Genomic DNA, 72089 nt, shown 5'->3' on the forward strand with positions numbered 1-72089 from the left:
AATTCTTGGAGTGAGTATCTCCATCTGTCCCACTCTGCTTCCATCTCTTCAGGAAGGGGTGAATCACACTCTTCAGCGCATGTGGAGAGTTCACTGAGGAGCAGCCTGCCTTGTATGGTGACAGGGGCTAAGAAGCCGAGAGGGTCATATAGGCTGTTGACTGTAGAGAGCACTCCTCTACGTGTGAAGGGTTTCTTGTCATCTAAGACTTGGAACGTGAACGTGTCTGTTGCTATGTTCCAAGACACTCCTAGGCTACGCTGTAAGGGGAGGTCATCTCTGAAGAGGTCTCGATCCTTGACGTCCTTAGCACAATCTTCAGGGGGGAACGCCTCCATCGCTGCTGGTCTGTTAGTGGCTATCTTGTGCAGCCTGAGGTTGGATAGTGCAAGTAGTTCCTGAGCTCGTCGGAGGGTACTGATGGCCTCTGCTTCGGTCGGGAATGACTTCAGTGCGTTGTCGACATAGAACTCTCGTTCGATGAACCCTCTCACATCACTGCCAAAGTCATCTTCTTCTTCCTTGGCAGCCCTCCTCAGTCCGTATATGAAGACAGCAGGGGACGGGCTATTCCCAAAGACATGGACACGCATTCTGTAGTCCACAATGTCTCTGTAGGGGTCGTTGTTGCGATACCACAGGAAGCGGAGGAAGTCTCTGTGGTCTTCTCTCAGCACAAAGCAGTGAAACATGTGCTGGATATCGGCAGTGATGGCGACGGGCTCTTTCCTGAATCTCATAAGTGCCCCCAAGAGGCTGTTGTTGAGATCGGGCCCTGTGAGGAGTACATTGTTGCGAGAGACTCCCTGATATGGTGCACTGGAGTCAAATACCACGCGGATCTGTTCCGGCCTTTTGGGGTGACAGACTGCGAAGGAAGGGAGGTACCAACACTCTTGGCCTTCCTGGAGTGGAGGAGCTATCTCTGCATGATCGTTGACAAGCATTTTCTTGACAAACTCTCGGAAGTCTGCTTTCATCTTCAGCTTCTTCTCTAGTGTGCGATGGAGTGAGATAAGCCGATTATAGGCATACTCCCTGTTGTTCGGCAGCCATCGTCTGGGGTTCTGGAAGGGTACGGGTGCAACCCAGCAGTTAGAGCTGTCACGAGAGACCTCATTATCCATAATCTGGAGGAATCTCATGTCGTCGATCGATGGAGCAAGTTGGTGGTCATTGGCGGTGCGACAGAAGACTGACTGACCCGGGTTCTCTCCAGTGAGCATCATCTGTGTGCTGTCTGTGGAGATCAGCGCTGGGGGGTTCTGAGGCTGGGCCGTATGCCTGAACTTCTCTGTCACTCGGATCTGACTACTGCATGGGGTAAGGTAGCTTGGACGACCATTCTCCAAGATGGAAGTCTCGAATGTGCTCACCTGAGATGGCTTGTGAGCACCCTTGAGGCACATGTCTCCAACAACGACCCAGCTGAGGTCTAGCCTTTGGGCGAAAGGGGCATCATGTGGACCGTTGATCTGTTTCCTTATCTTATGTACCCTCAGGATGTCCCTTCCCAACAACAGAAGTATGCCTGCATCTGGATCAAGAGGTGGGATCTCATCTGCAATGCGTCTCAGATGACGGTGGTGATGAGCTGCATTCGGAGTGGGAATCTCAGAATGGTTGTCGGGGACTTGATTACTTTCGATGAGTGTAGGAAGGGGGAGGCTAATCTTCCCGTTGGCTGACTCAACAACATAACCGCAGGCCCTCCTGCCGGCTGTCTCTGAAAGTCCAGCACACGTCTTCAATGTGTAAGGCGATGGACCTCCCTTGACCTTGAAGATGTTGAAGAACTCGGATCTTGCTAGAGAACGATTGCTTTGCTCGTCTAGTATGGCATACATCTTTTCAGATTCCTGCCGACGTTCTACAGGGTACACATTACCGATGCATATCTTGAAGCATGCTCTTGTGCTCACTCCTTCTCCACACAACTCGGTGCACTTGGATGTAAATTCCAGACCAGCAGCTCCCTCTCTCTCCCCACCGTGCTCTGAGGCGGGAGGAGGCGACTCTGACTTCCAAGGAGCTGGGCCTGGGTGGAGTGCGGAAATGTGCCGATCACTTTCACATTCTGTGCATTTTGCATCTACCTTGCAGTTCTTGGCGAGATGGTTCGTGGAAGAGCAGCACTTGAAACATATCGAGTTCTCTTTGAGATACTGTTTGTGGTCTTCCAGGGACATCTCCCTGAAGCCTCTGCACTTCTTTAATGGATGCTGCTTGTTGTGGATGGGGCATTGTTTGCTCATATCCTCAGGTTTCTTCTGATCCTTCGTGTTCTCCGTTGAAGACACTTGCATTTTGTGGACAGATATTGGTGTCTTTCCATGTCTGTCGAACTTGTCTCTTCTGGCAAGTGCTGTGTGGGAGGAGAAGAGGTTGAAGCTGGGGTCGTTCCTGGTTTTGGCTTCTTTACGGATGAATTCGGCAAACGCAGAGAATGGTGGGAAGGTAACGTTGTGCTTTAGCTTGAACTTTGACGCAAACGATATCCACTTCTCCTGCAGGTGAAATGGAAGCTTCTCAACGATGGGACTTACCCCTCTGGAAGTGTCTAAGTACGATAGGCCGGGTAGGTAGCCATCCTGCTTTGTGGCTTCGAGTTCCGAAAGCAGATCTCCAAGGTCGCAGAGCTTCTGGGGTTCCTTATCCGTCAACTTCGGAAAGTTCTCCAACCTGCCAAAGAGAACCCTTTCAATGGCTTCAGGCGAGGCTTAACTTTCTTCCAGCCTCGCCCAAGCCATCTTCAACCACGCTGGCGGCTGTCCCACATTGACTGCTTTTATCCTGCGTGCCTGTCTGGCGGACTCTGGGCCGAGCCATTTGATAAAGAGGCCGAGCTCTTCTCCTGCCGACAGGCCTAAGCCTGATATGGCATCGTGGAAGCAGGACTTCCAAGCCCAATGATTCCCTGGCCTGTCATCAAATTTGGTTAACCCTGTAGTCACCAGCTGGCTGCATGCAAGGTATTTGGCAAGATCGTAGGTGCTGGGACCTGTGCCAGGGTTGCCTTGAGTAGGGGCTCTGTTGGGAGTCTCAAGGAAATGAAAGGGGGTTTGCTGCTGATTTTCTCTCTTCAGTGTTCTATTCCTCTGCACCATGTCTTCCGTTTTGCTGGGGGAGCTTCTGCAGCTTGAGGCACGCTGCCTACTTTGACCTTGGTTGGCAACTTGGGGCATGTTATATGAAGTGCTTGCACCTGTAGAGATGTGCAGGCTTTCATCCCTCTCTCTCGTAAACTGTATGTCGGCATGGTCGCTCACGTAATCTCTGGTGCGCTGTCGTCGACTCTGCTGTGCAACGGGACTTAAAGGTTTGTAAGCTGTCTTGGGATCAGCTCCCTCCAAAATTGCCTCGAATACTTGTGCCTCTGCTAATGCAGCATCTAACTCTTTTTGTTGCTGCAGAGCATCTAATGTGGCTTGGAGATGGGCCTGTTCAGCCTGGCGTCCAACCTGGTGACGGGCCTGGTCAGCTTGTAGTTGGGCCTGGTCAGCTTGGAGACGGGCCTGGACAGCTTGGAGACTTGCCTGATCAGCCTGGAGTTCAGCTCGGAGTTCAGCTTGTTCTACTTTTATTTCTATTTCTCTGTCGGCATGCGCAGCTCTGGCTTCAGCTGCTACTAGCTTAGCCCGTGCTTTGGAGATGCCATGCTTACTCTAGAACCACCTGATGACCGTGAACCAGCAGGCGATCTGTAGTAACCAGAGGTTATAGGCCGATTATCACATTCTACAGTTTCGTCTGACTGTTTGAGGTCTTCTACTCACTGAGTAGCATTTTCGGTATTATCCTCTGACATGTTGATGTGTGGTAAGTGTGGTGTACAAGGTGAAGACTTAAGCTGGCTCTGTCGTGATGGTCTACTCTGAGTTCCTGCTGCTCCGCTCTTCACAGCTAGCCGTATTGCTATCTTTTCACTGTACTGGTCTCGCTAGATGTGCTCCTATCTAGTTATCCAGCAAGTTAAACACTTATTCAAATAATTCCTCGAGAAGCCGGTTTGCTGTTTTGAAGCTTTACTTGAACAAATTTGTGAAACTGTAAAAAAAGACAAAGTATGTTTTGTACATTGAACTGAGTACTAAAGCTTAGATATTACATAAGATATATACATATTTTTAACAATAGAATAGACTAATTGTATTACCAACTAACATTTGAGCTGGACTTCTGTAACTACCAACTATTAACTTGTTATAAACAAACTATTGTCAAATACTACACTGACAAAGTTGCTGTCATGTTAACAAACAAAGATACTCACATATTGTGTCTGGCCTATCATATGAGATGAGATGGAACTGGATTGAGAATGGAATCCCTCATGGAAGATTCTACATTACTCTGCCAGGTTATTTCTGGGAAACTACTTCTGGGGTCAAACAGGAAGAAAGGTCAACTGACCTCTGCTATATACTAACACTGCTAAAACAATAACCACCACCAGAGGGTGCAATCTGCATGTGATAAGTCCAGAACACACTATCCACTACTTTAGTCACCTCTTCAAAAAATTCAATCAGGCTTGTCAGGCATGACATACCTTTCACAATTCCATGCTGGCTCTGTCTGATCAGCTGAAAATTTTCGAGGTGTTCAGTCACCCGATACTTATTTAATGACTCTTACAATTTCCCCACAAAGGTGTTAGGCTAACTGGACTATAATTCCATGGTTTCCCTCTCGCAACATTATTAAAAAGCGGAGTGACATGCACAACTTTCCAATCTATCGGGATAGTTCCTGAATCTACAGAACTTTGAAAAATTATAGTTAGGGCATCTGCAATGGGCTCAGCTATTTCCTTTAAAACCCTGTGATGGAAACCATCTAGCCCGGGGAAGTTGTCACTCTTTAGTACCATTATTGTCTTTATTACTGTTATTTTGCCTACGTTAATTATATTGAGGCCCTGTCTCCAATTCAATATTAGTTTATTTGAGATTCCTTGCATGCTATCCTCATATTCTACTGTAAATACTGATGCAAAGTAATTATTCAGCACGTCCGCCATTTCCGCATTGTCATTGACGATATCACCACTTTCAGCTTTTAAGGGGCCCACATTGTTCCTGACCACCCTTTTTTACCTAATGCAACTATAAAAATTCTTTGTATTGATTTTGATATCCCAGGCAAGTTTATTCTCCTACTCCCTCTTTGTAGCTCTAGCTAACTGTTTTGTGACCCTTTGCTGTTACGTAGGATTACAGAGGATATATGGTGCAGAAACAGGCCATTCAGTCCAACCAGTCCTTGCTGGCGTTTAAGCTCCAGTGGACTCTCCTCCTGTCTTTCCTCATCTAAATCTATCAGCATAACTGTCTATTCCTTTCTCCCTCATATGCTTGTCTAGCCTCCCCTTAAGTGCATCTATACTTTTTGCTTCAACCACTCCCTGTGGTAGCGAGTCCCACATTCTCAGCACTCTTTTGGGTAAATAAGAATCTTCTGAATTCCCTATTGTACTTCTTGGTGACTATCATATATTGATGGCCTCTAGTTATGCTCTTCCCCACAAGTGGAAACTTTCTCTCTGTATCCACTCTATCAAAACCTTACATAATTTTAAAGACCGCTATTAGGTCACACCTCAGCCTTCGTTTTTCAAGAGAAAAGAGACTCAGCCTGTTCATCCTTACATGATATGTATACCCTCGGATTTCTGATATCATCCTTGTAAGTTTTCTCTCCACCCTCTCCAGTGCCTCAATATCCTTTTTATAATATGGTAGCGAGAACTGTACATCCTAATCTAAGTATGGTCTAACCAAGGCTTGATAAAGGCTTAGCATAACTTCCCTACTTTTCAATTCCATCCGTCTAGAAACAACCCCTAGTGGTTGGTTTGCTATTTTTTATGGCCTTGCAAACCTGTGTCGCAAATTTTAGTGATATGTGCATTTGTACTCCGAGATCCCTTTGTTCCTCTATCGCATCAAGGCTCGCACCCTCCAACTAATAAGTTACCTCGCTATTCTTCCTACCAAAGTGTAATACCTCATATTAATCTGTGTTGAACTTCATTTGCTAACTATTAGCCCATTACCCCACGTTTATTAATGTCCACCTGTGAGTTGTTGCTGTCCTCCTCAGTATTGACTACCCCCCTAATTTGGTATCACCTGCAAATTTGGAAATTGTGTTTTTGATTCTGAATTCTAAATCGTTAATATAAATTGTAAACAACAGTGGTCACAGCACTGATCCTTGTGGAACACCACTACCCACCTTCTGCACTGAGAATAGCTTCCTTTTACCCCTACACTCTGCTTTCTACTTGATGCCAGCTAACTATCCATTCTGCTACTGGGCCCTGATTCTGCATTCTCTGACCTTGTTCATCAGTCTATTTAGGGTACCTTATCTTTTTAGTGATATGAAGGCCTTTTGAAAATCTAGATAAATTACGTCTACTGCATTGTCATTGTCTACTCTCTCTGTTACCTCTTCACAAATTTCAATGAGTTTGGCCAAGAAAGACTTTCCCTTTTGAAATCCATCCTGACGATTCATTACTAGTTTTTGGTTTCTCCATGTTCTTATATTTTCTCCTGTTGTAGGGATTCCATTTGTCCTGTCACCGATGTTAAGTTTACTGGTCTATAATTCCCTGATCGCATTCTATCCCCCTTCCTAACTATAGACATTACTTTAGCTGTCTACCAGGCCTCTGGCACTACATCTCTTTCTAACGAATGTTAACATGTGTGTAATAAAGCCTCTGCTATCTCTTCCCTATAGTATGCTAAAAAGCGTGGATGCAATCCATCTGGACCAGGCATTTTATCACCTTTGAAATTGATTAATTTATATAATGTATCCCCTCCTTTTATTTGAAATACACTTAATCTCACGATCCAATGTCATGTCCACCTGTTTTAACCCCCTTGTAAATACTGAAGCAATATAATTATTTAAAATTCCTGCCATCTCGCTATCGTAACCTGTGATATTATCCTGCCTATCCCTTAGTGGCCCTATTTCCATCCCAAACTTCCTCTTTTACTGATATGCCTGTAAAATATTTTACTATTTTGCTTTATGTTCCTTGATATTTTTATTTCATAATCCCTCTTTGCCTTCCTTATTGTTTTTTTTTACTTCTCGCCTTATCTCTTCGTATTCTCCCTTATCATGCACTCCCCTACTGCCTCTTTCCTTAACCTCAATTGTTCCATTATGGCTTTATTCATCCATGGAGTCTCATTAGTGTTTAGTTTGTACTTTGCTTTTAGCAGTATATATTGGGCCTGAAATTCGGGTTGGAGGACTCCCGCGAGCGCAAGCCCCCGACTGGACTTACATAGCGTGCCTGCCATTGTACTGAGGTCACGCATCGCATTCCGAGGCTAAAGGGATCAAGGAATATGGGGAGAAGGCAGGGACAGGGTACTGAATTTGGATGATCAGCCATGATCTCATTGAATGGCGGAGCAGGCTCGAAGGGTCGAATGGCCTACTCCTGCTCCTATCTTCTAGGTTTCTATGTTTCTATGATCCTGGGCCTCCTCCAGCTGCCGATGTGCAGTGCTCGTGTATCCAGTGGTCCAGTTAGTTTGCAGAGTCCCCTTGGATCCCTTGGGCCATGGGGAGCCAATTGGAGCAGGGAATCTCCATTCATTGATTTGACAGGAAGAATCTATGAATAGAGATCGGCCCCAAAACCTAAGTAAAACTTCAAATATGTTTTTTTAAAAACATCACATTTTTAAAAGAACTTAAAATTACATAAATTAACTATTTTAACGGGGCTAAAAATAAACTTACCTTTCTTTAAAATATTTTAAAATGATAAACCTGCGGAAAAAATGTTTTAATTGTACTTAATTAATCTCTTACCTTTTTAAAAGCAGGCCTTGTGACTGCTCTTTTCAGGCGCAGCTGCTAGGGACCAACCCGCACTTGATGGGGGTGACAGGAAATTATTGAGGGGCAGAGGTCAGGAACTTGGGGCGGGGTGGGAGAAGGTCAAGAACCCGGGGTAGATTGTCAGGAACTTGTTGTGGGAAGAAGTTCAGGAACTCAGGGAGGGGGAGCATGTCAGGAACTTGGGCAGGGTGAGAAAGTATGGACCTTGGAGGGTAGGTGAGGATCTTGTGCGTGGGGGCATCAGGAATTCGGGGAGAAGTACATGAAGGATGTGGCGGTCAGGAACCTGTTGTAGGGCGGTCGGGAAATTGTTGGGGGGTGGGAGAAGATCCTATCCCACGAGGGTGAGCCCTGTCTATTTTCTGGAAGCTGTGCTGGGAGCTCTGGAGCGTGGCAGTCAGAATGAATGCATCAAATTACACAATCCAAGGTACTTGATTACTCAGGCAGGCAGAATTTAATTACAAATTCCAGACTAACTGCTGGGTGTGTCTTATGCTCCAAGGGACCAATCAGAATTTGTGATCTTGTCATCCAAGGGGACCAATCAGAACTTTGGTTTTGCAAATAAACACTGCCATTCAATAACGCAATTACATTCCATAAACGCTGTTAGAACTGATGTATATAACAGTATTCTCATGAATTCACCGACCTTAGTTTTAAAAGCTAAAAAAATTATAATGCAGGGGTAAGATGTGTCTCTTAAATACATCTCCAAATCATAGTAAAATCTACTCACTGTACGTGACCTGTAGCAGGTATAACTAAAGGATAGCTTGATACAATATCAGGATACAAAGCAAAGAAGAAAGGCACGTTTAGCAGTACAATTATTTTTGATTTGTAGCCAGATATTTGACAAGCCGAATAATACAGTGTAATCTCTTTTGCCGCTTGTTTATAGTTCTTTCACCTTCAATTTACCAGGTGACACAGCTTGAATAGCAGTAAACAATGTAGAAGCATTTGCAACAAGCATAGAATGTTCCCGTTTATGGCTAGGAACCGTAACAATGTGATACTGCTGACATGACTTCCTATCCTCCTTATAAGAAATAAAGAACACAAGCTGAATTTTGATATTTATAAATCACATTAACTAAGTCAGCTTATGGATAGAAATGTCAAAGCAAATATATAAGGATAATATCTTACTTACACATAACTTAAATAATGTATATTAAATTTCTTCACCGATTTGCTGCAAAGAAATAACATTGTGCTTGTAATAACTGAATTGCTATAGAGGATAACCAGGAAACGCCTTATATACAGACAGAGGTCTCAAATCAATAATGGCGTGTTGCATTAGTCATTTTTGATGTAACAAGTTTTTTTCTTTATTTTCAATACATTTATAATTAACTATTTAGTCCATCATTTTTTTTCTTTTGGGAAGGTCTGTGAGATTTAAGGAGTTCTGCAGTTCTCAGGTGGTGACAAATAATTATTAGAATAGGAGACAGGGTGTACGGCATGATTTACACCAGCAGAGGATAATGAAAGACAGGAGAGCGTGTAGGACTGAGAAAAAAAGTAACAGCATTCAGCGGTATAGCAGAAATATCGAAAACGCAAAAAGACAAGAGACATCTTAGAAGATAAAACATTCTGCATGTATATGCCCGGCTTAAGTGATTCTGCTTCCATCCCTTTTAACCATCAGGTGTTTTCTGGTGTTCTCTTCGAGTTTTAATAAGATAATGTAACATTTTGGAGCAAATATACAGCTCAACAACCCAAAGCTCGATTATAAATTTGCAAATATTTCCACAGCGACCGTGGATTAGGGGTAAGCCATTTAGGACTGAAATGAGGAGGAACTTCTTCACCCAGAGAGTGGTGAACCTGTGGAATTCTCTGCCACAGAGGGCGGTGGAGGCCAGTTCATTAAATATATTCAAGAAAGAGTTGGATATTTTTCTTGAGGCTAAAGGGATCAAGGCATATGGGGAGAAGGCAGGGACAGGGTACTGAATTTGGATGATCAGACATGATCTCATTGAATGGCGGAGCAGGCTCGAAGGGCCGAATGGCCCACTCTTGCTCCTATCCTCTATGTTTCTATGTTTCTATGTTTGTGGGAGTGCTCACATAAGCGGGGATAAAAGTTATCCAAACTGCAAAAAACATGATCATGCTAAAGGTTATAAATTTAGCTTCACTGAACTTGTCCGGTAACGCTCGGGCCAAGAAGGCTAAAATTAAACACATACAAGCTATGAGACCGATGTAACCTAACACACAGCAGAAAACATCTGCGGAACCCATATCTCACTCAAGGGTAATCTTTGCACTTTGCTAATTGATGATTTTTGATGGAAGCGGGGAGATGTCATCAACCATATCACACAAATTATAATTTTGATCAATGTACAGAGAAAGACAATTGATCTCTGTTGTGTGGTACCAAACCACTTCATCACATTACTGGCCAGCACGGTTGCTTTAAATGCCATAAGGCCGACTAGAGTTTTACTAAGAAAACAGGAAATGCACAGAACAAAGCTAACTCTGAATACAGTGTGACGCACTATACATGACCAAGGTGATGACTGTCCAATGAAAGCAATGGAGCACAGAAAACATAGTATTAATGAGAATAGTAGAAGGAAACTTAGTTCCGAATTGTTGGCCTTACAATGGGAGTGTTTATGAAATATAAGAAAACAGCTGCAACAGCTCCTGTGATACAAACTCCAATCATTGAAATCGCCGTGAGTGTTATTCCCATGCTGTCTTGAAAGGAGAACAGCACAGTTTTTTTTTGGAATGCACTGATCTTGTCGATCATTTGGCCTGTGATGCAGAGAGCATTTTATGCATTCGATAGAATCTGTGGAACACGAACAAATTGTTATGCACTTAATTGCTATATACGTTTTAGAAATTGATTAACTGTAGTTTAAAGGCAGTAACTGAACAGTGTAAAAGGCATGTGAAAGATTTAGAACTCAAACATTAAATAAATTCATCACCTGTTTGGTTAGAAATGTCGCCGTCAGCACAAGGTAAACAGCCGAAGCAGCAGATGGACTGCCCTTGTGGAGATGCTTTTCTCGTGCCTGCAGGGCAGCTCCCACTGCAGACTGAGACTGGTAATTGCAGGGGTATAAAACTCATAGTTGTTACCATGCTAGATGTCAACAGAGAGGAAAATCGGTGGGAAGTATAACGGGTGCCCACTGGATACCGCCTGTTTACGCCCTGGCTAAAGTTGAATAATCATCTCTCACCGATTTTCATTTACAATAATAATAATGCGGTAAATTTCACCTTGGGTGCGGGGTGGGGTGATGGGGTAGGACTGGTGCCAGATTCTCGTTCTGTGAAAAGTGGGTCGTTTCTAAACCAGAAACACCAGTTTTAGGAGCTGACGGAAAGGCCATTCTAAACCCAATTAACATTACATAATCGACAGAATTTTGTGACCTGGGAATTGGGGAGATCGGACGGTCTGATAGAGTTCCTTACGCTGTTTTTTGGTCCATGCCAAACGATTCTACTTTCATTCAACGGCAGTTGTTCTTCTGCAGGCAGCGCTGCATCGTAATAACTAACTTTAACAAACTGAACCGACCCATCAACACGCTTCTGCCAGTTTATCTCAATTCTTATCAAAGCTTACTTCCTGTCCAAAATGGAGTCACATATAGGTCAGACCGGGTATGGATTGCAGGTTTGCTTCCCTAAAGGACACTAGTGAGCCAAATGTTTTTTTTTGGAAATCTGGTAGTTTCGTGGTCACCATTATTGATATATTTTATTCCCGATTTACTTAATTAACTGAATTTAAATTCCACAGCTGCCATAGTGAGATTTAAACTCACATCTATTGGATCATTAGTCCAGAACTCTAGTTTACTAGTCCAGTAGCATATCGAGTATGCCACCGTTCCCGAAGGAGTGCAAGAGTAAGAAAGTATTGCTAGAACTGTACAGGGCTCTGCAGAGACCATACCTGTAGACCTGTGAACAGTTTTGGTCCCTTATAAAGGAAGGATATAAATGCCTTAGAGGGATGCAACGAAGGTTCAGCAGATTGATCCTTTTGATGAGCGGGATGTCCTATGAGGAGAGAGTGAGTAGTTTGGGCCTATACTCCCTGGAGTTTAGAACAATGAGAGGTGATCTCATTGAAACTTATAAGATTCTGAGAGGGGTTGACAGGGTAGACGCTGAGAGATTTTGTCCCCAGGCTGAAGAATCCAGAAAAAAGGGGCATATTCTCAGGATACGGGGCCGACCGGTTAAGACTGAAATGAGGAGCAATTACCTGAAGGAAATAACTTACACTTAGAAAATGCGTTTGATGTTGAAATATGACCTTAGTTTTCACCTACACAGGAGCAATTGTAACTGTTCACGTTTGTGGCAATCGATTGGAACACCAACAGTACAGTTCTAAAAACCGAATATAACCTGTGAGACGAAAATAAGATATCAAAGACAGTATTCTTGAAGCTATTTTTAAGCCGTTGTATGCTTCACCTTTTAGAAGATTAATGTTGATTTAATTGTGGAATTAATGAAATGCAAAAGCTGAAAGTTAAAATTGTATATATTTTTTCTTCTTATAATGAGCAGCATATGACTTGTTGAAAGCTAAAGCCTGAAATTGAACCATATATACATCGGCAGTGCAAGCACATGCATCACGCAGAGGATGTGAAAATTGACTGGTAAAGGCTTGGGTACACGTTTCGCCGCATTAGATCTGAAATTCGACGTGGGTTTTTCAAGATAGCGGTTAACTCTCGAGGAGCCACTTCTCCCTTCATCTAGAGGGTTTAATCCATCATATTTAGCAGGTAACCTCGTTTTGTGAGGGGCCAGTTCATCTCTGTGAGATAGTGGCCCATTATGTTAAGGGTAAGCTGCGGGTGACCTCTCCAGTTTTCAGCTTCCTCTCTCTAGTGTGTGCTTGCTTCTCCTGCAACGATTCCTATATAGATGAAAATGTCGCTGTTTATTTGGGACTGCCATGGATATCGTATTGGCTAGTGTGCTTCACTAAACAACAGTGCAAAATATGTACCATTAAAGGCATTTCAATGGAAATTAATTCGGTCAGTTATTCACTAGGCAGATGATGCCTTCCACTAGGTTATTATCTAGGTGCCAACGTTGAAAAATAACTTGATCGCCAAAAGTTTAATGAGGCGCTGCTGAAGTCTATTAATGTTATGCTACTATTGATTTATCTTTGTACTGTAGAAAATTTAACCTTCATCCTTTGCCTGCTAAGCAGGGAAGCATAAGTCAATTTAAAGTACCACTGGCTTTAGTGCCAGGAATGACACTGCAGCAATGGTCAGTTTCAGGATAAGATAATGAGAGGCTTTATTAAAGGTGCCCAATTGCATACTGAATCATTTGATAACAGTGTGGTGAAAGTGTTATTTCTGCAAAGGAAAGCATCTGGGCATTTGTCACTTTTCATTAGAACCAATTACACAGAAATTAACAAATTCTATAATTATAGGTTTCAAGCTGAAGAATAGCAATATATATATAACAGTATAACTATTCATAAAAAAAACAAATTTAGGGAGTTAGATCGATCCCATTGGCCCAATGGGAAAACAGCTAATTAAGAAACGGGACCAGATTTTTAACTAAATTAAATCATAAGATATAAGGTCAATTAAAATATACTAATGTGGAGTTGTACTTTAATTTCTGTATGCTCATGCAATTCAGTGTCAAACAGAGGGTGTGAGGGAAAGGTATAAAAGGTGGCAGCTCGTACAGATATTGGATATGAGTTGGAGTATCTGAGGCCCTTCCTGGGCGCTGCAATTTCCAACCTCTCTTTCTCTGTCGGTAGAACGTAAACTACCTTGCAGGAGGAGAAAACATTTTCCTATATTACAACAATGACTACACTTCACGAGTACATCATTCGCTGTAATGCGCTTTGGACGTCCTGAGGCAGCGAGAGGCGCTATATAAATGAAACAATTTATTTCTTTCTTTCGTTATAAAGCCATGGCACAGAATAGTGGCTAAGCAGTCAATACCACAAATCGAAACAGGCAGAATCCCTCTGCTCCCACCAACTTTTTTCATCATCACTGATAAAAGTGAATTGCAATTGACAATTTCGAATGCGTTCGCAGAACCAAACAACTAAATTATGCCAATTTGCTTTACAGCTACGCCAGACAAAACAATCCGTCTCAATATCTCCTGTGATCTAAAACCAAATTCCGTGTACCCACTCCACAAAATGACCAAATTTAAAAGCAATGAATCTGGTTTTTATATCGTCCATGTGGCATAAAGAGTACTCCACACGTGTTCCCATCAATGTAGTTTCAAACAGTCACATTCTTGCTTTATGATTGATTGCTGTTGGCAAATGGCGCGTACACAGAGTCCCCTCACTAAATTATGAATACTTGCCGGATGATCAATCTTTATAGCAATCAAGCTAAATCTGAATAAACAAGTAGCCTCAAGCATTTATCATCATCTCACATCACACCTGCTGAACCAGGGAAGCTGAAACCTCTGGGATTTATTCAGATGGGACAATGATAACTGTCAAATATTGATGCTCTCCTGCAGTGCAGTTTACTCGCGAGTAAATAAATAGCCTTTCAGTCAAAGACTTGCATTATTTTCACCAGTGCTCTTGAGAAGCTGGGTTGACTTTTATAATGCAGCCTCTGTCTATCTGGAGCCTTCTGTTCGTCTTCTCAATCAGGAAGTTGAGTTCAGCAATTCAACCTACATGCAAACTGCGGGAAAATTTCAATTCCGGAGTTTCTCAAGATGGAGATATTGTCCTGGGTGGTTTATTTCCAATACATTTCAGAACGGCTCCAGATTATAAAACATTTCTCTCTAAGCCTGAACCAGTTCGATGCCTTCAGTAAGTAAGATTATCAGTCCGTTTGAACGTACCAAAGTCTGGATAAGAATGTTTCCCTGAATATGATGAAAAGCTTCGGTTGTCAAATAACTCCCAATACTTGAATCAGAGCATTCATCGTATTTAAAATTCCATAGCTCCATGTCTGCCGAAGTAATGTTGGAGTTGGAGGGGGCAGTTGGATGAGAGGTAGTGAGTTCGAGTGGGTGAACAGGCCACGAAATTATCAGGCAGAAGATTTCGGTATCAAATTCGAAACAGCAAGAACACAGCATACTAGATTTGCACTGACTGCAATAGAAAGGCAAACCAATACGTGAAGATTAATTCAACGTTGCAAATAGTAAAATAAAATTAGATAAGAAATTTAAAAAAGATCATCGGACTGTTAGATGTTAGTTTATAATGGAGAGGGGAGTCTGAGTAGTTAGTCAATCGTTTTGCTGTCTTTCTAATTGTTGGCTCAGCTGATTTGTATTTCTAACATTTTCTGTGTTTATTTTGTGATCTTGGAAAGCTGTGAACGCCTGGCACTATACATTAGTTTCGTAAACGCTCCCGGGCCTTTTGTTTGTGTACTGAATTGTCTTTCTTTTCTTTGTTTCATTCCTTCCTTTTCTTCTTTTGTCCACTTTGTATAGATCTTAATAGGTTCTGCCCGGGGACATCTTTAGTTAGAGGAATTATATAACTAGATCACAGCATTTCGGAAATTAGGTAGAAAATCGACTTGGGAATTACCGCCAGACGCCTGTATCCAATGTCAGCTGTGGCTCAGTGGGTAGCACACTCGCCTCTGAGTCAGGATGTTATCGGTTCCTAGATCCGCTCCATGGAACTTGAGCAAATAAATCTGGGCTGTCACTCCAGTGCAGTGCTGACGGAGTGCTGCACTGCCCATAGGTGCCGTCTTTCGGATGAGACGTTACACCCAGGCCCCTCTGCTCTCTCAGGTGGAAGTAAAAGATCCCAAGTCACTATTTCGAAGAAGAGCAGGGGAGTTATCCCCGGTGTCCTGGTCAATATTTATCCATCAATCAAAATAACAAAAACAGATTTCCAGGTCATTATCCCATTGCTGTTTTTGGGAGCAAATGGGCTGCCGCGTTTCCCACATTACAACTGTGACTGCACTCCAAAAGTACTTGTTTGGCTATAACGCGCTTTGAGAAGTCAGGTTATCGTGAAAGGCGCTATATAAATGTAAGTCTTTCTTTTTTCCTTTTATACTCCCCGCCCCATGTTCCATTCCAATGGCTTCCATTGAACTGAATATCAAGGGGAAACTTTAACAGGCGGCTTGTGCGGTTCCGTCGGATTTGCGCTCCCACCCAAGTCGAATTTCCAGAAATATCCCCGGTGAAATCCAGAGAACTCAACCCAAATGAATCAGGAAGTAGATCAGTTTTACCTCGGTTGCTGTTTAAACATTATGGTACACAAATCTATTCAGTTACAGAAAAGCAAAGCCCAGAACATGGTAATGTAGTTTAATTCTGAATCAGATTTACAGAATCGGAAAACGAAGCTACACATTTATGGTAAAAACGTGGATGTCTGACACTTTCACTTTTGTTGCAATATCTGTTAGAAATTATGGGTACCTAAATGGTCCCTTTAGTCTAATAAAAAAAGTAGCTTGATAGATGCTTAAGTAAATAACGATATTATAATGCTAAGTTCGGATTTTGACTTTATTTAACAAAATTGCTTGCTATGATGCGTAAGTTAACCAATGTGTGAGAATAGAATAGAGGGTGTCTTTGGGAATTTAATGATTCATTTCATGGTACAATAGTTTGATAATGAATTGAAATAGTTAGTTGCACAGCTGGCTGCACGAATAGCTTTGAACAATAGGGCCTCTGATTGGAGAAGTCTGAAGGCTGAGCCTGGTATGTCTGAGTTGCTGACTCTAGGCTGGAAGGACAGGGCTGGGTGAGATACGGGGAAAACAGTACTCAACATGCTGTAAGACCATGATTGGTTAAGTACAGAAACCATGTGTAATGGCAGCAAAAGCCCCTGAAAGGGGAGAGATAATATGAGGGTTGTCATTTTTCCCGTGGCCTAAACAAAGAACTTGACATACGCTTGAACACCGTGTTTTAAGGGGAATCTCTATAGGTTAAATGGTCCTGTCTTTAGTCTACCCCAGGTCCAAATCTAAAAAGTATATAAGAGAACGATCTGAAAAGCCCCCAGCGCAAACAGTGGTGTGGATAGCTCCCGACGGTGTAACACTCATAGGTAGTTCAGGACGAGAGAGAGAGAAGAGGAGCTGTTCGCGCTTGGACGGTATCCTCTACCTGTCACGGTCGTGTGTTTTTGCTGTATAACTAACGTGTTATATCCGTCTTAAACTCCGATTAAACACAACATACACACCATATTAGTTGCAGTCGACCGTGATTATCTGAAAGGACCAGAGATAAGATAATATCGTATATATCTTATTAAACTGCAAGGCCCGTGTCCTGCAAAAGACCCGCCTAAAAATGTTGTAGCCTGATAGCGTGCTTTCGCTATCAATATGTTAATATATTTTACCAGGCTCCGGCAGAGAGAGCTGCGTTGGGTACAAACGATGATCTTCGCAATAGAAGAAATTAACAGGAATCCAGAGCTACTTCCCAATCTAACTCTGGGATATAAGATCTTTGACAGCTGCCATACACGTTCTGAATCACTTAAAGGAGCCCTCAAATTATTGAACGAGGAGGATGGGACTGAATCCAGCTACAGGTGCGCGGCACTTCCATCAGTGCCCATCATTGTGGGGGACGCAGCATCTTCACAGTCCATTGCCACTTCACGTTTATTGGCTCCTTTCGATATTGGCCTGGTAGGGTTCGTTCAATAATTTTATGAAATAAATTACGTTTCATGATTATCCCTTATACACGGAACAAGTGTACTTTTAACTAAATAGGTACACCCAACCATCAGCTATAGACTTTTGAGAGACGGATTGTGCCAATGGCTGCGTTTGGTTTCTTCTGTATTACAGGTAGTATTATTCGGCAACATTTTAACTGAACTCATTCATTTTAACGAAACGCCATTGCACAAAATCGCAAATTACATAACAATTTGTGACACAAGAAATAATAAAATCATATAATTGCGAGTAACAACACAGGAGATTTTTCAGTTGGCTAATATCCTTTTAAACGTTTGAGATTGACTGATTTCTCTGTAGCTCCCTGACCCAGATTTGGCTGGTGTGAGAAACTATTCGATTTCGATTGAAAGAATAATTTTCACCTTGGACCATATCGTAACACGGGCGCTATTAGATCAAGTAGGAACTTCCTTTCGAATGCCAACCTGACTGGTTCTTTCTAACTCATATTTCTTCCAGTGCCTGGTATTTCGTCCCTATTATAAATTCTAAATATTTATCAGTAACTTCAGTTGCATTAAAATGACTAAACTTTCCTAGTTTATCTATGTGTTCACTATTTTTGAAAATATAGATCATGTTGTTCATCCTCCACCCTCTGGCACTATTCCATATCCTACAGAATTTTGAAACATTATACTCAGTGGCAATAATACATCCTGAGCAATCCGCGGAATCCACGATGGTAGATTATAGGACAGGCAGATTGTGAAATATGCTTGCTGTGTTATAACTAAAAATGGGCATTAACTTCCAGGTTAGCTACGCTTCGTCCTGTACCTGTCTGAGTGATAAGCGTGAGTTCCCAACTTTCTTCAGGACAGTTCCGAGTGACGCCGTTCAAATCAAAGCGTTGGTCAGGCTGGTGCAGCGCTTTCAATGGAATTGGGTTGGGATTGTAGCCGAAGACAGTGAATATGGCCGATATGCGATATTGTCGTTTATTGAAGAAGTTTCTAAGTTTGAAACATGCATCGCTTTTATTGAGTTTCTCCCTCCTGGAAGCACCAGAATTACATTGCTTCAGGTTGTAGAGATCATTAAAAAGTCCTCGGCGAAGGTCATCATCATATTTTCTCTTGAGCGCGAAACAATGTCTTTGGTAAATGATCTAAGACTGCAGAACATTACTGACATCCAGCTGATAGCGAGTGAAGCCTGGGTAACATCAGTCCGATTGTGGACCGCGGAAACACGTGAAATATTTTCTGGAACAATCGGGTTTGGAATCAGGAGAGCGGAAATTCCCGGACTAAGAGAGTTTCTGGTTAAACTCCACCCTTCCACAGCGCCAGACAATCCGCTTGTAGAAGACATCTGGCAGGTGGTTTTCGGCTGTAGCTTCAAAATCTCAAATCAGAGTCTAGAAGGAAACTCATCACCGTCTCCATACAAACCGTGCACAGGTTCAGAGAGTTTGGAGACCATTGAGACCACATATACTGATGTGTCACAGTTAAGAATTTCGTACAACGTATATAAAGCGGTATACGCTGTAGCTCACGCCATTCATAATTTGAAGTCGTGTGAAAATGAGAAAGGCCCATTTATCAACAAAACATGTGGTCAAAAATCAAACATTCTACCCTGGCAGGTGAGGAAAGATCCGATCATCTCCAAGAGATAAATTGGAGTATCTATTTCTAAACAATTAAAGTAATTTACAAAATCCTCAAAAATCAGAATAACATGATGCAGATGTTTCTAATAGTGGTGTGAATTTTATTAACTGGTGTTGAAATAATTAATCAGCTATTTTGCGGACTATCGGATAATTTTAGAATTGTTTAATATCTGATTATTCTATTGTGTTTACAGCTTTTACACTACCTGAGGGAGGTCCGTTTCACCAACCAGTTTGGAGAGGAAATAAGCTTTGATAAGAACGGAGATCCTATCGCTTCCTATGACCTGATAAACTGGCAGAAGCGCGGTGATGGTTCGGTTGAATTTGTTAAAGTTGGTTATTACGATGCAGCGCTGCCTGCAGGGAAAGAACTCGTCTTCGATGAAAGAGGAATCGTTTGGCATGGATCCGAAAACAGGGTAAGAATTGTTTCTAACGATGACAATATCAGATCATCTCACAATCAGATGTTACTTTTTAATTTTTATCCCGTATATGTGCCTGTCTAATACATCCAAGACATAGCACTGAATTTGATCGCACCTTACCCACCAGCCTAAAACCCACCCCCTCTACCAGTAGCATACTGTGCTTGCAGGACTATCGATTAACTGCACAGCATCAGCAATCGGATCCTTCTTCGGCAGCACCTTCCAAACTAGCGAATTCTACTACAGGGACGATGCATGAGAAATGCATCGCCTCCAAGTTTCCTCCAAGTTACACACCACCCTGGTTTGGACATTTATCGCTGTTCCTTCATGGTTTGTTAGTAAAAGTACTGGAATTCCAACCCAACGGCCCAGAAATTCGGATCGGAGGCTTCTCGCTGATGCAAGCCACCGAATTGCACTCACCTAGCGCATCGGCCGTTCTGCTGTGGGCCCGCGTGGGATTCCGATCCTGGGCCTGCTCCAGCTGCCAGCGCGCAGTGCTTGCGTATCCATGGGGCAGTTAGTTCGAAGCGTCCCCTGGGATCACGTGGGCCATGGAGAGCCAATGTTAGCAGGGAATCTGTATTCATAGATTTGACAGGAAGAGCTGTCAAGTCTATGAATACAATTCAGCCTCAAAATATCACTAAAACTTCAAATAAATTAAAAGAAAACATCACATTTTAAAAATATCAATAGATTACATAAAATACCTATTTTAAACAATAATTAAAATTTTTGAAAAATTAATTACAGTTTCTAATGGGGCTAAAAATAAACTTACCTTTCTTTAAATTATTTAAAAATAATAAACCTGTGGAAAAAATGTTGTAATTTAACTTAATTCACCACTTACCTTGTTAAAAGCAAGCCTTGCGACTGCTTTTTACAAGCGTAGCTGCTGGAGACTTAACCTCCTGGAGAAAGCTGCAAGAAAACGGAAGATCCATGCTTCCACGCTGCCTCTCCGGCGCACATGTTCGACTTGTGAACCCCTTCCTTTAAGGGAACGGAAGTTCCAGTTTCGCGCGCATGTGCAGTGCATGCACGTAACCGACACTTTTGTTGGGTCTACCTGTGAGTACCCAGCGCATACTCACCCGTGGGGGCCCGAATTTCTGGCACAGTATGTTCGTTACTCAAAATAATACCGCCTATATGTTGGCCATGTGTTACTAACTCCAGCCTTTTCATCACAACTATGGAGTCCAACAAGCGAATCGCTCATTTACAAAATACAATCAGCAAAGGAAATTCCCTGAGCGCAGAAAAAGTTCCTGAATCAGTACAATAAATCTGACATGGTTTATTAGTGTTATAAATGTAGGCCGAGGTAAAGTGCCGAATGCTCTCTCTCCACAGGTACCAGTATCAGTATGCAGTGACACTTGTCCTGTGGGTACAAGAAAGGGCGCTCGAAAAGGGCAGCCAATATGTTGCTTTGATTGCTTAACATGTTCCGATGGAGAGATCAGCAACGAAACAGGTAAATCACATTAATCAATTTACATAAGTTATAGGGTAAGAATCAACCTGCAGTACCCGCTCAAAATTGAACTAACTTCACGATTCTGCAACTGCTGCAAATTTAATTTTTTTTAACAGATTCCGCAGAATGCATCAAGTGCCCTACAGATTACTGGTCGAATGACCCAAGAGATCAGTGCATTCCAAAAGAAATTGAGTTTCTCTCCTTTCAAGACAGCGTGGGAATAACGCTCACTGCGATATCACTGTTTGGAGCTTGTATCACAGGGGCTGTTGCAGCTGTTTTCTTATATTTCTTAAACACTCCCATTGTAAGGGCCAACAATTTGGAACTAAGTTTCCTTCTACTATTCTCATTAATAATGTGCTTTCTGTGCTCCATTGCATTCATTGGACAACCATCACCATTGTCATGTATGGTTCGTCACACTGTGTTTGGAGTTAGCTTTGTTCTGTGCATTTCCTGTATTCTTAGCAAAACTCTGGTCGTCCTGATGGCATTTAAAGCAACCTTGCCGGCCAATAATGTGATGAAATGGTTTGGGCCCACACAACAAAAATCAATTGTCTTTCTCTGTACATTGATTCAAATTATAATATGTGTGATCTGGTTGGTGACATCACCCCCACTCCCAGCTAAAAACACCAAGTATCAAAGTGCAAAGATTATCCTTGAGTGTGATGTGGGTTCCACAGTTGCTTTCTGCTGTGTGTTAGGTTACATCGGGCTCTTAGCTTGTATGTGTTTTATTTTAGCTTTCTTGGCCCGAGCGTTACCGGACAATTTCAATGAAGCTAAATTTATAACCTTCAGCATGCTGATCTTTTTTGCAGTTTGGGTAACTTTTATCCCCGCTTACCTGAGCACTCCCGGAAAATACACGGTTGCTGTGGAAATATTTGCAATATTAGCATCGAGTTTTGGGCTGCTGAGCTGTATCTTTGCTCCAAAATGTTACATTATCTTGATAAAACCAGAAGAGAACAGCAGAAAGCACCTAATGGGTAAAAATGTGCGCCCTTAACATGTTAGAGGAATCTTGTAAACTCTGCAACCAGAATTGAACTTATGAGGCAAGACTGGAGATGTTGAAATATTTTCGCAGTTTTACCGTTAACAGAAACAGCTTTCATTGTTCATGTTTGAAGCAATCTGTTCTAATAACACTGATATGCTTAAACGTACATTTAATAGGTGGATATAAGTGCGAAATGCTCTTTGCCGTATAAATCAGATTTGGGAACACTGTACCTTTATGTTAAGATTTTGATTGTTAGTTTGTTAGCAAATTTTGTATATTTTGAAATGTTAATAAATGCAGCTAAAAAATCAAATGGTTCCAATCATGAACAAAATAGGCCTCTATGAAAGCCAAGGTCACACTTTTCTCAAGGGTGTAGTAAGCAATGACAGAAAGGTCAGCGTCCCGCATTCCTGACATCCATGGCCCGCATTGTTTCAATCCCTCTTCTATTCCAATACAACGTCTCCATCTATGATTTGGTACAATTCTCCATCAGCAGTTAGAATGTGGATAGTTGCTTCTCTTACTCCACGCATTGATTTGTTTTGCTTGTTCCAGTTAAGGAAGTTTCTCTGGTATATCAATGCCATTTCTGATGGAAGGTCCACTTTCCCTTCCTAGAAACGTCAGCTCCCCGATGCCATGCTGTGCATTTCCACCGCTTGTATTAACACTGAAAAATATTTTGAAAGGAACCCTTGAAAACATAGCGACATTAGAATGCTGACTTATGATGCTGTAATATAGACGAATGGAATCAGAAGATTCATTCTTTTTCTTGATTTGTGGAGCTGCATCACTGAACAGATAGCAAACAAAAACGTGGATAATTCTATTATTGGGAATGGGAATTGGGCTAATAAAACAGGTCAGCTATTTGCTGTATATTGTGTGTCTGACATTCCCTTTGACCTTTAATTACTTTCCATAATTTCAATGTGGCGGCTGCGCTCAGTTGTTTCTTTGGAAACAATTTTAGATATTTCCTGTGGATGGCGCTCTAGCTTGTCACAATGAATTTAATGCTTGGATTACACGCCAGAAATAAACCTCCAATATTAATATTCTGTCCTGAAATGTTCCTATTTGTTGCGCAAGGCGACATTGCGAATGCTGGTTCCACTGTTCCATCCTGCATTCTTTCCACTCCTACTTCTTAACGTGAATTATCAATTATCGTTTCGGGAGGCGGATTTCACGACACATTATTGTATCACTTTCTTCCCAACTGAATTAAGTTCGCCAAAACTTAACTGAATAGCGTTTCAGATGTTACCACACGACAGAGCATTAAGCCACCACAGCAGAAAAAATGTGTCCTATATTTCAGTGGCCCTGAAATTTAGGATCGGGAGCTTGCCGCGCGTGCAAGCCCCCGATGTGCACTCACCCTGCGCGCCAACATCTGAAGCCCGGGCCTGCTTGTATTTCCTGTCACTGGCCCAGTTCAGATGTCCGCGCGATGTGCTTACCTGATCCAGAGGCATAGTTAGTGCGATGTGCCGGCTGGGATCAGGTGAGCACTGTGCAGCCAATCAAGGGAGGGGAAACTCATTCATGAGTTTGAGAGTAAGAACTGTCAAACTCATGAAAAGTATGGGCTGCCAAAACACTACTTAAACTTTGCATAAAATTTAAAAAAAATCCCACTGATTATATTAACTATAAATAAGTTTAAAAAAATGTTTTAAACAATTAATCAACGTTTTGAAAAAAATAAATTTCAAAAAAATAGGGTCTAAAACTAAACTTACCTTACTGTAAATTCTTTAAAAATAATAAACCTGTGGAAATTTTTTTTCTAAATTGTACTAAAAGCCCACTTACCTGTAAAACTAAGTACTTACGTCTGGTTTTTCCACACGTAAAAACCGGAGGCCTTTACACTCGGGCAACTCTGAAAAAAAAAGGAATTTCACTGCGCATGCGCTGCCTGTGCAGTCGCACACGTTCTGCCTCTTAACCCCTTGGGTCAGAGGACAGGAAATGCCGGTTTTCAACGCATGCGCTGTGCATGCTGAAAACCGGCAATTCCTCCGGTCACACGCGTGATTACCCCGTCGGTACTCACGCGTTGTGACAGGAATTACTGTGCCAAGACTGTGACCCCTCGTTCTAGACCCCCCATCCAAGGGAAACATCTTCCCTGCAGCCAGTCTGTCTAGCCCTGTCAGAATGTTATACAGCTCAATGAGATCCCCTCTCATTCGTCTAAACTCAAGTGAATACAGGCTTAGTCGACCCAATCTACTCCTCATAGGACAGTCCTGCCATCCCAGGAATCAGTCTGGTGAACCTTCGCTGCACTCCCTCTATGGCAAGTATTTCCTTCCTTAGGTAAGAAGACCTGCACACAGTACTCCAGGTGTGGTCTCACCAAGGCCCTGTATAACTGTAGTATGACATCCTTGCTCCTGTACTCAAATCTTACATTCACCTTTGCATCGATTGATCCATGTACGCGTTGATCTGAGTATCTCTGGTAGCACTCCTTTCTAATATTGATCTTTTAAAATTATTCTACAACTTACTGAACAGTGCTAAAATATTCACTTCGTGTAAATCATTAAAAGTTACAAATGTAAAAAAGTCTCAGCCTCCCTTGTATCAGTGTAATGCTCTCCAATCTTCCATTAATCTTTCAAAACTTAGTTTAACGGAACGATATTTCCAATTAAATAGGTTAATATAATACAACCTAAAATAAATGCAAGAAATTAGATCAAACAAAAACAAAATTAATATTTATAACAATGACAACTTGCATTTATACAACGCCTTTTATATTGGAGAAGGTTATAAGGCGCATCACAAAACTTAAATAAGCGGTAATTCGGATACACAACCAGGACCCAGGTACTTTAGAATGAAGTTTATTTATCGATTAAAATTGTCCACCCCTGCACCTTTAGGTGTTAGAATATTAGCTGCATTGAATTTTATTATTGATAATTTTTATATCAAGCAGTTTGAATACACAAAGTTATCAGCATCAAGACTAAACTTATACGCTTATAAACACTAAAAGAAATGAGAAATTAAGGAGTCTGAGTAACATAATGGAGGAAGGGCAAGTGTGCTGCGTACAAAATGTGTTTTGTCAATGGATGCGACTTCGAAGTTGAACTTCGACATATTTCCTGGAAAATGAAGGACACAACATTTTAAACTGCGTGATCTGGGGTATTTCTAGAGTACGAAGTTCATGATTATGCACTAAGGCTAAACGAGTTGCTGCCTATTTGGAATAACAAAGGAACAAAGGAAAAGGAAAAGGTCATTCAGCCATTCGAGCCTGTCCTGTTCCTCAGTGGCATCAGGGCTCATCTGCTTTCTCTCCATAACCCTTTGTAAGGAATGACCCAGACTCTGCCTCGCCTCGCCACCAGAGGGCTCCATGAACTCTCTTAATTGTGTCCTTCTTTATTCATTATTGTATTCACCTGTGCATTGTTAGATGCCTACTATTTAAGTGGTGTTCATTTTATGTTCTTTGCTCAGTCTTGAGTTGCACTGCCTGGAGATACCTTGTGCTGGTCTGCTTGCCTGTATTCTGTACTGTTGTTATTTTGTTTATGTCAAGTAAAGTCTACCTTTATTTTGCAACCTTACCTCTGCCTCAGTTTGCCTTACTGCAGTTGGGTCCACCGAGTTCCGGTCCTTACAGCAAGACTGAGCCAAAACATGGACCCAGCAGAGAAGGACCAATGGCCAAGACAAGTTTCTGAACAGCTACAACTTATTTTGAACGAACTGCAGTGTCTCGCCACGGCAGTCTTCCAAAACCAGAATCTGCTGGAGGGCCTCGTCATCACTTTCCATCAGAGCCAGAAACAGAGTCAGGTGATCCAAGCCGCTCCTGCACCGTTACCCGCTCCTACGGTTTCGCCTTCTCCTCTGAGAGAACCCCGATTACCTGCACCCGAGCGCTACGACGGTAACCCAGGAGGATGTCGAGGTATCCTAATCCAGTGTTCCCTGGTTTTCCAACTGCAGGGTTCATTATTTCCCAGTGACTGTTCCCGAGTGGCCTACATCATTTCGCTACTTACCGGCAAGGTCCTTACCTGGGCTACAGCCGTCTGGGAACAGCAAACGCTGGTATGTTCAAACTACCAACTTTTCTCGGAAGAAATGAGAAGGGTTTTTGATCACCCTGTTAGTGGGAGAGAAGCATCTAACAGACTACTTCGGCTTCGCCAGGGGGTTCGTAGTGTTGCGGACTACGCTATTGAGTTTCGCACTCTCGCTGCTGAAAGCCAATGGAATTCGGAGGCGCTCATCGCCACCTTTCGCCACGGTCTCACGGATGAGATCAAGGATGAACTGGCTTCCAGGGATCCGGTGAGTGATTTGGAGTCTCTTTTTGATATCTCCGTTCGTGTGGATAATCGGCTCCGTGAGAGGCGAAGAGAAGCCACTCCTTTTTCACTCCGTTTCCAAAGACCAGAGCTTTTCCTGCTTCGAAGCCATCTGAGAACCTCCGAGCCATCCCGAGTCCATCTTTGACTGGTCCAGAGGAGCCCATGCAGGTGGGAGTAACCCGCCTCTCGCAGCCCGAACATGATCGCCGAATGAGAGAGGGATCTTGTCTCTGTTGTGGGAAAGCTGGCCACTTCCGCTCTTCCTGTCCAGATTTGGTGGGAAAGGCCAGGGCTCATCCAGGATGGAGGGACCTGAGATGAGCATAACCATCCCTTACGACCCCACTGTTTCTAGGGTTTTGCTGGCATCCTTCCTTTTCTGGGACAATCAACAATATGATCTAAAGGCCATGGTGGATTCGGGGTCTGATGGTAACTTCATAGATCTGGGGTTAGCTAAACAGCTCAAGATTCCCCTGATCCATCCTGATCACTCCCTCACTGTTGTTACCCTGGATGGAAGACCCCTGGGTTCTGGAACCGTTCACCATCATACTGCCCCTCTGTGTTTGGGCGTGGAAGGACAACATTTTGAGACCATCCAATTCTCCCTTATCCACTCTTCCCAGTTTCCATTAATTCTGGGTTACCCTTGGTTGGCCTGCCATAATCCTCGCTTAGATTGGGCCACCGGCCGGCTTACGGAATGGGGCTCCGCCTGCCATACTACCTGTCTTCGCGCCAAGTCTCCTTCCCAGCCCCAGGAGTTCCCATCACGCTCTGAATTGTCCCGAGTGCCCCCCGAGTATGAGGATCTAAAAGAGGTCTTCAGTAAGGTTCGAGCCACATCACTTCCCCCTCATAGGCCATATGACTGTGCCGTTGACCTCCTGCCTGGGACATGCCCACCTAGGGGTAGGATCTTTTCCCTTTCTGCTCCTGAGACCGCCGCCATGGAGGAGTACATCCGTGACGCCCTCGCCGCTGGCTTCATCCGTCCGTCCACTTCTCCTGCTGGTGCCGATTTTTTCTTCGTGAGTAAGAAAGATGGAGGTCTCCGTCCCTGCATCGACTACCGTGGCCTTAACCGGATTACTATTAAGAACCGTTATCCTCTTCCACTCATGTCGATGGCCTTCGAGTTACTTCAGGGAGCCACGGTCTTCACTAAATTGGACCTCCGCAACGCCTACAACCTCATCCGCGTCCGCGAAGGGGACGAGTGGAAGACGGCATTCAACACACCCACTGGGCACTATGAGTACCTGGTTATGCCCTTTGGATTAACCAACGCCCCTGCTGTGTTCCAGGCACTCATCAACGACGTTCTCCGAGACATGCTGAATCGCTTTGTTTTTGTCTACCTGGATGACATTCTCATTTTCTCCAAAACTCTTAACGATCATGTCCAGCATGTAAGACAAGTCCTGCAACTTCTGTTTAACAACCTCTTGTTTGTCAAGGCGGAGAAGTGTGAATTTCACGTTTCCACAGTTTCATTTCTGGGCTTCATCATCTCCAGCGGCAACATCCAAATGGACCCTGGCAAGACCCAAGCTGTCCGAGATTGGCCACCACCCACCTCTCTCAAACAGGTGCAACGTTTCTTGGGATTTGCTAACTTCTATCGGAGGTTCATCAGAAACTTCGGCACCATTGCTGCCCCTCTTAACGCCCTCACCAGGATCGCCTCTACCCAGTTCAGTTGGTCCGCTGAGGCTGCGCAGGCTTTCGAGGATCTCAAGCGGCGCTTCACGTCTGCTCCTGTCCTCATTATTCTGGATCCCTCACTCCCCTTCATTGTCGAGGTGGATGCCTCGGATATAGGAGTGGGCGCCATTTTATCCCAACGGTCTAACGACAACAAACTGCACCCTTGCGCCTTTTTCTCTCGCAGACTCACTCCCGCTGAACGAAACTACGATATTGGGAACAGGGAATTACTGGCAGTTAAGTTGGCACTGGAGGAGTGGAGACATTGGTTGGAGGGGTCTAAACACCCGTTCATTGTCTGGACTGACCATAAGAATCTGGCCAATATCCAGGAGGCCAAACGACTTAACTCTCGTCAAGCTCGCTGGGCACTGTTTTTTAATCGTTTTGACTTTGTCCTATCATATCGTCCAGGTTCCAAGAATCTCAAGCCTGATGCTCTCGCCAGGCAATTTGACCCACCCGAGCAGGAGAGACAACCAGAACCTATTATTTCTACTTCCCGAATTGTAGCACCGGTTTGCTGGGGAATTGAGACGCTGGTCAGAAAGGCGCAACAGAGGGAGGCAGACCCTGGCAACGGCCCACCTGGTCGCCTTTTTGTCCCCAATATGACTCGCTCACAAGTCCTGCAGTGGGGGCATTCGTCGCGACTCACCGGTCATCCAGGCGCATCCAGGACGCTGGAGTTTCTTCGTAGAAGGTTCTGGTGGCCCACCATGGAGAAGGACGTAAAGGCGTTCGTGGCAGCTTGTGCCATTTGTGCACGAAACAAGAACCCTCGATCTCGCCCCCAGGGTTTGCTGCATCCTCTCCCCATTCCCACTCGCCCCTGGTCACACCTCTCGGTGGATTTCATCACAGGCCTTCCACCATCTCAAGGCAACACGGTCATTCTGGTCATCGTAGATCGCTTCTCCAAAGCCTGTCGTTTTCTGCCCTTGCCCAAGCTTCCCTCAGCCCAAGAGACAGCCGAGCTCATGGTCCAGCATGTTTTCAGGTTATTCGGTTTGCCCCTTGACATCGTTTCTGACCGTGGTCCACAATTCACCTCCCAGTTTTGGAAAGCCTTCTACAAGCTCATTGGAGCTACTGTCAGTCTTTCCTCGGGTTTCCACCCTCAGTCGAACGGTCAAACAGAACGGATCAACCAAGACCTGGAGACGACCCTGAGGTGTCTCGTGTCTGCTAACCCTGCGACCTGGAGTCGTCACATCATCTGGGCTGAGTACGTGCACAACACGTTGCGCTGCTCCCCCACAGGACTGTCGCCGTTCGAGTGCCAGTTCGGTTTTAAACCTCCACTGTTCCAGGAGCAGGAGCTCGAGGTGGGGGTTCCGTCCACGGAGAAGTTTGTCCAGCGTTGTCGGCGGACCTGGAGGAGAGCGCGGCTGGCCTTGCAACGAGCTTCTCGACAATGGCAGGTCCAGGCCAACAAGCGGCGCAGACCGGCCCCTTCATTCTGTCCTGGTCAGAGGGTCTGGCTTTCTACGCAGGATCTCCCGCTGCGAGTGGAGTCCCGCAAGCTGGCGCCTCATTTCATCAGCCCCTTCATGGTGTTGAGAAAGGTCAATCCGGTGTCCTACCGTCTCCAGCTACCCCGCTCCATGCGGATTCATCCTACCTTCCATGTCTCCCGGCTTCGGCCAGTGGCCAGCAGTTCCCTGGCGCCCGCCACGAGGCCTCCTCCTGCTCCCCGCATCATCGACGGCCAGCCTGCTTACACGGTCCGTCGCCTAATGGACTCTCGCTGGGTTCGCGGGGGCCTCCAGTTCCTGGTGGACTGGGAGGGATATGGTCCGGAGGAACACTCTTGGGTCCCGGACCGAGACATCCTGGATCGCGATTTAGTACGGAATTTTTTTCGTCGTCACCATGGACCTTCTGGGGGAACGTCAGGGGCCGTTCCTAGTGGGGGGGGTCCTGTAAGGAATGACCCAGACTCTGCCTCGCCTCGCCACCAGAGGGCTCCATGAACTCTCTTAATTGTGTCCGACTTTATTCATTATTGTATTCACCTGTGCATTGATAGATGCCTACTATTTAAGTGGTGTTCACTTTATGTTCTTTGCTCAGTCTTGAGTTGCACTGCCTGGAGATACCTTGTGCCGGTCTGCTTGCCTGTATTCTGTACTGTTGTTATTTTGTTTATGTCAAGTAAAATCTACCTTTATTTTGCAACCTTACCTCTGCCTCAGTTTGCCTTACTGCAGTTGGGTTCACCGAGTTCCGGTCCTTACACCCTTGGCCAGCAAAATCTATCGATCTCAGTTTTAAAAGTGCATCACCTACAGCAGTTTTGGGAAAGAGATGCACTCTTCTACCAGCCTTGGCATGACATTTTTTCCTAACTTCTTTCTCTCCTCAATGGCTTTGCTCCGATTTTTAGGATACGTCCCCGAGACTTAGACTCCCTCACCAACGGTAAAGTTATCTTTCTGTCTAAACTATCAGTTCCTTACAAGTTCCTAAAAACGTCAATCAAATCACCCCTTAACCTTTTACATTCCAGGGAATACAAGCCTAGTTTATGTAATCTCTCTTCATAATTTAACGCTTGTAGCCCTCGTAACATTCTGCTGAATCTGCGCTGCACTCCTACCAAGGCCAAAATATCCTTTCTAATGTGCGGTGCCCAGATATATGCACAGTACTCCAGATTTGGTCTAACCAGTAAGTTGTATGCTGCAGCAAAACTTCATCCGCTTTATATTATACTTACTTACTTAGGCAGTCCCTCAGAACCAAGGATGACTTGCTTCCACATTAAAAATGAGTTCGCAGGTGACTGATGAGTCCAATGCGGGACCTACAGTCTCTGTCATAGGTGGGGCAGACTGTGGTTGAAGGGGCGGGTGGGTGGGGTGCTTGGGTTGACATGAGCTCCTTGTGTTGCCTGTGCTTGGCTTCCGCTTGCTCCCGGTGAAGAGGCTCGAAGTGTTCGGTGCCTTCCCGGATGCTTCTCCTCCACTTTGTGCGGTCTTGGGCCAGGGATTCCCAGGTGTCGCTGGGGAGGTTACACCTTTTCAAGGAGGCTTTGAGGGTGTCCTTGAAGCGTTTCCTCTGCTCACCTGGGACTCTCTTGGCATGCGGACAATGTGCCCCGTCCATCGGAGCTGATCTAGTGTGGTCAAAGCTTCGATGCTGGGGATGTTGGCCTGAGCAGAACACTGATTTGCAGGATCTTGCTTTATATTACAGCACTCTGGGTACAAAGGTTAACATTCAATTAGGCTTTCGAATATATTTTGTACTTTACCTCTACAATTTACTGATCTCTGTACATGGAACCCTGAATCTCATTGGACCTCTGCTACTCCTAGCTTTTCATAATTTAAATAATACTCGGATCTATCCATCTTTGGCCAAAATGAATGACCTCTCACTTACCTGCGTTGATAACCGTCTGCCGTCGTTTTGACCACGCACTTAATCTATTCACGTAATTTAACTCTCCCGACTGCATTACTTTCGATGAGGCAAATCTCGGTCTCCTCAGCAAACTTGGATATATCTTCAAACAGTTAATAAAATGAATAGTATTCGTGTTAGATGTAAATGTGGCTGATTCCAAAGGAAATCTCATTGGTAAAGAAATCATCACCTGTATAAAAATATTGCAGAAACTAGGATAATAGCTTTAATGCAGAGGACGAGATTGAGACCTGCTTAAATTGATATGGGAAATTAATGGATTCGAACATAAATTATGAATAAACAAAGCGTGTAGTGCAGTCAAGAGTTGGGGAACATTCATAGGACAGAAAACAAATTTATGCATATTAAATAAACTTAAATGAGCTAATGTCGACAATCAAGAGTGGCTAAGAATTTTACTGAGAATAGTAGAGGTCAACACATTTGTACAAGAAACAAGACTGAAGTGACTGTCAGTATTTTTTGCTAAAGGTGCACACCGGACAATGCTACACAGCCTCCACCCACCATCAGAAATGTCAATGTTCATCATTTCAGCTCACTCAGGGTGACATTATGTCCCAGATTTAGCCTGCCACGCCTGGTGGAATCCGCGGCGGCGGGGGCGGGGGGGGGGGCGTGCAGTAAAACTAAGGGGAGACTTTTACCCCCTCGGATCCCACCCACCTGGTCCCTATTTTAACCTGATATTTGGAGCAGGCGAACAGGGCACCCGCAGAAGGGTAACGAGGATCCTGCTTTAATATGCAAATCGTTTCCGACTATGTCATCCAGACTAGATCTTCAATTTTAGTTGAAGGCTGCGGAGGAAGGCAGCATCGGTTCCCCTGTATGGCGAAACCTATTCGAAGCCAGATCGTGGGTCAGAAGAGGCCCAGAAGGTAAACGGTCATGGTTTATTTTAGGTTTCCTTTTGTGCCAGCAGTGGCAGGAGTGCACCTCCGAGCCTCGCAAGGATGCATTGGACCTCCCAGGCGCTGGGCCACCCCCGTCCTGATCTATGCCGCAGGCTCCTACACACTCCCGATGGTGACTAGATTCTTCCTCCCCCCTCCCGATACTGAATTAAATGGAAATATTAATCGGGAGATTTGTAAAACAGACTGCACATTCGTTATAACCAGTTTTACAAAAGCGCATCAAGTCAAGATTTACCCCAAGAAGGGATCAAGCTGAGGTAAAATGAAATGAATCACGGAATTGTAGATTGCGATGGTACGCAACAAATATATATGTTTAAAATGGAGAAAACTTCAAGTTCAGTCCACAGATTGAATAAATAACTTAGAAAGATAGAAACGTGAAGAAGATGAAATATGGCCCTATAGGGATGACGTAAATGATAAAGAGAGAATACGAGACAAAAAAGAGAGAGTAAGAGATCGAAAAGGAACGTCAGTAAAAATTGTAGCTAAGAATAAAGAACAGTGTTCTACCAATATATCAGTAAAAATCGAATCGTCAAATATGAGAGGATTGGACAGTGAGTTAGTATCGAATGAATGGAAATTGGCAGGCATTCTTAATAAGTACTTCGCTTTGGTGTTTAAAAAAACCGAAATGGGGATGTTAAACCCTAATTTATTTAAAAGCGATCTGGGAGATATTATAACGAATAAAAAGCAAACATTACCGAATTTTGTTAAACCTAAATGAGGGAAAGATGTTGGAATGGGAAGGAATACGTCCCAGGATGGTAAGGGAACTGGGGAAAGAAACAATGGGGGCCGATAACATCAGGATTGTATTCAGAGTGGTAGTGTGCTGGGAGACTGGAAAGTGGACATTGTAATAGCAACTGGCTAAAAGGGACATTCGGATAACGCGGGTAATTATCGGCCAGTTAGACTAAAATCAATGGTCGTCAAAGGATAGGAAAATCGTGCTCGCATGTAATGGGCCGCCGATCTAATGCTGACTGATTAATACACCCCGATTAGAAAATTGTGAAGTTAAATCATTTTGTTAAAACCAGAACAGAAAGTCAAAAACACCTGATGGATCAAATAGATACAGAGTTACTTGAAGGTGATTCCCTAAATACAGGAAACGATCCAGCAGATTGGAAGCTAGCAAAAGTGACACCGCTCTTCAAAAAAGGAGGGCGAGAGAAAACCTGGAACTACAGGCCAGTCAGCCTGACGTCAGTCATCGGGAAATTCCTGGAAACCATTATTAAGGAAGTGGTAACAGGGTACTTAGAAAATCATAATATGATTAGGCAAGGTCGACATCGTTTTATGAAAGGTAAATCGTGTTTGACAAATGTATTAGAGTTTTTTGAGGTTGTAACCAACAGGGTAGATAAAGAGAAACCAGTGGGTGTAGTATACTTGGATTTCCAAAAGGCATTCCATGAGGTGCCACATAAAATGTTGATAAGCAAGGTAAGGGCATATGGGGTTGGGGGTAAGGTATTAGCATGGAGAAAGGATTGGTTAACAGACAGAAAACAGAGAGTGGGGATAGAGTCATAGGGGGAGAAATTCGGTTGGTAGCACCAGGGCTTAGCGCCTAAAGAGGCCGAGAAGTGGGGGGCTAAGCAGCTAGCGGCTGGGCGCCGCGAGGCGAGTGCCTCATCCCATATTGAGTGGGCTCTTAGCGCTGGCACAAAAACTTAGCGCCCACTCGCGGGCGCAGGCTGATCATGACGTCATTTCAGTGTGCAACGCCTTTTTGGCGCCCCGGACCGGAAATTGAGTGGCCCCCGCCTCCGTTCCACCTGGCGCTAATAGTGACAGCTCACTGGAACGTTCCCCAGGCATTCTCGAGCTAGGGGGGCGCTCTTTAAAGGGGACTGCACGGTTATCAAAGCGTCAGCCATTTTGAGAGCGCAACTTGTTGGTTGGTTTGAGACAGTTGCAGAGCTGCAGTGGCAGAGCCTTATTGCCATTCAGCCAGCGGTGCCAGAGGACCGTCAGCCCTGTGAACATTACCTTGCTGCTGGTGAGACATTACAACCTTTACCTTGTTCGCTCTTATTATGGGGGCTGCTCTGGAGGGGAACGTCCTGCTGGTCGACCATGTTGAGAGGGCACAGAGATGGAGGGAGAGAGGGCCAGGAGTGGCCAGACGGAGGAGGGCCAACAGACGTCACCACACTAGATCATACGCGGCGGGGGTTTTCAGGCAACAGTTCTCCTACCACAATATGTCGGAGGAGCAGTGTGTCAGAAGGCTGCGATTCCACAAGGAGGTGGTGACTGAGCTGTGCCACCCACTTCAGGACGATTTGCAGCCGAAGATACGGTGCAGGACCTCTCCGTCGGTGGCCGTGAAGGTTACTGTAGCCCTGAATTTCTTTGCCAGCAGCTCGTTTCAGGCAGCAACTGGGGACATTGCTAACATTTCCCAGCTTGCGGTGCATTGCTGCATCTGCCAAGTTACAGATGCCCTATATAAGAGGAGGCGGCAATTCATCTCATTCCCTTTGACACCGGAGAAGCAGCGGGAGCGCGCACAGGGCTTTGCGGCAATAGCTCACTTCCCCATGGTGCAGGGCGCCATTGATTGTACGCACGTGGCTTTGCGCGCATCTGTACAGAATCCCGAGGAGTTCTGCAACCGCAAGGACTTCCACTCCCTCAATGTACAGCTGGTCTGTGATGACTGGCAGCTGACCCTCGCAGTCAATGCACAATACCCTGGCAGCAGCCACAACGCTTTCATCCTGTGTCAGACCTCAGTGGCAGACCTTTTCGAGGCTCTGGCGCACCCACGAGGCTGGCTTCTCGGAGACAAGGGCTATCCTCTGTGCCCCTGGCTTATGACCCCGCTCCGTTCGCCCAGCACCCCGGCAGAGGAGCAATACAATGTCAGCCATCAGGTGACGCGGAACATAGTTGAGCACACAATCGGTGTGTTCAAGCAGCGGTTCCGCTGTCGTGACCATTCGGGGGGCGCCCTGCAGTACTCGCCGGAGCGAGTCGCCCACGTCGTCGTTCTCTGCTGCATGCTATACAACCTTGCCTTCCAACGCACCCAGCCAATTCCAGCCGACCTTGAAGGACCAGCAGAGGCGGAGGAGGTGGAGGAGGAGGCGGAGGAGGAGGTGGAGGAGGAGGAGGAGGAGGGAGATGGGAGGGCTCCAGAAGCTGGAAGGGCCGTCCGTCAGAGGCTCATAAGGGGTCGGTTCTAGGCCCCACTGACGGAATGCTTGGTATCATTGGGAGAGGACCGTCCGGGTCACCCAAGGCCTATGAAGGCCCGAATGATTGTAAATAGTATAGATGGCCATTGTAAATAAAACCTTTTCTTTATTTTCAATAATGTGCTTCCTTCCAACGTGGCAAAGCAATGGCAACCGAAAGCATATCTAACGAAATAACACATAACTGTCTCGCAAACCCGCCAGACTACCCAAAACATTACGAACATTCACAGCAGGTGTATACGGCCTTGAATTCTACAAGTAAGGTATCTCAGCAGCTCCCTCTACTCTTGACCCCTTGATGGTGATCTACTTCTCTTACGAGATCGGCCCCTTCCCTCGCTGCAGCTTCTCCGTAATTGCACCCCAGTGGCTGCATCAAGGCTGGGGGACGCCTGCTGAGTGTCCAAAAGTGCAGAAGCCCCTGAGGGATGGCGTGGACGAACTCTGGGCTTGGAGGGCCTGGATGCTGACTGCTCCAACTGTGCATGGGTGGAATCAGTCTGTCCTGCAGGTGGTGGCAGCTGCAGTGGAGACGCCCCAGCAGTGGCATCAGGAATGCTGACATCCTGAGAGTGGACACCTGCTCTGTGGTCAGCCGACACACTGGCACTCTGACGGGGCAGCACCGCAGCATGCACCCCAATCGGCTGGTCCACAGATTGACGACTTGCTGTGGTGCTGCAAGGGCCCCGGCTAATCCTGCCTGATCCATCGAGGGTGGCAGCAGTCAGTGCTCGCGTGGCATCAATCTGCATCTGCATGAGGCCAGCGAGTGACTGCGTGGCAGCACTCAGCACTTGCATGGCAGGTGCCACTGCTTCGCTAAAGCCCTGGACAGTCCTTTCCAGTGCTTCGCTGAAGGCCGGGACAGTCCTTTCCACTGCTTCGGTGAAGCCCAGGACAGTCCTTTCCAGGGCTGACCCGAAGCCGTGGACAGTCCTTTCCAGTGATGCTCCAAAGTCCTGGACAGCCCTTTCCAGTGCTGCCCCAGAGTCCTGCGCACTCCTTGCCTGTGCTCCCCCAAAGTCTTGGACACTCCTTGCCAGTGTCTCGACGGATTCAGGCATCCTTGCCAATGCAGCCATCAGCTCAGTGTGCCTGAGCCGAGCCTGGGCGCTCATTTCAGCGAGGGACAGCACCTCTTCCGCGCTCTGTGCAGCAGTCATCATGGCCTGACTCGCCCTCCGGGGAGACGCTTGCCCCCAATCTTCCCTACCCCCTTGCTTTGTTGCAGCCCGCTGGTTCCTGGAACTGGTTCCTCATCAGAGCCACCCCCCCCGCTCCCCTCCAGGGAAGTACTATCCCCAGCCTCCAGATGGGCTGGCTCGCCTGAGGCTGGCACGGATGTTCTGGCTTCCTCCTGCTGGTTGCCTCCAGAGTCAGTGGCACTGGCAGCTTGAGGGGCAGTCTCCCGAGCTGGTGATGCAGCATCTGAAAGCAGGGAGGTTGAAGAGTGGCTTTAGCGCAAGGACAGGGTGGCAGCAAGGGATGCAAGATTGCTGCAATGCTATGACATGGGTCCAAAGTGAAAAGCATGCTGGTGGGGGGAACAAGTGGAAGGAGACAGATCAAAAAGGTGATGACCTTACCATCGCTGTGCACAATGGGGTCGGCAGCTCCAGTGGTGACAGGTCCAGTAATCTGGCCTCCAACAATCTGGTGAACTCTCTCCTCGAGGCCCGTGAGGGTCTCGAGGTGAGGACGTCCTCCTCTGGTCTGAAGCTGCTCTTTACGGTTCCTGGCCAGCTTGGCATGCATGAGAAAGGACGGGAAGTGATGAAACATGATGCCCTGAACTGTCATCTCATGCCCCCCATGGTAGAATAGCCCTTACATGATGCCCTGAGCAGTCATCTCATGCCCCCCATGGTGGAATAGCCCTTACATCATGCCCTGAGTTGTCATCTCATGCCCCCCATGGTGGAATAGCCCTTACATGATGCCCTGAGCTGTCCTCTCATGCCCAGCATGGTGGAATAGCCCTTACATCATGCCCTGAGTTGTCATCTCATGCCCTCCATGGTGGAATAGCCCTTACATGATACTCTGAGCTGTCATCTCATGCCCCCCATGGCGGAATAGCCCTTACATCATGCCCTGAGTTGTCATCTTATGCCCCCCATGGTGGACTAGCCCTTGCATGATGCCCTGAGATTAATGTGCATGTATGATCCCAGAATGGGCCATGGGTGCTTGTTGACAGATGGCCAATGGGGCATCGCACACCCTCTGGCCATAAAGTCAGGTGCAGATGGAGGGATGAAGAAGATTGCCGAAACACCACTCACCCCAACAACCCGAGTGAGGTCATTGAATTTCTTCCTGCATTGCACAGGGCTCCTGGTCACCACGCTGTTGGAGTTGACCTTTTGAGAAACTTCCCTCCAAGCTCTGCGGTATTCCTTCTGATTAGGCCTCCTGCCATTGTCAGGGTACAGCACAGCTCGCCGGCGCTCCACTGCGCCTACCAAAGCATCCAATGCTCCACTGGTAAAGCGTTCTGCTCTCTGCCTCACCCTCTCCATCTTCTCAAAGTTTGTAACGCCACAGAATGCCCAGCGCCGAATTTGAGGCCTACAAGGTGCAGAGTGTGGCTGCTGATCCTTACTGACCAACCCCTTTAAGAGCTGGCCGGCGCCTGAAAGTCTCGTGGTCATCGATTATTGACAGCACCTGCGCTGCGCCCGCCCGCCCTGATATTGAGTAGCGCCGCTAGGTTAGCGCCTTAGGAGTCCCGTGTAATGCCTGATTCTGCGCCGCAATCAACTTTAGGGGCGCTGCAACCCAATATGGCGTGAGGTGGCGATAAGTTGCATCTGGCTATAAAATTTGCGCAGTGCCAATTCTAACGCCCCAAGCGGGGCTATACCCAATTTCTAGGCCATAGAGTCATAGAGTTACACAGCACAGGAAAAGGCCCTTCAGCCCATCATGTCCATGCCGGCCATCAAGCCCTGTCTATTCTAATCCTATTTTCCAGCACTTGGTGCGTAGCTTTGTATGCTATGGCGTTTCAAGTGCTCATCTCAATGCTTCTTGAATGTTGTGAGGGTTCCTGCCTCTACCACCCTTTCAGTCAGTGAGTTCCAGATTCCAACCACCATCTGGGTGGAAAAAGCTTTGCCTCAAATCCCCTCTAAAACTCCTGCCCCTTACCTTGAAACTATGACCCCTGGTTATTGACCCCTCTACTAAGGGGAACAGTTCCTTTCCATCAACCCTATCTATGCCCCTCATAATTTTGTACACCTCAATCAGGTCCTCTCTCAGCCTTCTCTGCTCTAAGGCAAACAACCCCAGCCTGTCCAGTCTCTCTTCATAGCTGAACTGCTCCAGCCCAGGTAACATCCTGGTGAATCTCCTCTGCACCCTCTCCAATGCAATCACATCCCTCCTTTAGTGTGGCGACCAGAAATGCATACAGTATTCCAGCTATGGCCTAACTAGCGCTTTGTACAGCTCCATCATAACCTCCCTGCTCTTAAATTCTATGCCTCGGCTAATGAAGGCAAGAATCCCATATGCATTTTTAACCACCTTATCTACCTGTCCTGCTGTCTTCAGGGATCTATGTACATGAACACCAAGGTCCCTCTGATCCTCTTTCCTTCCTAGGGTCCTACCATTCATTGCGTATTCCCTTGCCTTGTTTGCTAGTCTATAGTTTCATTAATGTAGTTTTGTTTCACTAAACGGGTCATTTTCAGATGGGCGGCTGTAGCTAGTGGGGCGCTGCAAAGATCAGTGCTTGGGCCTCAGCTATTAACAATCTATCTGAAAGACTTAGATGAAGGGGCTGAGTGCATTGCATCCAAATTTGCTGATGATACAAAGCTAGGTGGAAAAGTAAGGTGTGAGGAGGATGCAAAGGGCCTGCAAAGGGTTATAGACAAGTTAAGTGAGTGGAATATAAGATGGCAGATTGAGTGTAATGTGAGGTAATATGAGGTTATTCTCTTTGGTAGGAAGAATGGAAAAATAGAATATTTTTTACATGGTGAGAAACTATTAAATGTCGGTGTTCAGAGTGATTGTTTGTCCTAGTACAAGAAACATAGAGAGTTAGCATGCAGGTAGAGAAAGTTATTAGTAAGGCAAATGGCATGTTGGCATTTATTGCCAGCGAGTTAGCGTATAAGAGTAAGTTAGTCTTGCTAGAGTTGTATAGGGCTGTGGTGAGACCACACCTGGAGGACTGTTCACAGTTTTGGTCTCCTTAGTTAAGGAAGGAAATACTTGCCTTCAAGGTGGTACAACGAAGGTTCACTAGATTGATCCCTGGGATGAGTCTTATGAATAGAGATTGTGTAGATTGGACCTATACCATCTGGAGTTTAGAAGAATGAGAGGTGATATAATTGAAACACATAAGATTCTAAGGGTTTGACAGGGTAGATGCTGAGTGATTGTTTCCCCTGGATCGAGAGTCTAGAACTAGGAGTCTCAGGATAAGGGGCTGGCCATTTAAGACTGAGATGAGGAGGAATTTCTTCACTCAGGGTATTGTGAATCTTTGAAATTCTCCGCCAAAACCTGCTTTGGATGTTCAGTCGCTGAGTAGATTGAAGGCTGAGATATACAGATTTTTGGACTCCAGAGGCATTAACGGATATGGGGCTAGGGCAGGAAAGTTCAGTTGAGGTCGGAGATCAGCCACGATCTTACTAAATGTCGGAGCAGGCTCGATGGGCTGTATGGCCTATTCCTGCTTCTAATTGTTATGTTCTTGTGCTCTTGTAACTTACATTTAGAAAATGCGTTTGATTCTGAACTATTACCTTAATTTCGAATTCACAGAAACAATCGTGACATTCACTTTTGTGCCCAGGTTGTTTATAGTCAATAGAACCAGTGGGTCAAAAAATATATCAGAGTATCCTTGAAGATTATTGTTATGCCATTGTAGGCTACCAACTTAGTAGATGAATGTCGATTTAAATCTGGTATTTTTGAAATTCAAAAGCTGCAACTTAAAACTGGACATAACTGTTCTGCTTATAATGAGCAACGCATGACTTCTTCAAAGCTAAGGCCTGAAATTTCACTACACATACATCGGCAGTGCAAGCGCGTGCATCATGCAGAGAATGTGAAAAACTGGTATTGGCTTGGGTTCATTTTCTGCCCCATTTACATTGGCATTCGACGTGGGTTTTCCCAGATTCCGGCTAACTCTGGAGGAGCCCCTTCCCCCCGCATCAAAAGGGCGTAATCTACCATATTTAGCAGTTAACCCCGTTTTGTGAGGAGGCCAAATTCTTCTCTATGGAATGGTGGCGCATTATGTTAAGGGTAAGCTGTTGGTGACCTCTCCAGTTTTTAGCTTCCTCTCTCTATTGTGCGCATGATTGTCCTGCAACCATGCAGATATAGATGACATTGCAGCTGTTTATTTGGGGCTACCATGGATGTCGTATTGTCCACTGCGCTTCGCTAAACAACCGTGCAATTGAATGGAAATCAACTCGGTCAGGTTCTTGACTAGGTCGGACCCTGCATTCCACCAGATTACTACCTAGGAGCCAAAGTAGAAAATTAACTCTATACGCAAAAGTTTAATGCGACGCTCCTGAAGTCTACTAATGTTATGCTACTATTGATTTATGTTTATATTTTAGTAAAGTTAATCTTCAGCCTTTGATTGTTAAGCAGGAATGTGTAAGTCAATTTAAAGTATCACTGGGCTATTTTACCAGGGATGGCCCTGCAGATATGGTCAGTTTCAGGGTGAAGTAAAGAGAGGCTTAATTAAAGATGCGCCATTGCACACTGAATTACCTGATGACAGTGTGGGGAAACGGTTATTTCCGCAAAGTCTGGGCATACGTCACTTTTTATTGGAATCAATTACACAGAAATGCATTTAAATATATAATTATATGTTTCACTTGGTAGAATAGCAATATATAGAACAAGAGTGTAACTGTTCATAAATTAACAAAGTAAGGGAGTTATACCGACTTCGTTGGCCCAATGGGAAAAGAGCTCATTAAGAAACCAGGCCAGATTATTAACTAAATTAATTGATAACGCATAATTTCAATTAAATTACCCTAATATGGAGTTGCAGTTTAATTTCTGTATGATCATGTAATGCAGTGACACCTAAAGGGTGAGAGGGAAATGTATAAAATGTGGCAGTTCTAACAGATATTGTGGATTCGATAAAAAGCCTGGTCATTCTGTATTCCGAGCTCCAACGTTTAAGGTGTTTGAGTCCTCAAACTAACCATGCCAAGTACTGACTGTTAAGTGTATGTTAATTACTAAGGATGTGTACTGTATGCTTAATAAACCATGAACACTGACCTCAACGTCTAGGAACATTATTGATTTAGCAGTGGATCGAACATCTAATCATAAATATCCTGGGCTAAAAATTCGGTATCGCCGCGCCAGGTCTTTAGTGCCCGAAATTTAGCGCTGGGCCGGATTCCCCTAGCACCCGCCTGAAATTCAGTAGCGCCGCCCCAAGACGGAGGCGGGCGCTATTGGAGGGTTTGGCCGCCTCGTTTGGGGCGAAGAATGTTGGTTTCCGGCGCCCAGCTGCCGCTGCGGCAACCGATGCGGTGCGGCAGGCTGGGGTACTGCAGGCTTCCTCCTTCTCTTAAGGAGGAGCTGCCTGCAGCCGTGAGATCGCCGCTGGATTCCCCCGTCAAATGAGCCCGGCACCACGGAGAAGTGCCGGGCTCGCGGGAGTCACACACCAATGCCGCGGGGGGGGGTGGTGCAGGAGTCCGGGGAGGGAGGTGCGGCCAGGCGGCCGCCGGGAAAGCGGCCGGCCACCCCTCCACCTTTATGCGCCGGCCTCTCGGAGCTGTAAGGCACCGTTTTGCAAATGCTGTTTGCGGCCGCGATGGGCGAGGCGGCCGCAACTGAATTTGGCCATCGGGACGGATTACCATTGGAACCGGGGCGCTGCGCAGACCGATGACATCATCAGTGCCGGCGCAGCGCTACCGGCTAACGCCGATGTTAGGGACCAACTCAATTTCGGGCGCTAAAAAACTTCCGGCGCAAACCACTTTATAGCCAATAAGTGGGCGCAAACGCGACTGAATTTCTAGGCCACAATATCCTGTAACTTTATCACACTGGTGATTAACAATTTCAAGAAAATCCTCCAGTCCCCAGCTGTGGAAATCATTCGCACAAGCTCCCAATGTCAACATATCTGTGAAACATTATGGGATAGATGGCCATCGGAAGGTGTCCTATTTAGCATCGGCCATGAACTGGGCAGCTATGAGTTGGAGTGTCTGAACCCCTTCCTGGGGTGCTGCAATTTTCAACCCCACTTTCTCTGTCGACAGTACCGAAACCAGCTTCCAGGAAGAGAAAACATTTTCCCACTTTACAACAACGAATACACATCAAAAGTGCATCCTAGGCTGTATAGCGCTTTGGGACATCCTGAGGCCGTGATAGGCGCTGTAGAAATCACCCTCAGTAAGCTCCTCTCTGGAGTGGAGCTAATCTACAGAACAAACCGGAGACTGTTCAAATTCCATCTCCTCCAGTCTGTAGTGTATGTGCCTTTAAGAGCCCCCTGTGTATTGTAATGCCGGTAATGGCCACTCGGGCTATATAAGCCTGTATATTGTGTTGTATCAGTTAGTTCACCTCCAGACTTTGTTCAGTAAACACCTGTGAAACTAACTCCTGCCTTCAGTGTCTCTATTAACACACGGATACAACAGTGGTGATGAATTGGAAACTGACTTACCTGCAATTCGGCAGCACCTCAAAGACATCGATTCCTCAGACGTCCAAAGTCGAAGAAAAGCAAGAAAAACAAAACTGTGGTTTCACCAGCTAGCCGAGCTGGTGGCAGGTACTGCAATAATCCTTCCTGGGCGAGCTGGGGCTCCATTGGCTGGCTCTGCGGCGAGGCCAAGCAGCGAAGGCGGAGGCAAGCAAAAACAGACGGGGGGGAGCACGCGGGAGACGGCCGGCGTTCGAACCTAGCAGCAGTGGCAGGAAAGCGCGGGAAGTGCCATATCTTTTCTGCAGGAAAGAAAGAAAAGCGCGGGAAGCGACATTTTTTTCCAGGATGCCTAAGGCTGGCAATATTGATGCTTTTGATAACGATATAGAGGATTGGACCACATATGTGGAAAGAGTGGAGGTATATTGCACAGCAAATGGAATAGAAAATGATAAAAAGACGTCAGTACTTCTAAATCTAATGGGCGCAAAGACATACGGGCTGTTACGAAACTTAATCACTCCAGCCAAACCAAAGGACAAGAATTTTAAGGAAATTGTTGATACCCTACAGGAGCACTTAAACCCAACACCGCTGCTGATAGTGGAATGGTTCAAATTCTTCAAGAGGAATCAGCACAAGAATGAAAGTAACGCTGATTACCTCACCGAATTAAGAAAGCTATCAAAGCACTGCCAATTCGGGGCAGGACTGGCAGATTCTCTTCGAGACAAATTCGTCTGCGGTCTCCTAAGTGAAGGAACACAGAAAAGGCTGCTTTCTGAGAAAGATTTGACACTGGACAAGGCTTTCAGTATGGCTGTATCATATGAAGCAGCCGCAAGAGGAGCTGCAGAGATACAGCAAAAGACACAGGACTTCGGCACCCATGAAATGACACAGGGTTTCGAGAGATGTTATCGCTGTGGCAGATCCACCCATGACCAGAGGGACTGCTGGTTCAAGGACAAAGCATGCAGGCAATGCGGAAAGATTGGACACATTGCACGGGTATGCCGATCTGGACAAAAAAAATCCACGGACAGGAAAAAAAAAATCAATAAAGTAAAGTACAGAAAGGTACAAATGATGACGGACAGTAGCTCCGAAGACCAGAAGAGCAATAGCGACTCCGGAAACAAGAGACTAAGCTGTCTCAAATTACATAATGTAATTGCCAAAGAAGATTACCAGACCATTTGGGTTACCCTCACGATAGCAGGGCCCCTTGTTAAAATGGAGCTAGATACAGGATCAGCTCTGACCGTCATAAATCGATGGGATTACGAGCGGCTATTTCCGCATATGTCTTTAAAAGACACATCCATTATCTTGAAAACATATACAGGGCAGAAAGTATACCCCAAAGGAAAAATAAGGGTGCCTGTTGTATACAACGGCAAGGAAATACAGAAGTTGTATTTATACGTTCTACAAGATGGTGGTCCACCGCTGTTGGGACGTGAATGGATCAGGAAGATACGTTTAGACTGGCACTCCATTCAGGCACTGACGGTGACCAGTAAGAAAAAAAATGAGGATGACGTCATACCTGAACGATTAAAAGACATCTTGGCCAACGCCAAGGAAGTGTTTCAAGAGAAACTAGGAACCTTGAAAGCCATCACCGCCTCAATAAAAGTGGAAGATGCGGCAATTCCCAAGTTTTTAAGGCAAGGCCGGTGCCATACGCAATTCGTCCAGCAGTCGAGGCAGAGCTGGAGAATTTGGAAAAGGCAGGCGTATTATCCAAGATAGATTGGAGTGAGTGGGCAACACCCATCGTCCCGGTCATGAAGAAAACGTTGAATAATGATAAATCTGAAGAACAGAGAAAAATTCGCATCTGTGGAGACTTCAAGGTGACTGTAAACCTGGTCCTTCACACGGTACAGTATCCTCTTCCGAGGATAGAAGATATCTTCGCCTCAATATCTGGAGGGAAGCGTTTCACCAAAATTGACTTGGCACAGGCATATCTACAGATGGAGGTTGAAGAGGCCTCTAGAAAGTATCTCACGATAAATACACACAAAGGCCTGTACCAGTACAATCGAATGGTTTTCGGAGTAGCATCAGCTCCAGCTATCTGGCAAAGAGCTATGGAGGAAGTCCTCCAAGGGATTCCGGGAACTCAATGCTACCTAGACGACAGCCTTGTAACAGGAGAAAACGACAACGAGCACCTTGCCAATTTGGAGCAGGTGCTCACTAGGCTGAGAGAACGGGGCCTACGAACAAATCGCCCCAAGTGCGAATTTTTCCAGAAACAAATATCATATTGTGGCCACATAATTAATAAGGAAGGGTTGCATAAGTTACCTGAAAAAATTGAAGCGGTCATAAAAGCCCCAGCACCTCAAAATGTTTCACAATTAAGGTCGTTCCTGGGATTGATAAATTACTATCATTAATTTTTATCGAACTTATCAACTCTTCTGCACCCTCTTAATGAACTGCTACAAACAGGAGTAATTTGGAAATGGAGCGAAGACTGTAAACGTGCCTTCCATAAATGCAAAGACTTAATCACGCCCAAGGAAGTTTTGGCTCATTACAACCCATCACTGCCAATCAGACTGGCGTGCGATGGATCCCCTTACGGCATAGGAGTGGTATTATCGCATAGATTCCCTGATGGCTCGGAATGGCTGATAGCTTTTGCGTCACGCTCATTGAACTCAGCTGAGCGTAACTATGCCCAAATCGACAGGGAAGCACTCAGCCTGGCATGGGGAGTGAAGAAATTCAACCATTACCGACACGGACAAAAATTTACCTTGTTGACTGACCATCAACCCCTCATCTCCATATTCAACCCTAAAAAGGGTGTTCCAATTATGACAGCGCAAAGGCTACAGAGGTGGTCCCTTTTTCTAGGGGCACACCAATATGACATAGAAAACAAAGGATCAAAACAGCATGGGAATGCTGACGGTTTATCGTGCCTACCGTTGCCAACGGCAGAAGAGGCACCTACAGTAGACCTAGTGGAGATGTTCCACTCTACCATAGTAGAATGTCTACCAGTAACAAATTCTGCCATTGAAAGGGAAACGAGAAATGACGCGACTCTCTCACGAGTCTACGATTTAACAGTGAAGGGATGGCCAGCACATGGCGAACCACTGTTGCCAGCATTCTCGCAAAGAGAACAGCTGTCAGTGTGCCGAGGAACCTTGCTGTGTGGATCCAGAGTGGTGATTCCACCCAAACTCCAGGATAAAGTGCTAAAGGAGCTTCACGAGGGACATCTGGGTGGAGTGAAAATGAATAACATAGCCAGGGCGTTTGTATGGTGGCCAGGTATCGATGGAGACATCGCAGAAATGACCAAGAGCTGCCTAGGATGCCAGAAGGTCCAAAACGCTCCACCACAAGCCCCTCTACATCCATGGGAGTTGCCCTCATCTCCATGGCAAAGGGTACACATCGACTTTGCTGGTCCATTTATGGACTCAATGTTCTTAATCGCGGTTGATGCACACTCCAAGTGGCCAGAGGTAATAAAGATGTCCTCCACCACCACGGAAAGAACCATCACAGTATTAAGGACCATATTTGCCAGGAATGGGCTGCTGAACAGATCTGTTCTGATAATGGACCGCAATTTGTGTCCGAAGAATTCAGGAAGTTCTTAAAAAACAATGGGGTTAAGCACTACACGTCCGCCCCATACCATCCCGCCACCAATGGATTGGCTGAAAGGTTTGTCCAGACCTTCCAGAAGGCCATAACGGCCATGGGTAATGAAGACATAAAACTTCAGCATAAGGTAGATAACTTCTTGTTTGCATACAGGAATGCAACACAAATGGTTACAAACCAAACTCCCGCCATGATGTTCTTCAATAGAAGCCTAAGATGCCGGCTGGATTTGATCAAGCCAAACATCAGAAGGGACGTGGAGAACCGGCAATTTCAAGGCATGAATGAAAGGCCAACTAGAACCTTCCAGATCGGTCAACAAGTTTTGGCCCGGAACTACCGTACCGAGAAATGGCAGCCTGGAACTATTTGCACATGATTAGGACCGCTGATGTATACCGTGGACATTGGAGAAAGCATAATAAGGCGCCATGCTGACCAGATCATAGAGTCATCCGAAAAGGGACAACCTACACCACAACTCTATACGCCTAATGATGAAGTACAGATACCCATAGTATCTACCTCCGATCCGGTGATACTGGAACCAGATGAACCCGACACTGGCATTCAAGCCGAATCAGCCTTGCCAAAAGAACCTACTATACCACCAGAAACTACTACACCACCGAGGCATTATCCGGACCGAGTCAGGAAGCCTCCAGGGAGACTGACTTATAATTGATTAACTGCAGCAATGTGTAGATTATTGTTCTTGTAACATGTAATTAATGATTACTTAAAATATTATGTACTGGTTGGCTAAAAGGGGAGGAATTGTAGTGTATGTGCCTTTAAGAGCCCCCTGTGTACTGTAATGCCGGTAATGGCCACTCGGGATATATAAGCCTGTATATTGTGTTGTATCAGTTAGTTCACCTTTTGAAGAAGGGTCAAACCCGAAACGTCAACTCAAATTTCTCTCCACGGATGTTGCCTGACTTGCTGAGTTTTTCCAGCATTTTCTGTTGTTAGTTCACCTCCAGACTTTGTTCAGTAAACACCTGTGAAACCAACTCCTGCCTTCAGTGTCTCTATTAACACACGGATACAACACAGTCCACATCCAAGGTCGGCCCATCCTTTGTCATCGAATTACAGTATGCAGACGAAGTTTGCATCTGCACACACTCTCAGATCGAACTCCAAACCATCGTTAACACTTTTGCCGAAGTGTACAAGAGCATGGGCCTTCTGCTAAACACCTGTAAGACAAAGGTCCTCTACCAACCTACCCCGCCACACAGTACTGCTCCCCGATTATCAAAATCCACGATGAAGCCTTGAACAACGTGGACCACTTTCCATACTTCAGGAGCCTACTGTCAACAAGGGCAGATGTCGATGATGAAGTCCAACACCGCATTCAATGTGTCAGTGCAGCCTTCGGTCACCAGATGGAGAGAGTGTTTGAAGACCAGTTTCTCAACCCGGCACTAAGCTCATGGTCTACAGAGTAGTGATACCCGCCCTCCTGTATGCTTCAGAGACATGTACAATGTACAGCAGGCAACTCAAACCACTGGAGAGATACCACCAAAGCTGCCACCGCAAAATCCTGCATATCCATTGGCAGTATAGGTGGACCAACATCAGTGTTTTCACTCAGGCCAACATCCCCAGCATCGAAGCTTTGATCACGCTCAATCAGCTCCAATGGGCGAGCCACATCGTCGGCATGCCCGATATGAGACTTCCAAAACAAGCCTCTATTCGGAGCACCGACATGGCAAGAGAGCCCCAGTTGGGCAGAGGAAAGTCTTCAAGGACACCCTCAAAGCATCCTTTAAAAAGTGCATCACCCCCACCGACACCTGGGGATTCCTGGCCCAAGACCACTCAAAGTGGAGGAGGAGCCTCCGGGAAGGCGCCAAACACCTCGAGTCTCTTCACCAGGAGCAAAAATAAGCCAAGCCCAAATAGCGGAAGGGGTGCACGTCAACCTAAGCACCCCACCCACCCGCCCCTTCAACCACCGTCTGCCCCACCTGTGACAGAGACGGTAGGTCCCACATTGGACACATCAGTCACCTGTAAACTCACTTTTAGTGTGGAAGCAAGTCATCTTCGGTTACGAGGAACTGCCTAAGATGAGAGAGAAATGCTAGTTTTTTTATCTTTGTTTCTTTCTTTCTTTCTTTCTTTCTTTCTTTCTTTCTTTCTTTCTTTCTTTCCTTCTTTCTTTCTTTATAAAATAGCCAATGTCTGAAGGCTGGCCCAATCATGGCATAGAATACCAATGGAGCATTACTGTTAACTGTGAACTGCAATTGACAATTCCCAATGCCTCAGCAGAACCAAGCCGCTAGATTAGGCCAATTATTCTTTACAGCTACGCCACACAAACCAATCCGCCTGAATATTGCATGTGACCTACAACCAACACCTGTGTACCCACTCCAAAAAATGATCAACTTTAAAAGAAATGAGTCTTGTGTTTCAATCGTCCATTTGGCATAAAGTTTAATCCACACGTTTTTCCATTAATGTTCTCTCAAACAGTCACATCCTTTCTGTATAATTGATTACTGTTGGCAAATGGCGCATACACAGAATCCCCTCAATAAATTATGAATACTTGCCGGATGATCAATCTTGATATCAATCACACTAAATCTGATTAAAGTTGTTAATACAGGTAGAAGTATTCTCAAGCATTGATCATCATCTCACATCACACCTGCTGAAACAGGCAGGCTGAAACCTCTTTGATTTATTCAGATGGGACGATGATAACTGTCAAATATTGCTGCTCTCCTGCAGTGCAGGTTTACTCGCGAGCTTATTAATAGACTTTCAGGCAAAGACTTGCATTATTTTCACCAGTGCTCTCGAGAAAGTGGTGTGACTTTTATAATGCAGCCTCTGTCAATTTGGAGCCTTCTGTTCCTCTTCTCAGTCAGGGAGTTGAGTTCAGCAATTCAACCTACATGCAAACTGCGGGAAAAGTTCAATGCCGGAGTTTCTCAAGATGAAGATATTGTCCTGGGTGGTTTATTTCCAATGCATTTAAGAACAGATGCAGCTGAACAAACGTTTCACTGGAAACCTCCACCAGGTCGTTGCTATGAGCAAGTAAGATTATCAGAAAGTATCGAAGTGCGGATAAGAATGTGTCCCTGAATATGGTAAAGGTTTCGTTTGTCAAATAACTCCCAATACTTGAATCGCATTAATTATCACATTTAAAGTCCCATAGTGCAATGCCTGCCAAAGTATTGTGCTGGTTGGAGGGGGCATTAGAGTGAGTGGAATGTACGTCGAGTGTGTGAAAAGAACTATAATCAGGCAAATGATTTTCGGCATCATTGTCAAAACAGCAAGAGCAGAGCATCCTACAGTTTTACCGACTGCAATAAAAAGGCAAACCAATACTTAAAGATGAATTCTACGTTACAATTCGTGAAATAAAATATTTCAGCAATTTTAAAAATATCATCGGACTCGTAGATGTTGGAGAATGATGGAAGCTCCCGCCCGAATCATTAGCCTATCTTTTTCCAGTTTTTTTTCCAGTTGCTGTCTGCGCTCATGTGCATTTCTAACATTTCCTGGGTTGATTTGGGGATGTTGGAAAGCTGTGTACGCCTGGGCCAATACATTACATAGATACATAGATACATAGAGATAGGAACAGGAGTAGGCCATTCGGCCCTTCGAGCCTGCTCCGCCATTCAATGAGATCATGGCTGATCTTCGTCTGAGATCATAGCTGATCTTACCAGTTCAGTACCCCGTCCCCGCCTTTTCTCCGTAACCCTTAATCCCCTTAGCCTTCAGAAATATATCCAATTCTCTCTTGAAAATATTTATTGAATTAGCCTTCACAGCCCTCTGTGGCAGGGAATTCCACAGGCTCACCACTCTTTGAGTGAAGAAATTCTTCCTCATCTCTGTTTTAAATGATTTGCCCGCTATTTTTAGACAATTAGTATTGTCATCGCTCCTGGTCCTTTAATTGCTATTTGCAGTTTGTTTCTTGTTGCTCTCTTTGCTTCCATTATTCCTTTATTAACTTTGTTTAATTGGATCTGACCGGGGACATCCTTTGTTAGAGGAACTCAATAAGCAGATCGCAACCTTTCTGAAATTAGATAGAATTTCGACTTGGAAATACTGCAAAACGCCCGTGTCCAATTGTCGTCCTTTGTACTGTCCGCCCCATTTTCAATTCCATTGACTTCACTTGAACTGAATATCAAGGGGAGCCTACAACAGGCCGCAGATGCGACACCGCACAACACGATTATCGCTAAATCTGAGGGTTGAAACTCAAAGAAATCAACCGAGAAAAGTCAGGAAGGATAATAGAAGTTTTACCTGAGTTGTTGTGTAAACTCTATGGAAACAAAATATATTCAGTCACAGAAATACGCAGAACATGGAAATATAGTTTAATTAGGACAAAAATCAGATTTACAAAATTGGTAAGCGAATCTACACTTCAATAGAACAACGTGGTTGTCAAATACTTTCACTTTATTTCAACATCTTAACTCAACCTCTGCGTCCTGCAAAAGACCCGCCTAAAAATGTTGAATCCTGATAGCATGCTTTCACAATCAATGTGTCCATGTATTTTAATAGGCTCCTTCAAAGAGGTCTGCGTTTGGTACAAGCAATGATCTTCGCATTAGAAGAAATAAACCGGAATCCAGAGCTGCTTCCCAATGTAACTCTAGCTATAAGATCTTTGACAGCTGCTATGTACGTTCTGAAACGCTTAACGGAGTCCTCAAATTAATGAACGAGGAGGATGGGACGCAATCCAACTACACGTGCCCGGCACTTCCATCAGTGCCCATCATTGTGGGAGAAGCAACATCTCCAAAGACCATTGACGCTTTACGTTTATTGGTTCCTTTCGATATTGACCTAGTCATAGAATCATAAAGTCATAGAGTCATAGAGTTATACAGCACAGAAAGAGGCCCTTCGGCCCATCGCGTCCGTGCCGGCCATCAAGCCCTGTCTAATCTAATCCCATTTTCCAGCATTTGGTCCGTAGCCTTGTATGCTATGGCATTTCAAGTGCTCATCAAAATGCTTCTTGAATGTTGTGAGGGTTCCTGCCTCTACCACCCTTTCAGGCCGTGAGTTCCAGATTCCAACCACCCTCTGGGTGAAAAAGTTCTTCCTCAAATCCCCTCTAAGCCTCCTGCCCCTTACCTTGAATCTATGACCCCTTGTTATTGACCCCTCTACTAAGGGAAAACGTTCCTTTCTATCTACCCTATCTATGCCCCTCATAATTTTGTACACCTCAATCAGGTCCCCCCTCAGCCTTCTCTGCTCCAAGGAAAGCAACCCCAGCCTGTCCAGTCTTTCTTCATAGCTGAAGTGCTCCAGCCCAGGTAACATCCTGGTGAATCTCCTCTGCACCCTCTCCAAAGCAATCACATCCTTTCTATAGTGTGGCGACCAGAACTGCACACAATATTCCAGCTGTGGCCTAATCAGCGTTTTGTACAGCTCCATCATAACCTCCCTGCTCTTATATTCTATGCCTCGGCTAATGAAAGCAAGTATCCCATATGCCTTTTTAACCACCTTATCCACCTGTCTGCTGCCTTCAGGGATCTATGTACATGCACACCAATGTCCCTCTGATCCTTTGTCTTTCCTAGGGTCTTACCATTCATTGTGTATTCCCTTGTCTTGTTAGTCCCTCCAAAATGCATCACCTCACACTTTTCAGGGTTAAATTCCATTTGCCACTGTTCCACCCATCTGACCAACCTATCTATATCGTCCTGGAGACTGAGGCTACCCTCCTCGCTATTTACCACCCCTCCAATTTTCGTGTCATCTGCGAACTTACTGATCATACCTTTTACATTCACATCCAAATCATTAATGTAGACCACAAACAGCAAGGGACCTAGAACCGATCCCTGCAGTACCCCACTGGACACAGGCTTCCAGTCACAAAAACAACCTTCGACCATCACCCTCTGCCTTCTGCCACTAAGGCAGTTTTGGATCCAATGTGCCAAGGCACCCTGGATCCCATGGGCTCTTACCTTCTTGAACAGTCTCCTATGCAGGACTTTATCAAAAGCCTTACTGAAATCCATATATACCACATCCACTCCACTAACCTCATCCACACACCTAGTCACCCCCTCGAAAAATTCAATCAAATTGGTCAGACATGATCTTCCCTTGACAAAGCCATGCTGACTATCCCTGATTAATCCTTGCCTCTCCAAGTGGAGACTAATTCTGTCGCTCAGAATTTTTTCCAACCATCCCCTACCACTGATGTTAGGCTCACTGGCCTGTAATTCCCTGGTTTATCCCTACTACCCTTCTTGAATAATGGTACTATGTTAGCTGTTCTCCAGTCCTCAGGCACCTCCCCTGTGGGCAGAGAGGTTCTGAAAATTTGTGTCAGAGCCCCTGCAATCTCCACCTTTGCCTCACACAGCAGCCTGGGATACACCTCGTCCGGGCCTGGCGATTTATCCACTTTTAAGCCTGCTACAACCGCTAGTACCTCCTCCCTCTCGATGCTAATATGTTCAAGTATATCACAGTCCCCCTGCCCGATTTCTATGTCTACATCGTCCTTCTCCATAGTGAACACAGATGCAGAAAATTCATTTAAAAGCCCACCTACATCGTCTGACTCCACACACAGATTGCCACGTTGGTCCCTAATGGGCCCTACTCTTTCCCTAGTTATCCTCTTCCCTTAATATACTTATAAAACACCTTAGGATTTTCCTTTATTTTGCTCACCAGTGTTATTTCATGGCCCCTCCTCGCACTCCTAATTTTTTTTTAAATATCCCAACTGCACTTTTTATACTCCTCTAGGGCTTCCTCTGTCTTTAGTCCTTTGTATCTGCCAAAAGCCCCCCTTTTTTTCCTAATCCATTCTCGTATATCCCTTGACATCCAAGGTTCCCTGGGCTTGTTGGTCCCACCCTTGACCTTTAAGGGAACATGTTGCCATTGTACTCTCTCAATTTCCTTTCTGAAAGACTCCCATTGCTCCGATGTGGATTTTCCTACAAGTTGCTGATCCCAGTCCACATTGGCCAGATCCTGCCTTATCATATTAAAATCGGCCTTCCCCCAATTTAGAGCCTTTATTTCCGATCCATCCTTGTCCTTTTCCATGACTACCTTAAATCTCACCGAATTATGGTCAGTTTCACCAAAGTGCTCACCTACTAACATTTCTACCACCTGCCCGGCAACATTCCCTAAAATTAGGTCCAGTACCGCCCCCTCTCTTGTAGGACTTTCTACATGCTGGCTCAAAAAGATCTCCTGGATGCACTTTAAGAATTCTGCACCCTCCAAGCCTTTCACACTCTGACTATCCCAGTTAAAATTGGGGAAGTTGAAATCCCCCACTATTATTACCCTATTATTTGCACATTTCCCTGAGATTTGCCTACATATCTATTCCTCTGTCTCCCCTTCACTGTTTGGGGGCCTATAGTACACTTCCACCAAAGTGCTTGCCCCCTTTTTGTTTTTATGTTCTACCCATATGGCCTCATTGGGGTTGCTTCTGCTGCTCAGGAAGGGAGGAAAAAGAGTGGGAGACCAATAGTGGTAGGGGATTCTATCGTAAGGGGAACAGATAGGCGTTTCTGTGGCCGTAGACATGACTGCAGGATGGTTTGTTGCCTCCCTGGTGCCAGGGTCAAGGATGTCACTGAATGGCTGCAAGGCATTCTGAGGGGGAGGGTGAACAGTCAGAGGTCGTGGTTCACATTGGGACCAACGACATGGGTAGGAGGAGGGATGAGGTCCTGCAGCAAGAATATAGGGAGCTAGGTAGCAGATTAAAGAGCAGGACCTAAAAGGTTGTAATCTCCGGATTACTCCTGGTGCCACGTGCTAGGGAGTATAGGAATAGGAGGATAGAGCAGATGAATGCGTGGCTAAAGAGTTGGTGCAGGAGGGAGGGCTTTAGTTTCCTGGATCACTGTGTCTGCTTCTGGGGCAGGTGGGTCTTGTACAAGTCGGACGGGTTGCACCTGAACCAGAACGGGACAAATATCCTTGCGGGGACGTTTGCTAGCACAGTTGGGGAGGGGGTGGTTTAAACTAATTTGGCAGGGGGATGGGATACAGAGTGGAGCTATAATAGGGGGTGATGTACAGCCAAATATAGAGGAAAAAACAAGTCAGCTTGGAAGGCAGAGCAAATATGTAATGGCACAAGGGAGTAGGGCAAGGCTGGATGGCATTTATTTTAATGCCAGGAAGTTGGCTGCTGCTGCTTTCCCCTGGTAAGTCATCCCCCTCAACAGTATCCAAATCGTTATACCTGTTTGAGAGGGGGATGGCCACATGGGTCCCCTGCACTACCTGCCGGCTTCCACTGCTCTGCCTGATGGTCAGCCATTTCCCTTCTGCCTGTGCAGCCCTTACCTGCGGTGTGACCAACTCACTAAACGTGCTATCCACGACCCTCTCAGCATCACGAATGCTCCAAAACTCATCCATCTGCAACTCCAGCACCTCAATGCAGTCTGCTAGTAGCTGCAGCTGGATACATTTCCAGCACACATGGTCGTCAGGGACACCGGCAGTGTCCCCGAATTCCCACATAGCGCAGGTGGAGCATAACATGGGGCTGGGCTGTCCTGACATGACTTACCCTTTAATTAATTTAAATTAATTCAATACCACCAATTAAAGATATACTCTAGGGTGCTTGTATGGCAGAAGTCCCCGCTGCACCAGAGAGACCCTAGAAAATCTAAACTGCAGAATTGAATTTACCTTACAGCTAAATGATATATTTAAGGGCTCTGGTTTACAAACAAACTAGATGAAGAATATCACACCTTAGAAACTATAAACCACAGAGTTTAATTTAAAAAGAGACAAATACTCACCAACCAATCACTGACCTGGTATGGTTCGTTAATTAACTTCACTGACTAAAGTAGGTTCACTGAATGTCCCTTCACACGGAATAAGCGTACTTTTAAATACATAAATAGTTTCATCCTACCATCAGCTTTAGACGTTTGAGAAACGAAATGGGCGGATGGCTGCGTTTGGTTTGTGATGTATCACAGGTAGCATTATTCTGCAACATTTTAGCTCAAATCATTCATTGTGACGTGCATCATGGCGCAAAATCACAAATTACAAGACAATTTGTGATACAAGAAAGCATAAAATCATATAATCGGAAGTAACATATCACAGGATATTTTTCAGTTGACTAACATAATTTTAAATGTTTCAGACTGATTAACTTTCTCTGTAGATCCCTGACTGACATTTGGTTGGTGCAAAGAAACGGTTCCATTTCAATTGCAACAAGCAACTAATTTTCACTTGGGCAAAGCGTAAAATGGGCGCTATTGGATCAAGTAGGAACGTCCTTTCGAAAGCCAAACTGACTGGTCCTGTCTAACTCATATTTATCCAAGAGTTTGTTACTGCATCCCTATTATGGAGTCTAATAATTCATCGGTAAAATCAGTTCCAATAATATGACAACAATTTCAGAGTTCACCTTTCTGTACTTTCTTTTTCAAAATATTGGTCAGGTTTCTCTCCTTCCATTTTCTGCACAATTCCCCTTCCTACAGAATGTTGAAACATTTTACTCCATCGCACTATTACTTCCCAGGCAATCCTCAGAATTCCCGGTTGTAAATCACAGGACCGATAGATTGAGAATGTGCTTCATGTGTTATAACTAAAAATGTGCATTAACTTCCATGTTAGCTACGCTTCATCCTGTACCTGTCTGAATGATAAGAGGGAGTTGTTGCGTTGGGACGGGCTCCATTTAAACGGGGCTGTGGTGCAGTGTCCTGGCAAATCAAATATCTAGAGCAGTAGACAGGGTTTTAAACTAATGAAGGGAGCATGGGAGGATTCAGGAAAGTGTAAATTTCAAAGCAGCGAGAGTAATGTCAAGGTTCCAGAGCAGAGTAGAGTTTTAGCAAGGAAGCGTCAGAGAGAACAAAAAAGGTAAGAAGGCATCAGTGACTAAGGTGACATTAGAGAAAAATAGAAATACATCAAAGCTAAAGGCACTATATCTGAATGCGCAAAGCATTCGCAGCAAAATAGATGAATTAATAGCGCAGGTAGAAATTAATAGCGTTGATCTAATAGCCATTACGGTGATGTGGTTGCAATGTAGCCAAGTTTGGGAACTACATCGTCCAGGATACTTAACTTTTAGAAGAGATGGGCAAAATGGAAAAGTAGGAGGGGTAGCCCTGATAATAAAAGATGGGAAAAAGACAGTAGAACGAAAGGATCTTAGCTCCAAAAATCAAGAAACAGTGTCAGTTTGGTTGGAGTTAAGAAACAGCAAGGGGCAGAAAACATTGGTTGGAGCTGTTTATAGGTCCCCAAATATGTTACATTGAGCCGGACTGTACATTGAGTGGGACTGTACATTGAGTGGGACTGTACATTGAGTGGGATTCTACATTGAGCCGGACTGTACATTAAGCTTGACAGTACATTGAATGGGACTGTACATTGAGCAGGACTGTACATTGAATGGCACTGTACATTCAGCGAGACTGCACATTGAGCCAGACTGTACATTGAGCAGGATTGTGCTTTGAATCGGACTGTACATTTAGCGGGACTCTAGATTGAGCCGGACTGTACATCTAGCGGGAATGTACATTGATTGCGACTGTACATTGAGCAGGACAATACATTGAGCAGGACTGTACTGTGAGTGGAACTGTACAACGAGCCGGACTGTACATTGAGCGTGAATGTACATTGAGACGGACTGTACATTGAGCGGGACTGTAGATTGACTGGGACTGTACATTGTGCGGGACTGCAGATTGAGCCGGACTGTACATTGAGCGGGACTGTACATTGAGTGGGACTGTACATCGAGCGGGACTGCACATTAAGTGGGACGGTACATTCCGTGGGACTGTACATCGAGCCGGACTGTATGTTGCATTGTATTACATAACGGCCCAGAAATTCGGGTCGGGGGCTTCCCGCGGGTGCAAGCCCCCGACCTGCACTTACCCTGAGCGCCGGTAGTTGAGCTCTGGGCTCCCGTGAAATTCCGCTCCAGGGCCTGCTCCAACTCCCAGCGCGCTGTGCTTGCATGTCCCAGGGGCGTAGTTAGTGCGATGCGTCCCCTGGGATCACTTGAGCCATGGGCAGCCAATCAGAGGAGGGAAAAGCCCATTCATAAGATTGCCAGGAAGACCTGTCTAAACTTATGAATATACGGGCCCCAAAATAACAGTAAACCTTCAAATAATGTTTTTTATCACACTTTTTAAATAAACTATAAATTACATTAAATAACTATTTTAAACAATAATTTAAATTTTTGAAAAAAATAATTTCATAAAAAGCAGGGGCTAAATATAAAGTTACCTTGCTTTAATGTATTTAAAAATAATAAACCTGTGGAAAAAATGTTTTAATTTTAATTAATTGACCACTTACCTTTTAAAATGCAGGCCTTACATCTGGCTTTTACATTTCTAAAATCTAAAGACTTACCCTCACGGAAAAACCTGTAAAAATTGTAATTTCAAAGCGCACGCGCAGACTCCCGCATGCACGCGTTCGACCTCTGAACCTCTTCGTTCAGAGGAACGGAAGTGCCGGTTTCCCGCGCATGTGCAGTGCATGCAAGAAACCTGCACTTCCATCGGGTCCACGCGTGAGTACCCCATGCGTACTCACGCGTTGGGACCCAAATTTCTGGGCCAATATATACAGCAATGAAAAATGAAATTCGGCCCATCATATCCGTGCTGGTGTTTCTGCTCCACTCGAGCATCCTCCCAGCCTTCTTCATCTAACCCCATCATCATATCCTGCTATTCCTTCCTCGCTCATGTGTTTAACTAGCTTCCCCTTAAATGCATCTATGCTATTCGTCTCAACCACTCCATGTGGTAGCGAGTTCCACATTCTCACTACTCTTTTCGGTAAAGAAGTTTCTCCTGAAGTCCCTATTGGATTTATTAATAACTACCTTATATTTATGCCCAACGTTCCTGCTAAGCTGCATGACTGCGGATCTGGAAGTCTTGGCAGGCCGTTCACTGGCTTTTATGTGGGAGAAACTGCACATGCACAAACATTTGAATGGGCCGCACAGCCAGTTAAAGGGCCAAAGCACCAAAAAAAATAAGAGGGGGCATTGATTTTGATCTAGTTCTGGTCTCCCTGCAAGTGGAAAATTCTTCTCTACTTTTAACCTATCAATACCTTTCATAATCTTAAAGAGCTCTAGCAGGTCACCACTCAGCCTTCTGTTTCCTAGAGAAAAGTGCCCCAGCCTGTTCAGTCTTGCCTGATAGGTATAACCTCTCAGTGCTAGTATGATTTAGTAAATAGTCTTTGCACCATCACCACAAGTCTCATCCGCAGGCACCAGCTTAGATACTTTCACTACGCGTTCCTTAGAGGGTCATATAGTAGTAGGATCTGCACAGGGTGATGCACCGGGAATGAATGGTCAGGGGGAAAAGGTAGCTCGGGCGCCAGCTCCCCGGAGGGCGAGTGAGCATGCGCATTCTGCTGCACAGAACTCAGATGAGATCCACGATGGAGATGCCTTTAGATGTAGGGTGATGGGCATGCACACGGTGCAATGGGAGGTGTGTCCGAGAGCCTGTCGGCAATGATAAGGAGCGTGGAGGAGTTCACCTCCACCATTGTGCAGAGCTCTGCGCACACCATGTTGCCAATCATTTCCAGTCTGGAAAGATTAGTGGACTCCCAGGGAGAATGTGGTGCCAGGATAGCAGACATTCAGATTGATAATTCGCTGTGTGTGGTCGCACACCAACTGCACGTTATGTAAATGTTAGCCTTTGCAATTACGGACGATGTCAAAATTGTTATGTGGTGCCTGCAAAGCCATGTGGGTACACTCAATGATGCCCTGCACCATGGGGAATCCCGCTATCCTGGCAAAGCCACATGCACATTCGTCCTGTTTCTCTCTGGTGATGGGGAAGGAAATGTAACCCATTCGCCTACTGTAGGGAGCCTCTATGACCTCTCAGAGGCAGCAATGCGCAGCGAACTGCAAGATATTCACTATATCTCCTGTTGCAGACTGGAAGGATCTACTGGTGAACAATTTCTGGGAGACGGTGACATTGACTACAACTGACAGAGCAGATGTCATCCTGATCTGAGGCTCGAGGTCTGGTTGCAGAAGGTGGCAGTGTTCTGTGACCACCTCCTTGGTGAAGCGGTGCCTTCTACTACACTGCCCCTCACTTAATTGAAGGTAGGAGAAGTGCTATCAGAATATCCACCAGAATACCCTGTTGAGAGTCCTCATGGCCCTCCTCCTGACTCTCGCCACATGTTCCAATCTTTCTTGCTGCCTGCGCTCCCTCCACTGTAGATCCTGGAGAGCGTGGTCGACTGCCAGTACAGCCCCAATAATGTAAGCAATTGTAACACTTTGAAATTTGGTGAGAATAAATGCAACTATTTGTTAGTAGCCACAACACTCCTGATACTAAACAACCTTTACATGACTGATTTAAACTGTTGCACAATTTCAAACTTACAAGGAAGCAGTGAAACAACACTATCCTGAGAGCTGCAACTCATTACTCATGATCCCTTTATCTAGCGCCCCTTGAGCTGGCGATCGACTGCTTCATGCCTCCTCTCCCTGTCACTGATGGGGCGAGGCGTTCAAATTCACAGATTGGATGCCCAGTGTGCGTTAGAGGCTCACTGACTTCATGATCTGTCTTGCGCGGATATCCTCGGCACTAAAGCTGAGCAGCAGCGCTATGGGGGTGCGGATTTGGCATGTATCGCTGGATTGACCTCGCCGAGGTGCTAATGCCACAATGCCCCACTATCGCCCCGGCCAGGCACTAACTAAAGATGCAAAAGTACGGATTTTCTCCCCCACTATGTCTACTGATTACCCTCGTCTACTCTTTCCATTACTTCTTCAAAGTATTCAATAAGGTTAGTCACGTATGACCTTACCTTTTGAAATCCGTGCTGACTTCAACTTATTATATTTTTAGGTTTTCTATTACATCTTTATTAAGGATTCACTGGTTCAATAATGAACTTTAGGGAAATTTAATCTGCTGTCCATACCCGATCTGGAATGTATATGTGACTCCAGAACCAGTGTAATGTGGTTGACTCTTAACTGCCCTCTGAAATGGCCTAGCAAGCCACTCAGTTGTAACAAACCACAATGAAAAAGAACAGTAAGATTAAAACTGGACGGACCACCCGACATCGACCTAGGCACCGGATTCGGACACGACAAAGGCACATCAAGCCCAATCGGCACTGCAAAGTCCTGCTCACTAAGACATGGGACATTGTGTCAAAACTGGTAGAGCTGTCAAACAATATTCAAGCAACAGACTTGACATAGTCATAATCACAGAATCATAACTTTCAGACTAAGTCCCAGAATCCGCCATCACCATGCCTGGGTATGGCATGCCCACTGGCAGTACAGACCCACCAGGGGTGGCGGCACTGTGGTATACAGTCGGGCAGGTGTGGCCCTGGGAATCCTCAACATTGACTCCGGTCCCCAGGAAGTCTCATGGCATTAGTGTAATATGGGCAATTTAACATCCTGCTGATTGACATCTACTGCACTTCCTCAGATGATGAATCAATATTCTTCCATGTTGAACACAACTTGGAAGAAGCACTGGAAGTAGCAAGGACACAGAATCTGCTATGGGTGGGGGATGTCAATGCCCATCAACAAGAGTCGCTCGGAACTGCACTATATTGACAGAGCTGGCCGAGGTCTGATGGGCATAGCTGCCAGTCTGAGCCTTCGACAGGTGATGAGAGAACCAACACGAGGTAAAAACCTACTTGACCTCGTCCTCACCAATCTACCTGTCGCAGATGCATGTCCAAGAGAGTATTGGTAGCAGTGACCACCACACAGTCATTGTGGAGATGAAGTCCCGTCTTCACACTGAGGACACCTTCCATCATGCACTGTGGCACTACCACCGTACTAAATGGTATAGATTCAGAACAGATCTAGCAGCTCAAAACTGGGCATCCAAGAGGCACTGCGGGCCATCAGCAGAAATAGAATTGAATTCCACCTCAATCTGTAACCTCATGGCTTAGCAAAACCCTCACTCTACCATTACCATCAAGCCAGGGGAGCAACCCTGGTTCAATAAAGATTGTAGAAGAACATGCCAGGAGCAGCACCAAGCGTACTTAAAAATGAGGCACCAACCTCGGGAAGCTGCAACACAGTACTACATGCATGCTGAAAAGCGGAAGCAGCGTGATATAGATAGGGGTAAGCGGTCTCACAATCAACGGATTAGATCAAAGCTCTGCAGTTCTGCCACATTCAGTCATGAATGGCGGTGGCCCATTAAATAACTAAAGGGGCGTGAAGGCTCCATGAATATTCCCATCCTCAATGATGGTGGAGCCCAGCACGTGAGTGTAAAAGAGAAGGCTGAAGCGTTTGTCATCATCTTCAGCCAGAAGTACCACGTGGATGATGCATATCGGCCTCCTCCTGAGGTCCCCACCAATGCAGAAGCCAGTCTTCAGCCAATTCGATTCACTCAACTTGATATCAAGAAAGAGCTGAACACACTGGATAAAGCGAAGGCTATGGGCACCGACAACATCCCGGCTGTCGTGCTGCAGACTTGTGCTCCAGAAGTAGCCATGCCTCTAGTCAAGATGTTGCTGTACAGCTATAACTCTGGCATCTATCCGACAATGTGGAAAACTGCCCAGGTATGTCCTATGCAAATAAAGCAGGACAAATCCAATCTGGCCAATTACCATCCCATGAGTCCACTCTCAATCATCAGCAAAGTGATGGAAGATGTCATCAACAGTGCTATCAAGCTGGACTTACACACCAATAACCTGCTCACTGATGACCAGTTTGGGTTCCGCCAAGAACACGCGGCTCCCGACCTCATTACAGCTTTAGTCCAAAAATGGACAAAGGAGCTGGATTCCAGAGGTGAGTGAGAGTGACTGGCCTTGACATCAAGGCAATATTTGTCTGAGTGTGCTATTAAGGAATCCCAATGAAACCGAAGTCAATGGGAATCAGGGAAAAATTCTTCACTATCTGGAGTCATACCTAGCACAAAGGAAGTTGGTTGTGGTGGTTGGCGGTCAATCATCACAGCCCCAAGAGATAGCTGCACGAGTTTCCTCAGGGCAGTGTCCTAGGCCCAACCATCTTCAGCTGTTTCATCACTGACCTTCCCCCCAACATAAGGTTAGCAGGTGCATGGGAACACCACCACCTCCAAGTTCCCCTCCAAGTCACACACCACGCTAACCTGGAAATATATAATCTATTCCTTCATTTTCGCTGAGTCAAAATCCTGGAACTCCCTCCCTAACAGCACTATTGGAGCACCTTCACCACACACACTGCAGCGGTTCAAGGAGGCGGCTCACCATCACCTTCTCAAGGGTAATTAGGGATGGGCAATAAATGCCGGCCTTGCCAGCAATTCTAAGTAACTCCATTATCTCTCCTACCACTGACGTTAATCTAATTTGTCTGCATTTCCATGGACTTGTTCTATCTTCCTTTTTACATATAGGGGTCATGTTAAGTGTCCACCATTCCTCTGGCACTATCCCTGATTCTAATCAATTATTATATATATGTGATAGGGCCTCTGCTATCTTTTTGCTAAAATCTTTTAATATGCGCTAATGCAATACATCCTGACCAGAGATTGTATCCTTTCTAAGTTTAGTTAGTTTATCAATTATCTCCCGCTTTCTAAATTAAATGATTTTCTTTATATTTTTATGACGAGGCAAAGGAAGTATTCAATATTTCTGCCATTTCGCTGTCATTACCTGTGAGTTTATCGTGTGCATCTCTTAGTGGCCCTATATCTATCCTGATTTTTCCATTGTTATGTGTGACTGTAGAATACTTTACTATTTCTTTTCATATTCCGTGATAATCAACACTATGCTCAGTGACCTGAATTCGTTCCCGGTTAAGCAATGCCTCGATTTTGAAATTCTCCACCTTGTTTTCAAATCCCTCCATGGCCTAGCCCATCCCTATCTCTGTAATCTCCTCCAGCCACACAACCCCCCAACATATTTGCTCTCCTCTAATTCTGCCCTCTTGAGCACCACTGATTATAGTCGCTTCACCACTGGCGGCCGTGTCTTCTGCTGCCTCGGCCCTAAGCTCTGGAATTGCCTGCCTAAACGTCTCTGCCTCTCTACCTCTCTTTCCTTCTTTAAGACGCTCCTTAAAACCTACCTCTTTGACCAAGTTTTTGGCCACCTTCCCTAATTTCTCCTTATGTGGCTCAGTGACAGATTTTTTTGTCTTATAACATTCCTGTGAAGTGCCTTGGGACGTTTTTCTACTTTACAGGCGCTATATAAATACAAATTGTGGTTGTTGCTGTTGATCAGCATGGCCTAGATATTCCCCCATGCTTACTTGTCTTATCTGCTCTGGTTCATTTCCCATTACCAGATGAAGCAATACTCCCTCTATTGTCGGGCTTTTTACATACTGGGGATGAAAGGATTCCAGAAAGCACTGCAACAACTCCATTCCCTCAACGCCTTTCCTTACCTCTTCTTTGCAGTTTATTTGGGGGCAGTTGAAATCTCCCATGATTATTAATCTGTCTTTTACTCATTTCATAGATTTGCTTACATACTTCTTCTTCCACTTCCCTTCCACTATTAGGTGGTCTGTAGATTACCCCTATTAACTTGCTCAATCCCTTCTTATCCTTTATCTCACTCCATATGGATTATATATCTATCCTAATGTTAATTATGTTCCTTTTCTCTACTGCCATTAATGTAATGTAGGGCAGAGCATTAATCAAGAAAGTTGAAGCGCATGTAACTAGGGTAATACAGTCATCATGGGCGATTTTAATCTACCTATAGACTGGGAAAATCAAATTTACAGTAATAGTGTGGAGGGCGAATGCATGCAATGTATCCAAGAGAGCTTACTAGATCAGTATATTGAGGAACCAACTAGGGAACAGGCCATTTTAGATCTAGTAGTGTGCAATGAGAGTGGGTTAACCTTGTATTAAAGGGGCATTCAGGGAAATGTGTCAATAATATGATAGAAATTCATATTGAGTTTGAAAGTGATTTATTTAAATCAGAAACTAGGGTCTTAAATATAAACAAAGCAAACTACGCAGGTATGAGGGGCGAGTTGGCTAATGTAGATTGGAAAGCATATTAAAAGGTATGATGGTAGACAAGGAATGGCTAGCATTTAAAGAATTAATACATAATTTACAACAAATAATAATTCTTTTGAGGCACAAATCCCCACAGAATAAGTGGTTTCAGCGTGGCTAACAACGGCAGTTAAATATAGTATTAGATCAAAGCAAGAGGCTTATAATGTTGCCAGTAATAGTTGCAGTGGGGAAAAAGCTAGAGTCCATTATAAAAGATGTAATAGCAGAGCATTTGGAAAACAGTGACAGCATTGGACAAAGTCAACATGAACATAAGAACATAAGAACATAAGAAATAGGAGCAGGAGTAGGCCAAACGGCCCCTCGAGCCTGCTCCACCATTCAATAAGATCATGGCTGATCTGATCCTAACCTCAAATCTTCTATCACTCTGCATCCACCCGAACCCATGTGATCTCCCGGGAGAGGCGAAAAACCAGATAAAGACCCAATGGCCAATTTGGGAGAAAAAAATCTGGGAAATTCCTCTCTGACCCATCTAGACGATCGAAATTCTTCCAGGAGATCACTCTGTCCCTATATTTTCTACAGTACTTACCTTCTGTAAAGGCGATCTCCACCCCAGCCAGGAACAGGAATAAAACCATCTCCTGAAATCTAACACAGAATTAGAACACAGTAGGAGCAGAACAAGGCTACATGGCCCCAGGGCCCACTCCACTACCCACAGGGCCATGACCATTCCGAACCTAGACTTATGTCCAATTTCCTGCCCGCTCCCCGTAACCCTTAATTCCCTTTACTTCTAGGAAACTATCTATTTCTGTTTTAAATTTATTTAATGATGTAGCTTCCACAGTTTTCTGGGGCAGCATATTCCACAAACCTACCACCCTCTGAGTGAAGAAGTTTCTCCTCATCTCAGTTTTGAATGAGCAGCCCCTTATTTTGAGATTATGCCCCCTAGTTCTAGTTTCACCCATCATTGGGAACATCATCACCGCATCCACCCGATCAAGCCCCTTCACAATCTTATATGTTTCAATAAGATCGCCTCTCATTCTTCTGAACTCCAATGAGTAGAGTCCCAATCTACTCAACCTCTCCTCATATGACCACCCCCTCATCCCCGGGATTAACCGAGTGAACCTTCTTTGTACTGACTCGAGAGCAAGTATGTCTTTTCTTAAGTATGGACACCAAAACTGTATGCAGTATTCCAGGTGCGGTCTCACCAATACCTTGTACAACTGCAGCAATACCTCCCTGTTTTTATATTCCATCCCCCTAGCAATAAAAGCCAACATTCCATTGGCATTCTTAATCACTTGCTGCACCTGCATACTAACTTTTTGAGTTTCGTGCACCAGGACCCCCAGATCCCTTTGTACTACAGTGCTTTCCAGTTTCTTGCCATTAAGAAAATAACTGGCTCTATGATTTTTCCTGCCAAAGTGCATAACCTCACACTTTCCAGTATTGTATTCCATCTGCCAAATCTCTGCCCACTTACTTAGCCTGTCTATGTCCCTTTGCAGGTTTTTTATGTCCTCCTCACTCACTACTTTCCGTCCCATCTTTGTATCATCTGCAAACTTTGATATGTTACACTCGGTCCCCTCCTCCAAATCGTTAATATAGATTGTAAAGAGTTGGGGACCCAGCACTGACCCCTGCGGAACACCACTAGTTACTGGTTGCCAATCTGAGAACGAACCATTTATCCCAACTCTCTGCTTTCTGTTAGAGAGCCAATCCTCCACCCACGCCAGAATATTACCCCCAATCCCGTGATTTTTTATCTTGAGCAATAATCTTTTGTGTGGCACCGTGTCAAATGCCTTTTGGAAGTCTAAATACACTACGTCCACTGGTTCCCCTTTATCCACCCTATATGTTACTTCCTCAAAAAACTCAAGCAAATTTGTCAAACATGACTTCCCCTTCATGAAACCATGCTGAGTTTGTCCTATTAAATTATGTTTATCCAAATGTCCCGTTACTGTCTCTTTAATAGTGGACTCTAAAATTTTACCAACCACAGATGTTAGGCTAACAGGTCTATAGTTTCCAGCCTTCTGCCTACTACCCTTATTAAATAAGGGTGTTACATTAGCAGTTTTCCAATCTGCCGGGACCTTTGCTGAGTCCAGTGAGTTTTGGAAAATTATTACCAATGCATCCACAATCCCTACCGTTACTTCCCTCAAGACCCTAGGATGCAAGCCATCAGGTCCAGGGGATTTATCCGCCTTGAGTCCCATTATTTTACCAAGTACCACTTCCTTAGTGATTATAATCGTATGTAGTTCCTCCCCGCCTAGAGCCCCCTGTTTGTCCAGTGTTGGGATATTCTTAATGTCCTCTATTGTAAAGACTGATACAAAATAATTGTTCAGTGTTTTTGCCATCTCCATGTTTCCCACCATTAATTTCCCAGTCTCATCCTCTAAGGGACCAACATTTACTTTAGCCACCCTTTTTCTTTTTATATAACTATAGAAACTTTTACTGTCTGTTTTTATATTTTTTGCTAATTTACTTTCATAATCTATCTTCCCTTTCTTAATCAATCTTTTAGTTATTTTTTGCTGTCTTTTAAAGACTTCCCAACCTTCCATCCTCCCACTAGATTTGGCTACCTTATATGCCCTTGTTTTTAGTCGGATTCTATCCTTAATTACTTTACTTAGCCACGGATGGCTATCTTTTCTTTTGCATCCCTTTTTCCTCAGTGGAATATATATTTTTTGGAAGTTGTAAAATAACTCCTTAAATGTACACCACTGATCATGTACCGTCTTACCCTTTAATCTATTTTCCCAGTCCACTCTAATTAATTCCGCTCTCATACCTTCATAGTCTCCTTTATTCAAGCTCAGCACGCTTGTTTGAGATCCAACCTTCTCACCCTCTAATTGAATATGGAACTCAACCATGTTATGGTCACTCATTTACTAGGACATTTTTAATTAATCCTGTCTCATTACACAGGACCAAATCTAAGGTTGCTTGCCCCCTGGTCGGTTCAGTTACATACTGCTCAAGAAACCCATCCCTAATACACTCAATGAACTCATCCTCAAGGCTGCTCTGCCCAATTTGATTTGTCCAGTTAATATGATAATTAAAATCCCCCATAATTATAGCTGTTCCCTTATTACAAGCCTCAACTATTTCCTGATTAATACACCATCCAACAGAGTTGCAACTGTTCGGAGGCCTATAGACTACACCCACTAGTGTTTTTTCCCCCTTATTATTCCTTATCTCCCCCCAAACTGTTTCACTATCCTGCTCCTTTGACCCAATATCATTTCTCTGTATTATAGTGATTCCTTCCTTTATTAACATAGCCATCCCACCTCCTCTCCCTTCCTGCCTGTCCTTCCTGATTGCTAAATAACCTGGTATGTTTAATTCCCAGTCATGGTCACCCTGCAGCCATGTTTCTGTAATGGCCACAATATCATACCCATATGTCATTATTTGTGCCGTTAACTCATTCATTTTGTTACGAATGCTACGTGCATTCAGATAAAGAACTTTCAAATATGTTTTGTAACACTTAGTTCCTTTTTTTCCCCTTTTTAGTACTTTACTTTTTACTCCATACCTTCTGTCCCTTCCTGACACATTCTGTTTTTTAATTCCCCCACTGCTACCTAAGTCTATGACCTTCTCTGTTGTCATTTCTATTATTTGCTCTCTAGAAACCTCCCCCCCACTAATTAGTTTAAAGCCCTCTCTACAGCCCTAGTTATATGATTCGCCAGGACTCTAGTCCCAGCACTGGCCAAGTGGAGTCCGTCCCAACAGAACAGCTCCCTCCTGTCCCAGTACTGGTGCCAGTGTCCCAAGAAGCAAAACCCATTTCTCCCATACCAGTCTTTGAGCCACGCATTTAACTCTTTAATTTTATTTATCCTAGCCAAATTCGCTCGTGGCTCAGGTAATAACCCAGAGATTACTACCCTTGAGGTTCTGTTTATTAATTTGACCCCTAGCTGCTCATACTCCTTTAACAGAACCGTCTTCCTTGTCCTATATACGTCGTTTGTACCAACATGGACCACGACAACTGGATCCTCCCCCTCCCACTCCAAGTTTCTTTCCAGCCCAGAAGAGATGTCCTTAACACTGGCACCAGGCAGGCAACACAGCCTTCGGGGCTCCCGCTCTTGACTGCAGAGAACCCTATCTATCCCCCTAATGATACTATCCCCTACCACTACAACATTTCTTTTTACTCCCTCCACTTGAATGGCCCCCTGTACCACGGTGCTGTGGCCAGGTTGCTCATCCTCCCTGCAGTCCCCGCTCCCGCCCTCACAGGGAGTAAGAACCTCGATCCTGCTGGACAAGAACAAGGGCTGCGTCTCCTTCAACACTACATCCTGAATCCCTGTACCTTCCTCAATCGTAGTCACACCGTCCTGTCCCTGACCACGGACTACATCTGCAGTAATTAACTTCATAGGTGTGACCATCTCCTGAAACATAGAGTCCAGGAACTTCTCCCCCTCCCTGATGTGTCGCAGTGTCTGAAGCTCGGCCTCAAGCTCCATAACATGGAACTTGAGTTCCTCTAGCAGCAAACACTTGTCGCAGATGTAATCACCGTGAGCCTCAATGGGGTTCACCAGCTCCCACATCTCGCAACAGTAACACATCACCTGCTCCATTCTATATAATTAATTAAATTTCTTATTATTAGTTATGAAGACCCTGCCCGGATATATATGATAATATCACACCACTATTCAATAAGACTTACCAACTTAAAGGTATAAAAGAGAAGAGAAGGAAGAAAACCAAACAACCAGCTGATCACCAACCTCCTCCTTGAATACTGTCTGTGGGGCCTGTTTGGTTGACTCGTCTCGCTGCTCCGCCTCCGCAGTGCTGTCTAAGCCTGGGAGTGGGGAACAAAACAGAGCAAAAAACACACCCTCACCTCCCACTTATCCGAACTCTCCCACTTAGCAAAACTCCAGCAGCACTCAATGCACAAAGCACTGGATTTGCAAAAGGTAAATCGTGCTTGACTAATCTACTGGAATTTTTTGAGGATGTAACTGGTAGAATAGATAAGGGAGAAGCACTGGCTGTGCTTTACTTGGACTTTTAGCAGGCTTTTGATAAGGTCCCGCAAAATAGATTAGCATGTAAACTTAAAGCACCTGGGATTGGGGTAAGGTACTGACTTGGATAGAGAAATGGCTGGCAGACAGGAAGCAAAGATTTGGAATAAACAGGTTTTTTTCCGAGTGGCAGGCAGTGACTAGTGGGGTACCACAGGGATTGGTGCTAGGACCCTTGCTATTCACAATATATATTGGGCCAGAAATTCGGGTCCCCGCGGGTCAGCGCACGCTGGGTACTCACGTGTAGGGCCAACAAAAGTGCTGGTTTTGTGCATGCACTGCGCATGTGTGGGAAACCAGGACATCCGTTCCCTTGAAAGAAGGGGTTCACAGGGTGAGCGCATACACCGGAGAGGCAGCGCGTGTGCCTGGAACTTCCGTTTTTATTACAGGTTTCTCCGGGAGGGTAAGTCTCCAGCAGCTATGCTTATAAAAAGCAGTCACAAGGCCTGCATTTAACAAGGTAAGTGGTGAGTTAAATAAAATTAAAACATTTTTTCCAGTTATACTATTTTTAAGTATTTTAAAGAAAGGTAAGTTTCTTTTAAGCCCCGTTAAAAGCTGTAATAATTTTTTCAAAAATGTAAATTATTGTACAAAATATTTATTTTATGTAATTTATAGTTATTATAAAAATGTGATTTAAAAAAAATATATATTTGAAGTTTTAGTTAGGTTTTGGGGCCGATCTCTGCTATGATTGGCTCTCCATGGCTCACGTGATCCCAGGGGACTCTTCGAAATAACTGCACCCCTGGTATACGCAAGCACTGCATGGCTGCAGTTGGAGGAGGCCCAGGATCAGAAACCCATGCGGGCCCAGAGCACAATGTACATCCCACTAGGTAAGTGCAGGTTGGGGGCTTGCACCCGTGGGAAGTCTCCGACACGAATTTCTTGCCCAATAATGATCTAGATGAGGGAACTAGATGTAATATCTCCAAATTTGCAGACGACACCAAGCTGGGTGGACGTGTGTGCTGTGAGGAGGATGCAGATAAACTTCAGTATGATTTGGATAGGTTGGGTGATTGGGTGGTTGGCGGATGCAGTATAATGTGCACAAATGCGAGGTTATCTACTTTGGTGGCAAAAACAGGAAGACAGATTATTACCTGAATGGCAATAGATTGGGAGAAGTGGAAGTGCAACGAGACCTGGGTGTCCTTGTGCAGCAGTCGCTGAAGGTAAGCATGCAGGTGCAGAAGGCGGTTAAGAAGGCAAATGGTATGTTGGCCTTCATAGCGAGAGGATTCGATTACAGGAGCAAGGATGTCTTGCTGCAGTTGTACAGGGCCTTGGTGAGACCACACCTTGAGTATTGTGTGCAGTTTTGGTCGCCTTATCTGAGGAAGGATCTTCTTGCCATGGAGGGAGTGCAGCGAAAAGTCACCAGACTGATACCTGGGATGGCAGTACCGACGTATGAGTAGAGATTGGGTCGATTGGGCTTATATTCGCTGGAGTTTAGAAGAATGAGAGGGGTTTTCATT

The 72089-nt window shown here is 45.0% G+C and overlaps 1 protein-coding gene across 1 annotated transcript; it reads left to right on the forward strand.

Annotated features, from left to right (window-relative positions):
- The first annotated feature begins 10876 nt into the window (after positions 1-10876).
- LOC147115396 (vomeronasal type-2 receptor 1-like) lies at positions 10877-52160 on the forward strand. Its single transcript, XM_085989573.1, has 10 exons — positions 10877-11046; positions 13102-13197; positions 17318-17609; positions 18427-19263; positions 19488-19715; positions 21093-21216; positions 21336-22231; positions 40818-41011; positions 41530-41626; positions 51855-52160. The coding sequence occupies exons 1-10, from the start codon at positions 10877-10879 to the stop codon at positions 52158-52160; spliced, it is 3240 nt and encodes a 1079-aa protein (XP_085845699.1).
- The last annotated feature ends 19929 nt before the right edge of the window (positions 52161-72089 follow it).

Source organism: Somniosus microcephalus, chromosome 6, assembly GCF_052327205.1.
Source record: "Somniosus microcephalus isolate GS21.2 chromosome 6, FLI_Smic_1.0, whole genome shotgun sequence".
Taxonomy (NCBI): Eukaryota; Metazoa; Chordata; class Chondrichthyes; order Squaliformes; family Somniosidae; genus Somniosus; species Somniosus microcephalus.

Excerpts from the sequence above, each read along its gene's own strand:
- LOC147115396 (XM_085989573.1), top strand. The coding sequence starts at position 10,877 with ATGTCGCCGTCAGCACAAGGTAAACAGCCGAAGCAGCAGATGGACTGC. Across the intron at positions 11,047-13,101 it reads GTCAACAGAGAGGAAAATCG|AAAATTTAACCTTCATCCTT; the intron begins GTGGGAAGTATA and ends TTTGTACTGTAG. Across the intron at positions 22,232-40,817 it reads AGCACCTAATGGGTAAAAAT|GCTACCAACTTAGTAGATGA; the intron begins GTGCGCCCTTAA and ends ATGCCATTGTAG.